The sequence below is a fragment of the Engystomops pustulosus genome, chromosome 2 (assembly GCF_040894005.1).
Source record: "Engystomops pustulosus chromosome 2, aEngPut4.maternal, whole genome shotgun sequence".
In the NCBI taxonomy this organism is placed as follows: Eukaryota; Metazoa; Chordata; class Amphibia; order Anura; family Leptodactylidae; genus Engystomops; species Engystomops pustulosus.
In genome coordinates, this window is record NC_092412.1 from 132,737,144 (window position 1) to 132,809,232 (window position 72,089).

Sequence of the window (72,089 nt, forward strand, 5' to 3'; positions counted from 1 at the left end):
TGCTGTTAACTAGTGTCTGTTCAGCTTGAACTGTTGCATGGAGCTGGTGCAAAGGGATAATAATCACATAGCATTGAGATTATTTCAGGGTTTGTACAGAAAGCCCTAATAAATCTCCCTCCTTGGTGCTCATTCTAGAACACATTTGTTTCAGTGGAATTGCATGTGCATCAAGCTCCGCCCATTATGTTTGGGGTGTGTGGCACAGCCTGAGACCAATCCATTTTTGCTGCACCACAAATACTGCTCAATAACACATTACTTTGGAGCATATGTTTTTATTTTAATGCTTTAATGCTATACATTTCATGATTTACATTCTTAGAAAGGTCATACATTCTATTGCACAGTTGAGGTCACAGAAAGGCACAAAGCACTCAGAGGTGAAAAAAATATTTAAGATAAAGTCATATACAAATTTTAATCAGCAGATAAATAATGATAATAATAATAAAATGCTTGCTTCCCTTTTGGCCTTTTATTTATGTTTAAATTTACCCTTTCAGCAGTGTTGTGATTTTCATGAAGATAACCCCAATTTATATATTTTTTAAGGGTATGTTATGTCACAGAGAGGAGGATCCACTATCTGGATGCTGATTGACACAATGGTTGCATTCTGAAAGGGATTGTCTATGACTCATTCAACACATGTTAAGGCCAACTGTGTGTTTAATATTACATTGCAGTATAGGATCCAACTTGTTTGGCTTCTACAGGTTAGGCCGCGGTCACATCGGCTTATCAATTGCATGCGTTTCCCTGGAAACCCATGTGCGTTCGGGCCGAGGACCTCCCCCTGTGCGCTATCGTCGCGTTATGACGGACGCCAAGCGGTACATGTGACCGTGGCCTTAGGGAAACAATAAACACATTTAATAAAAGTTACCACATTCTAAAATTACAAATTAAAATGGTCACAAAGTGCTACAATAGTGGTCTAAGCACAAACAAACCCTGTGCTGAATTTACAGAATAAATATCTGAGGAAAACACATACTGCTAGCAAACATATATGAGAACAACATATGGAAGAACTAATGTAAACACAGTGATAGACATTTAAAGCCTCACGCTCCATCAGTTATAAGACAACAGATCAAGGATCTAAAAGACCTCTGTATGGTGATATGACAGTAGGCACTGTAAGCCATATTTATAAGAAGTAAATGTGCTCTCACATGCATATGATTTGACTAATTGAGTTGCAATCTCAGTTGCAGATTTTCAGACATGCTGAAAATTTTGTTCATAAGATGTGTAAATACAGTTGCACAGTTCCATCCATCTAGACTTGTGCCATTCCTCTATTCCATGAGACTGTAATCGACACAGTTAATGCAAAAAGTCAAATGTGGGACAGCAATCGTATGACCAAACACTGGTTTGCTTACATTTTGTGGGTGGTCACAGCTAATAATCCCAGTTGCCAGGATTCAGGTATATGTATATGTGAAGGGGAAAAGTAACAGCACTCATTGGGTATCCAGTGAATCAGAAGTTTTCTTTAGTCACCAACTGTGTGCAACGATTTGACAAATGATCTTGATGAAACGTGGCACATTTGACAAATAAAAAAAAAATTCTGATTTACTGATAAACCAGGAAGTGCTGTTGCTTTTCTTTTTCTTCATACATTTGACATATACTGTAAACACTCTTGATTAGATTTTTTTAAAAGCAGCCACGAACAGTAAATAGCCAAATCATATGCATTACAGAATTGTGTAATGCTCCCTCAAAATAAAATTATGAGCACTCACTCATTAAAGAGCCCCCACAGTCCTCTAAGGGTGATGGCACACGTGGCGTTTTGAACGCGTTTTTGGCCCGTTTTTAAGCAGTCGTATGCGTTAAAAACGTTTTTTGACGGACTGCTTAAAAAACGGGCCAAAAAAGCCACATGTGCCATCACCCTAATCTGTGGTTACAGGTCTGGGTGTATCTTATGTGAAATAAGGCAGCAAAACTCTTGACCAATAGAAAACCCTAGGAAGGCTCTAGTGGATGCTGTTTCCACTTTTAGAAAAGAGGGGGCTTTGGCAGTAAATTTAGATTATTATTATTATATAGTAATGCACCCTCTGTCTATTCATTATGGCATATTCTAAAGTTCCATTTATTACATTCCTAAATTAATTCACAGCAAATAGCCTTGTCAACATATGTCACCGTAGAATTCTGATTATACAGTGTATTGTAAAAAGTAGGTATGAAAGTAATCAGTCAAATGTAAGATGGTTTCCTGATGAGGCTAACAGGAGAAGATTTTACAGCAGTCTCATTTAGTGTTTTTATGCTTGTGTCTTTGTGCAACACCATAAGGGACATGTGCTGCTATAGTACCCATCTCTTGGGCTCCTTCTATATGGAACATCTGATCATCAAAGAATATATGTGGGCGTATTTTTTCCAGCAGAGGTCCTTTAGGTGCTCCAGCCAAAAATAAAGCCTCATCAGTCTCAAGGCCCCAGCTACGTAGGGTCTTTAGGGCTCGTGCCCCAGAACTGGCTGCACTACGAGCAGTAACCAAATATGTGCGTATTGGGCAGTTCATTCTCATTCCCTTTTGATAAAACTTTTTTTGCAATTTCCCCAGAGCTTCCAGAAAACCCTTTAATGGACCCTGAGGATAAAAGAAATAAAGTTAATCACCAAATAACAATGGGATATTTATCAAGGCATTTGACATGGAAAAAAAATGGCACAAATGGCCATGAGAACTGATCTAGTTGTTTCATACTAATACAGACCCAGGCATTATACGGCCCCAGGCTTCGTTTGGTCTGCTAAGTATTTTTGACCGGCCCACGTGACCAGCCGCCAAGATGCAACAGCGATTGTAGCAGGTGGTCATGTGAGTGGGGCAATACAGCATATAAGCCAGATGTAGGACATTAGTCTTGCCCCTGTCTCATGCTCTGCTGCAGGTGACTGCTTGTGCCATGGGAGAGCAGGGAGTAATACACTATGCACAGCACTGATCCTAGCGCCTAACTGCAGGAAGACGCTGGAGGAAAGGTGAGTTTATTTTTTTTTCTAAACCTGCACTGACAGGGGAGGGGAGGATTGAATGGGTGACAAAGAAGAAGGCACTATAAATGGGGGGAAATACAAAAAGGGGCACAAGTAGAGGCACTATAAACAGGGGCATAAGGAGAAGGGGAATTATACATGCAGGCATAAAGAGGGGGGCATAATGAGAGGAGGTATTATGAATGGGGGCATAATGAGGAGGGACATTATCATTGGGGGGACACTATGTATAAGTTAAGTATATTAGTCCAGCCCTCTAAAACAATTCCAATTTCTCATGTGGCTCCATGGGAAAAATGTATTGCCCATCGCTGTACTAACACAATAGAACACATTGACAATAACTGTCACAGGTTAAAATATACACTATGAGTTGAACATTCATGTTGATTGAGCATCTGGTTGACATCTCTACATATTAGTTTTGAGGCTGACAATTTTCAGTTTAGGGATATCATCTAATTTGGCCAGTCCTGTGAAATGAATTATATATTGTATACTGTTTAGCATTTGCTCCAGTTTTATATACTGCATATTTGTATGCATAAACAAATTTTATGCTTGCCAAAAAGCAAGTTTATCCTGTATTTTTGCTAAATGTATTACATTCTTGGCTTTCTCATTTTAATTCCTTTTTGCAAGGTGATCACAATCCATATATAACCCACTTGTATTCCAGTTGCAGTAACTTGAGTTGGATTAATGTGAAGTGGGAGGAAAGGCAGCAGAGTTTACCACAATGTTAATTACCCATTCATTCCACAAGCATCAGAGACCAGATAATGGTGTATTTTATGCAACAGTTTGGTCACAGTGGGATTGGGCAGCATAATAGACAGTAAGATAGACAACTTTTGCCTAGACATAAACTATTAGAATATACCTGTGCCAGTGGCTTGTTCTCATAAGTCTTTTCATGTTCGAAGAATTTATCCAAGCCATGCTCTTTCACAATCTGCTCAGACTCATCAGAAAATAGAACAGCATCTCCGTCAAATGCCACTCGCAGTTGTTCTTCATTAATTGACACGTTGTGACTTGGGTTGAAAATTGTTGCAGCAGCAATACCTGAAATATATATGAAAATACATTAAATTGTCGAGCAAAGAAAGCAAAAATCAAAACATTTACGAGGACCCTTCAATGCTTTCACCTTCTCCAACTTCATTCTTTAATCAGTGTCAGTGCACTGATTCTGGAGAAGTTGGGATTTAGTACATAATAATTTTACTGCAAGTGTTTTTTTTACAGTGATAATACACATTGGAGCAAATCTGTAGAAAAACGCTGTCAGACAGGGGCTCCTTGCATTATATTTCAGTATGATGCAAGGACTCCTGTCCACTACACTATGCTTGGCATATGGTATCAAGGACCAAGCCCCTTATAGAGTACCTCAATAAATAACAGAAATTTCACAGCACTCCTTGTGTAGTAGATGGTGCCAAACTAGGGTCCCAGCCCCGTTCATGCATAGATAATGGAAGATGGCACTCAATCAAATTTGAATAATAATTGCTTTTTATTTATGTACAAATCCACAGAATAGCATGACGTTTCGGTCAAAATGACCTTCTTCAGATGCGGATTGTACTTGTAAAAAGTGCTCAGTGACATTGAGACCAGAACGTGGCTGCCATACAGCCACGTACAGCCACGTACCTAAAAAGCACTTTTTACAAGTACAATCTGCATCTGAAGAAGGTCATTTAAACCTTATAGAGTACCAGCATAGTGGAAGGGATTTAGGGCAGTTTCACACTTGTGGATAAAGGACTGTGCAGTGTCCTGTTTCATGGACAGACCACACTCCTTGGAGTCCTTGAATCATAATAATATATGATACAAAGTTTCCCGCCTGAACAGCAGCGCAGATGCTGTAAAAATGATTACGGAGCTGCTGTTTAGCAGCAATTCGGGTCTATATCGCTGTGATGCAAGGTTTTTTAAATTTCTCAACCGCTTCTTAGTATGTGTATTTAGCCTTTTATATAATAGATCATCCTTTCATAGATATTGCTGGATATTTCTCCCACTGTTTCTAGTCTACCATTTGTTTCTAACAGACCCCCATAAATTATAAAGGTCAACCAACTAAAGAGAAAAAGGGAGGGGAAAATGAAAACTAAACAACCGTAAGATAATGATGAAAAAAGTGCACAGCTTTATTAGGTTACAAAGTGTTAGATAAAAACATGTGTCTAAAAAACAGATTGGAAATTGGCTACAGGAGACAGAAGTTCATATAAACCAGGGGCCAGAGATACAGGCAATATATATCATATCATGAAGGGCGTGTTAGTAACACAAACATTGCACAATAATAGTATGTATGCCCAAAAGCATTATCAATAATAAGATGTTACTAGCAGCATCTACAACCTCACATGGGTTCATAACAAGTTTTCAATAATTGCATAATAGCAGTATGTATACCCAAAGGAAGAAGGTTAACAATAGTAAGATGGTATTGGCATAAGTGTCATTCGGTGACTGAATAGTCATTAACCCTATATAATACACATCGCCAAAGATGCCAAGCCTGTGCTCATAGCTACCTGGTCACTAGGAAATGCCCCAACGCGCGTTTCAACCCGCCGGTCTTTCTCAAGGGGTAGTGTGTCATAAACCCAGCCCAGTATTTAAGTGCTGGCTAACCAATGAAAATGCCATGAGCTGGAAAACACCTGTGACTGTGGCGCATGGCTGTCGGCATGTGTCCGCATCGCCGGCCGGAACGGGCGATGACGTCACCGAGGCGGATCATGTGACCGCGTCATGTGACCTCAGCGACCCGCCTACCGGCACGGAAGATGCGGGCCAGCGGCCGGCTGTCATGCGCACTAGGTGGATGGCAGAGTCGGGATGCATGGTAACGAGGTGGAACTTGGTAACAACCGCTATGACTATAACACATCTCAGATGTAAGAGAGTAATTGAGTGATCGTAGATGCCTCAGAGTTGTTTACAGAGAGACCGCGTGGGTAATGTATGCAAAGATGTCATGGCCCAGGATTGGGTCATATAGTGTGCAATATAAAAATGAAGAGAAATGTTGCATGGAGAATGTGTGAAAGTGAAGATGGGGTGTTGCATGATTGCGTGAATGACAATGTGTGTAGTGTGACTGGGATGTGAGTGATGATGGTGGTGAGAGGGTGTGTGAATGAAGGGCGATCTGAGATTGGTGGCCAGCGCTGATATGGGGGAGTGCAGGACCGGGACTGTGCTGAAGTGCAAAAATGACGTGTGAGGTGTGAAGAAAAAAAGAGGGTGAGTGCCAATTTAGGTGAGTGAGAGACGATGATGCATGTACATGCCGTGGGATGGGACAGAAGCGACGGCAATAGTGATGAATAATTGCATGGTGAAAATACAATGTGAACGATGGTGTGTTCAGGGCGAATAAAAGGGAAGTGTGGCGTGAGACCTGTCATTGGGGGAGAAAGTGAGTTGTGAGAACACACGTGAAAATTGTGACAAGGATGTGCAAAAACCGTGCAGAACACGCGTGACTGGGAGTGAAGGTGAGTGGGACCAGTGGGAATACTTACCAGAATGCAGGTGGAGCCATCCACCTGTGTCTGGATGAGTGTAATAAACATATAGCGGCCTCTGATGATCTAAGCATAAAAAAATTGTGCATACATATCCAAACGTTGTTGCAGCTGAGAAAGCGTATAGCGGCCTCAGATGGTCAAAACACAAGAAAGTACATATACGTCCAAAACCTGTTATAGCTGAAAGGTAAAGTTGTCGTTAATAGATGTTGTAGTCTGGTAGCAATCCAGGACTCAAAAAACTGGGCTGAAAGTCTGCGATCTAGAATAATGCAAGTCATGCATGGATCATACAACATCAAACATGAATTTAAAAAGGTTAAGAACAAGATAAAATTTAAGATAAAAACAAAAAACATAATGAATCATGAACGTTCTGAGCGGAACGAAATGGGCCTAATATAATATGGTCACAAGATGCAGATTGTTTTGGGCGTATTACAGAAACGCAGAAAAGCCGAAGTTTTCGTTTAGGCCTGATGGATGCACCGTTTTTAGAGTCCAAATCCATCTAGACTCTGTCTGTAGGAGTTTCTGTTTCAATGCCCCTCCGCGCATATCCAGGTTGATATGGTCGATCCCGCGAACCCGCAATAAATTCGGGTTGCAAGAGTGATATTTTTTAAAATGGCGGGGGACTGGTTTTAGTTTATCGGTCTGAGAAGAGTCTACCGATGCTGCTTTAGAGATATCGTTGACGTGTTCCCTCACTCTGATCTTTAACTCTCGAGTCGTCATGCCGATGTAGATCTGAGGGCATGGACAGTGTGCAAAATAGATCACACCTCTCGTATCACATGTGATTTTGGACTTGATCTTATACTCACGTCCACCTTTCAAATCGGAAAACACCGTTGTTGTTTCCATGTGGGGACAAGCTATACAGCGCCCACAAGGTTTACTGCCCCATTGTGGCATTGCAGCCCCAAAGATCCGTGGTTGGGACTGAGTGGGGGTCAGATAGCTCCTTACCATCAGGTCTCGAAGATTCGAGGCTCTTTTCGGAGCAGTCGCTGGATATATGGGAACAATTTGTCTCAGAATTGGATCCGATCTCAGAACTGGCCAGAATTTCTCCAAAGCATTTGTCATCATTTGCCATTGGTCATGGTAGGGAGTTGTAAATCGTGGTGGTTGGACAACAGATTTGTGTTGGGATGGATGTGGATGTAGCAGAGTTGCTCGATCGGTGTATCTAGCCCGTCTATAGGCTCTCTTGATGGAACGTCTGCTGTACCCACGATCCAAAAATCTACGTTGCAGGTCAAGTGCTTGCTGTTCGAATTGGGCGTCCGTAGAGCAAATCCTCCTGATCCTTAGAAACTGTCCGGTCGGGATGGCGTTAAGGACGCGTCTCGGATGAGATGAGGAGAAGTGAAGGTAGGTGTTCACCGAGGTTGCTTTTCTGTAAATGTTCGTGTGAATAAAGCCATGGTGATCTCTGGTTACTGATACATCTAGAAAATTAACTGAGTCAGTGTTGCACTCATAGGTCAGCTTAATATTACGTGAATTGATGTTGAGTCTATCAATAAAGGCCTTCACACCCAGCTGATCACCCCTCCATATAAACAATATATCGTCGATGTACCGGATCCATAGGGGGATCCGGCACATCGACGCGTCATCAGATAGGAACAGCTCCCTCTCCCACAGCCCCAGGAACAAGTCCCACTCACCTTCACTCCCAGTCACGCGTGTTCTGCACGGTTTTTGCACATCCTTGTCACAATTTTCACGTGTGTTCTCACAACTCACTTTCTCCCCCAATGACAGGTCTCACGCTACACTTCCCTTTTATTCGCCCTGAACACACCATCGTTCACATTGTATTTTCACCATGCAATTATTCATCACTATTGCCGTCGCTTCTGTCCCATCCCACGGCATGTACATGCATCATCGTCTCTCACTCACCTAAATTGGCACTCACCCTCTTTTTTTCTTCACACCTCACACGTCATTTTTGCACTTCAGCACAGTCCCGGTCCTGCACTCCCCCATATCAGCGCTGGCCACCAATCTCAGATCGCCCTTCATTCACACACCCTCTCACCACCATCATCACTCACATCCCAGTCACACTACACACATTGTCATTCACGCAATCATGCAACACCCCATCTTCACTTTCACACATTCTCCATGCAACATTTCTCTTCATTTTTATATTGCACACTATATGACCCAATCCTGGGCCATGACATCTTTGCATACATTACCCACGCGGTCTCTCTGTAAACAACTCTGAGGCATCTACGATCACTCAATTACTCTCTTACATCTGAGATGTGTTATAGTCATAGCGGTTGTTACCAAGTTCCACCTCGTTACCATGCATCCCGACTCTGCCATCCACCTAGTGCGCATGACAGCCGGCCGCTGGCCCGCATCTTCCGTGCCGGTAGGCGGGTCGCTGAGGTCACATGACGCGGTCACATGATCCGCCTCGGTGACGTCATCGCCCGTTCCGGCCGGCGATGCGGACACATGCCGACAGCCATGCGCCACAGTCACAGGTGTTTTCCAGCTCATGGCATTTTCATTGGTTAGCCAGCACTTAAATACTGGGCTGGGTTTATGACACACTACCCCTTGAGAAAGACCGGCGGGTTGAAACGCGCGTTGGGGCATTTCCTAGTGACCAGGTAGCTATGAGCACAGGCTTGGCATCTTTGGCGATGTGTATTATATAGGGTTAATGACTATTCAGTCACCGAATGACACTTATGCCAATACCATCTTACTATTGTTAACCTTCTTCCTTTGGGTATACATACTGCTATTATGCAATTATTGAAAACTTGTTATGAACCCATGTGAGGTTGTAGATGCTGCTAGTAACATCTTATTATTGATAATGCTTTTGGGCATACATACTATTATTGTGCAATGTTTGTGTTACTAACACGCCCTTCATGATATGATATATATTGCCTGTATCTCTGGCCCCTGGTTTATATGAACTTCTGTCTCCTGTAGCCAATTTCCAATCTGTTTTTTAGACACATGTTTTTATCTAACACTTTGTAACCTAATAAAGCTGTGCACTTTTTTCATCATTATCTTACGGTTGTTTAGTTTTCATTTTCCCCTCCCTTTTTCTCTTTAGTTGGTTGACCTTTATGTGTTATAAATGGGGAGTCTACATCCCTGGTGCAATTCTTTTGTCTGTACAAGCATGGGGGCGTTGTCACCCTGCTAATACAAATTTAGTACATATATTTTTATTTGACTGTATATATTGTGACAATTGTACCCCATAAATTATAGTCTGTGGTGTCCAATGCAAAACAATTCTGACTAGAACATGCTCTACTCTTTATTGGATAACCTGCGCGGTCCACTAAAATTACGGACATGGGTATTTATCCATTTAAAAAGTATTGCAGCCTTAAAGAGGTATTTTCACCTGGGCATTGACATTTAACCCCTTACTGACTTATTTTTAAATATATATTTAAATATAATATGTGTATGTTTGTTTTAACATTATATGAGGTCATGAGGTCATAAAAGACCCTTGGGGGACATTTTCACATTTTTTCTTTTTTTTTTCTCACATTTTTTTTACATTTGTTTTAAATTCTGGTGTTCACCTGTAACTGGGGCATCTGTAAGACATTTCTTACAGATTTCTTATTAAAAGTGTATCTGTGTAAAGATAATTTCTCATAAATGTTGTCATATGGTCTTTTAGAAATGAGATTATTGTCCATGCATACCACCACCTCTGCAGGAGTGATTGCACAAAGAAACAATTGTTTTTAAATATGAAATGCCTGTGAGTTACTGCATGTCCTACAACCATCCTGTGGTAATGAACACTGAACCCAGGGGGTGACCGCAATCAGCGAAGAAGCAGCACTCCAAGTTGTAAAAATGAAGAGTTCTTTATTCGACCCTTAATGTGCAATGTTTTGCCTTTTCCTTAAAGGCATTATCAAGCAAAAGGAAAAGGCAAAAGGTTGCACATTAATGGTGGAATAAAGAACTCTTCATTTTTACAACTTGGAGTGCTGCTTCTTCACTGATTACTGTTACCTACTGGGGTTTTTGTCAGACCTTTTTGAAGACCTGCACCTTACTTCCCTTTAAATGGTGCTGCTCCAAAATCCTTTCCCCGAACCCAGGGGGTGGTCGTATCCAATGACAGCTATCTTGTTTCTTAAAGGCAACATTTAAGAGAATTTATCTTCACAGAGGCACATGCAATTAAAGAAATGTATGTATATGGCAGATTAATTATATTAAACGTGAAGGCCCAGGTGGGAATATCCCTTTAAGCCATCCGTTACTTGCATGTCTGATTTTCATGTGCATCTGCCCTCACTCAGTGGGTAGTCTAGGGTAAGAAATAAGTTTGACATATATATCTGAGGCTCAAAACGAAGTTATTATCAGTGTTTCAAAGCTAGGTGTCCCATACTTACATTAAAAGCACTACATGCACACATGCACATTACCCCTGATGTACTTGTACTACATAGCCCTGATGCTAAGGTTAATACAAAATCCTGCAGGGTTTATGGCAATTTACTTGGAGTTAGTATTGAACAAGATAACTGTTTAGAATAGAGTGTGGATTATACTGATTTAAAAGAAATAGTTTCCTGTGAAAGTGAAAAAGAAAACAGTAAAGAATGTTTAACAAAAAAAGTCAAAGGGTTATTAAGAGGATGATGCTGTTTTTCAATAAAAATGTTGTGCAACAGAAATAAGTTGTCCAAAAAGGAATAAATCTGCATGTAATTTTTCCTTATAACAAAAGTAATTCTTTATACTGATTTGGATTTCATATGAATTTATGGTGTCCTTGTCTGCTGATTCATATCTTCATCCTTGGAAAAGGTCCAGTTTACTCTCCAATGGTTGTAACAGCTAGCTACCAAAAGTAAATCTATACTTAGCTTTATCTTTCACACCCAGATGTCCTTTCGTAGTGTTTGCAATATGAACTACTGTTGACTGAAGGCTCTTGACCTGTATTATTAAGACTTTTTAAATACTTTTACAGTCTTTATATATTAAGCCTAGGTTAAGATAGGTGATTAGAAATCTAATGCTGGAAATTAGAACCTCTTACCACCTTTTCCTAAAATACTGCATGTTCATGTCTCTCAATTTCCCTTCTGTTGTAAATATTTCAATGTTTCATGCCATTCTTATCAAAAAGAAAATAAGAAAAAATGTAGAATCATGCTACAAAATCATTCAAAGTAAATCACTGATTCACTGAAAGGTTGTAAAAAACTCTAAGGCTGTAAACCATGAAATGAAGCCATCAGGGGTCTATTGAACATGTCTTTTCAATTTAGCTAAATTAAATTAACTAAGAGCCCAAGACAGTGAACTGCCGTGCACCCTCCTTTTTTTGAATGGATGTCACATGGCTGCGCTAAATGCTATTTTTTATAATAGACCAATGCTTAGAGGGGTATTCCGGGACTATGAAAGTATGATATAAAAGCCCATGATGCTATAAATAAATGAATATAACAAAACTCAATGTCATTAGTGACAAAATGGAGCTAAAATAGTTTGATTTTATGATTCACAACATTGTATGATTCACAGCATTGTATGGCCTCTCTAAAGTAGGTGGAGTTATCACCAAGATGGCCACCACTGGAAACTATAAGTCGCATGATCCTTTAGTTCTCAGTAACTCCTCCTCCATCTTATGCTTTGCTCCCAGTGGTGATGTAACAGACAGTCTCCCTCTGTTACCATAGTAATGATGTGTAACTGCCATCACTGAACATTGCCTCACTGAGATGACATCTCACCAAAACACTGACCATACTGGATATACTGCAACCAATTGACTACTGCCAAAATTAGTGGTGATCACATGACCTGCCCAGGCAGTTGCAGGACATGTGATGTGGATATGTGACCAGCGGCCATCTTCTGTCCTATGTCTGCTCCATAACGGACTAATTAAATAATACTTGTCACGGTTACACGGTGTGAGAAAGTGAGAGGTGTTGTGTGGGAAAACCGCTATCTGTCCTACAGGCAGATGAAATGCTGGTGGTAAAAGCCCTGGGTTTGTCTGCAGTAACCCAAGGGTTAATGCAGACATGTGATAAGCAGGAATAGTCTGTTTTGTCTGTGTTGGCCTAGCTAACACAGACACATTTGTAATGTCTGTACTGGGCCTGCTTATTATGGAGTAGGGGTAGGCTGGTAGTGGGACTCCTACTCCACCCGGGCTTCGGTCCTGGGCTTTTGTATAGCCCACAGGTGCAGGTCACAGGCCTCGTTAGGGTCTGATTTAGTCTGCAGGCCAGAAGCAGTAGGGGAGGCCCTACCTGGAGAGCTGAAAGTGAGGTTGCATTCTCACAGCAAAGGTAACTGAGGGTCTCCTGTCTTGCTGCTGGCCAAGAGCGTGTGCCAGGCAGCCTGGTACCCGGATAGCTAGGGTCCTCAAAATGTATTAGACAGCGCCTAGCCGGGCAGGAATTACTTTTATAATGTTTTTGCATGTGCCTAAGCCAAGGCTGAATTTGTGTTCTGTTTTGCAAGTGTGAATAAACACTTAAGTTGGACTTTTAACCCCTTAACGCTCTGCGCCGTAGCTCTACGGCGCAGAGGTATAAGGGATGTATGAAGAGGGCTCACGGGCTGAGTCCTCTTCATACAAAGGTGGGGGTTTTTGCAAAATGCATAAAACCCCCACCGCTAATAACCGCGGTCGGTGCTAGCACCGATCGCGGCTATTAACCCCCCCGTTGCCGCCGGCAAAGTCGCCGGCGGCATTTAAAAGACGGCGGCGCGCGGGCGCCACCATCTTTTTTTCGATCGCCACGCCCCCGAACGTCATCGGGGGGCGGCGATCGGTTGCCATGGTAGCCTCGTGTCTTCTTTTGACACGAGGCTATCTGGCAGCTGCAGATTCATTACAATGAGCCAGTGGCTCATTGTAATGAATGTGCTGCAAAAATGCCATATATTGCAATACAGAAGTATTGCAGTATATGGTAGCAGCGATCTGACCATCTAGGGTTAATGTACCCTAGATGGTCTAAAAGATAGTGAAAAAAAAAAGAAAAAAAAAAGTTTAAAAAATAAAAAAAATTAATAAAATATTAAAAGTTCAAATCACCCCCCTTTCCCTAGAACGGATATAAAACATAATAAACAGTAAAAATCACAAACATATTAGGTATCGCCGCGTCCCAAAATGCCCGATCTATCAAAATATAAAAACTGTTACGGCCGGCGGTGACCTCCGAGGCGGGAAATGGCGCCCAAATGTCCGAAATGCGACTTTTACACCTTTTTACATAACATAAAAAATGAAATAAAAAATGATCAAAATATCGCACAGACCTCAAAATGGAAGCAATGAAAACGTCGCCTCATTTCGCAAAAAATGACACCTCACACATCTCCGTGCGCCAAAGTATGAAAAAGTTATTAGCGTCAGAAGATGGCAAAAAATTTTTTTTTCTTTTTTGTACACATTCGTTTAATTTTTGAAAAAGTATTAAAACACAATAAAACCTATATAAATTTGGTATCACCGCGATCGCACCGAACCAAAGAATAAAGTAGGCATGTTATTTGGAGCGAAGAGTGAAAGTCGTAAAAACTGAGCCCACAAGAACGTGACGCACGTGACGTTTTTTTTCAATTTTTCCACATTTGGAATTTTTTTTCAGCTACGCAGTACACGGCATGTTAAAATAAATAACATCACGGGAAAGTAAAATTTGTTACGCACAAAATAAGCCCTCACACAGCTCTGTACACGGAAAAATGAAAAAGTTATGGATTTTTGAAGTTGGAGAGCGAGAAATCGGCCGAAAAACCCTGCGTCCTTAAGGGGTTAAACCTGCGTGTGTCACTGCTTCCTGCACTGCTACCAGTCAACTACCAGAGCAATTCCCCACAACGGTTACACCTTACCTGTGGCAAAAATATTGTCTGCGGCAATATGCATATAGTGATACCAAACTTTTTTTTTTCCATTGCATAATGAAATACTTTTTTTTGGGGAGCGGGAGGGTTGGGGATTTTTTTTGCCGTGCCACCTTCCAGCCGCTCTAACTTTAGAAATTTTTTGTCAATTTGGCTGTTTGTGTATACACTTGGGGTTTATGAAGTTTTTTTTTACTGCATTTAATATAACTTTTTGTGTGATAAACGATTAAAAATTGCCAGTTTTGACATCTTTTTTCATTAAGATTTTTAATTTTGATTTTTGCGTTTTCTGTAAAATAAGCATACTAATAAAACATAGCACAGCCCTGGCACCAGCAGGACGCTAAGTCCTGCAATTTTCTTCTGAGGCACTGCCATAAGAAGACATTGCATCAGAAGTACCTTTAAACACTGGCATAAAAAGCTGATATAGCAGTCATTAAGGGCTTAAGGTAACATTTCATTTTAAGAAAGACATTGGGGATAAAGATGTTTTAATGCTTATTCACTCATCAGCTCTATACTGAAGTTTACACTTTTCACTGCTTTTCACTGATAGCACATGCATCTGTTAAATTCAAAGGGAATCTGTCATGCTTTCCACCACCCCAGAGCAGCGCCACTTGTAGGTCTTTTAAAAATATTGCAGGGATTGCCTTTCTATCCATGATGAGACTGCTCTATCCCATGAAAATACAATACTTGTAGTATGTACACCCATCCTTACAGGATGTTGCTCGCCAATGCCTACCACTTTCCACTGCTTGTCTGCTGAGTCTGAGTCTGTTTCTGGGTGTACTGGAGGTTGCCTTGCACAGTCACTCGAAAGATAAAGGCATCAGTGAGCAACATCTTGTATGCATTAGAGAGATATTGCACCTCCAATATGTATTTCTAAGGTAAAGTGTATTTTATGTATTGCACATTCCCCTTTAAATTGTGTCTTTGCATAAAACAGGTTTTACCTACCTTCTTCTATGGCCTCCTGTACTTTTTGAGCATCAGATGATAGATATAGATTTGTGTGGTATGCTTTTAAATAGCCAATAGGACTGTTACCTCCAGTCATACAAAATCGCTCAATAAACAAGTCTGAAACAGAAGGAAGTTGAAGTGACTATAATATACTTTCACATCTTTTACATTAACTATTAAAATGTAAACATGATCAGTCAAAATTGAGTGGTGTGCTGCCTGAAATGACCTGTCTCCACGCTACAGAAACAGAACTGACATGCTGAGTTCAGTACTAGCTGCTCAGCGTTTGGGCTGGACATTCCAGACAGCAGATGCAGTGGGGCACATTTACTAAAAACAGTGCCAATTTTACTATGTGGAGTTTGCCTGGGTAGTGTGCAGAGTGCACCAGATTCATGGAGCTTGTTGTACATGAATCTGCCGCTCCCTGCACTGCCCTGACAGAGTGCACCAACTTTTTTTGGTGTACCTTTAACATGGGGCGTATGACCGTGCATTGGAACATCGATTTCAATGACAAAATCTGTGTTGCATGAAGAATAGTGCAGCCGCAACACAAAATGGTCGCATGCGCCACATATGTGATGCGGACACTTCTTAAATACATGTTCAAGTAGTTTGCACATAAAAGAATACGCAGAGTCCGACAGAATACTGGCACACAGCCCTTAGTGAATGTCCCCCAGTGAGTTTCACTGATCAGGCTTGCTCATGTGAAACCGGCCTCACTTATGGTAGTTAAGTGGACCAAACTTTGGTAGTTAACTTAATGGTTAACTGAAGTAATATGCAGAGTTCAGTTCTCCTACAAAATCATTCAAATAGCAGTCAAAAAAATAAAATCAGGCTGCCTTTCCCTTGATATACAATAAATAAAAACTATACATCTATAAAAGGCGTTATGAGCCTCAATTTTGGATTCTAATTCTAATTATCTATCATAACTACTTGGACACATTTTTTTGTGCTGAGCTTATATAAATATCAGCATCTTCATGGGGATGATGCTTCTTATTTTCATTAGCCACAAAACAGTACCATTTCAGAATAAAAATATGCAAATTAGTCTCCCGTGCTCTACGGTATCTCAGATAAGGTGTTCGGCGCACGCTCATTGCATAATTATGCACACCTCTTAGATGTGCTTTTTTCCACCTTCTCCAATGATATCAGGAATATGTAAAGCAAACCAGTCACTAGGAATGTCATTTTTAGCTGTTGACAGATTCCAATAGCCTATACTATGCTTATTTTAAAAATGCTTTTGTCAGCATTCTGAATCATTTCAGTAGTTAAGCTTATTTTACATTACCTGGCTCCCTGCCAGCAGTGTGTGGTGAGTCCGGGGAGAGGGGCTGCTGCAGCCTTTGTTAGTCTCCTCTCCTCCACACTCATGCTGCTCTGTACCCTCCTCACTTCCTGTCATGTGCATTGAGCAGGCATCACAGGGGGAAGAATGCTGCGGAGTAGAGGAAAAATGCATGAGGAGATACAGGCACACACAGGCTGCTGCTACCCCTCTTCTGGGACTCACCACACACTGCTGGTAGGGAACCAATGTGAAATAAAGTTATATAAAGTACAGAAATTATACAGAATGCTGACAATGCATTTTTAAAATCAGCATAGCATAGGCTATTGGAACCTATCACCAGCTAAATATGACATTCCTGGTGACAGGTTCGCTTTAACAATCAATACATGTTTTATGTCCATTTGTGAAAATTATTATGATAAAGTATATCCTGCTACTTACAGAGTACTGTCTATATGCCCCCTCTGTGCCAACATATTATTAGTATTGCTACACTGTTTAATTCTACTATCCTGTCACAGAGGCACATACTTCAAAGGACATACTTACTGTAATGGTTTATGGTATTAATGAGTCTGACTCCAACCTGTGCATGGTTGTTGGTCATTAGGACAATATCAAATAGATCCTCGCTGCTTGGGTAAAGCTCTCGTAGCTGAGTGTTGACAGCTTCAAGAGCCTGGCATGGAAAAAAAGATAGACTTTAATGCATAGAAGTGAAAAGAGAAATAGAACTATACAAGTGACACCTGGGCCTGTGTATTTTAAATCTTCATCCTACTTGTTCACATACATCAGGAAGTGTAAGGTCCGGTTCATGTCGCATAATAACTGATAAGTCTCAGATGCTATTTTGGAGTGCTTATCTGGAATATCCCTTGAAGAATATTCCTTCATTTGGAATCAACACTTTTTAATATGAAAAAGTGTACTTGCTCTGCTCAGCCTCCTCTTAACAGCTTGTGACGGCCATTAATGAACATTGCCAGCTCATCTGGAAAGTGTCGGTGGTCACAGGACCCACTTCAGTAACTTGTGGTTTCAGCAGGCCAGGGTGATGTAGAACAAGTGATGTTACAGGGGCCTGCCAAGCTCACTGATTGTGAACTCAAGGGTGAATTGGTTAGGCAGTGTTGGGCTGGGGCTCCAAGTAAATTATTACAGGGGGCCCATATTTCAGATACAGACCTTGTTATCCTGCAAATTAGGTTGTCTTCTGCTGGATCTTTGGGGACGACTAGAAGTAATATATCTGGTTATTTTTTTTAGGTAACAGGTTCTCTGTGCTTATACTAAAATAGGGTATGAAGAGACACTCTTTTTAGGTGTCAAGTCCTTATTTGTAGCCAGTGGCTATGCCTCTTATGCTGACCTCCATCTTGCTGCAGGTGGTACCATCTGAGGCAGGAGGCTCAACTTGCCTCATAGATGCACTTCTGGCCTAAGGCCACCAGAGGCTCCTCTAATAATCTGGTGGGCCAGTCCGACACTGTATATAGGCCTAATATTCCATGTCTAGGGATTTTTGGGAATTGTTTTTTTTTCAGACAGTTGTACTACAGCCACTCAGGTTTGTGAGAAAGTAAGGGAAAATGTATGCTTTCTAAAGGTGCATGCATGTTCACACTTATCATTGAAAGTTTATATATAAAAGATGCTTTTAAAGATGTTTAATATAAAAGATGTTTGACTTTGTTCATACACAATATAAGCCACAGACTCTGCAACACAGATAATGCAAGGTAAAAGCCAATTTTGTTTTTATGAATTCATCTTTAAAGGAAATCTTTCACTGGAATCTACTTTATTAACCATTCACAGTGCTATGTAGCTCTTAGCAACAAGACTTCAGGGCCGTGAATTCTACAGCAGTTTAATTATAAAATTAACTTTTATCTTTATTTAAATGCCTCCGGGGGCTCTAGGTCTTTTGCTCTTAAACACGCTTTGAACCACTTGTAACCGCCTCCCTTGACGATCCCACCCTCTCTCTGTCTGACTAAATCTCTTGGCAGCACAGAGCTCATACTCACTGATGCCAAATTATGTAAATATGTTTTCCAAGGTGTTAAATGGAGAACAATGCCTCCTTTTGCCACCTTGAAAGGCAATCCCCTTAACCCCTTAAGGACAAAGGTTATTTTCTCTCATTTCTCGCTCTCCACCTTCAAAAATCCATAACTTTTTCATTTTTCAGTGTACAGAGCTGTGTGAGGGCTTATTTTGTGCGTAACAAATTTTACTTTCCCATGATGTTATTTATTATTCCATGCCGTGTACTGGGAAGCAGGAAAAAAATTCCAAATGTGGAAAAAATTCTTTAAAAAGTGCTGGATGTTACCTTTCATAATCAATATCCCAATACAAATACCTATCATAAATACCTATTGTTTTGTCTATTTGGCTTAGTCATAGTCTTAGTATTGCCTTTATCATTGCGTGAAGGCAAACATCCGAAACCCATAAGTCTGATCGGGATATTGATGTTTTAAAAAATTAGTTTCTACAGATGTTACTGGATTATACCTTACACTGCCTGTGTTGTTGAGTCTGTGGATAACATTATGGCTTGAATGAACTATGGGCAGGATAGGATTATCATAAGTTGCACAGACTTGTTAATTTTTATTCCTTTTATTCATGACCTTAATAAACAAATGGCTCCTTTGATATCTTCTGTGCTTGGATTAAATCAATTTAAAACATTAAATCTCCACATAAAAGTATGATTTCAGGTTTTTCCACTTATTACCTGGGAATAGGGGAAGTATAGGGGAAAACCTACTTTCATAAATGTACACTAATAACTATAATACTATTTTTTTTATAATGTAATATTTGGTAACTGCCATGTAGTTGGGTTTAAAAGGGGTTGTCCACTGTTACAAAATTACAGCAAAAACTATTGTTTCTGTAATGAAAAGTTATAAAATTTTCCAATATACTTTCTGTAGCAATTCCTTGCGGTTTTCTAGATCTCAACTTGCTGTCATTCAATAGCAAACTTCTATGTTTACTTCCTCAGGGGGGATCGGGGCTATAGTGGCTATAGCCCTGATAGTGGCTATAGCCCCGATCCCCCTGAGGACGCCACGGCATGTGGCGAAACATGTCGGGGGGGCTAATTTGCTAGTTTTTAATTCAGAGGCAGGAGATAGCTGGACACCTAAGGTGCAAGAATAATCAGAAATACAACTATTTAGCTGCAGCAGAGATTACCTAAATTAGTCTAGAGAGGGTTCTAGTTAGAGCTGTAGAACATTGTGGGGCCCTGCTATACATAAAAACTCTGAGGATAGGTTCTACAGTACTGTGGGCAGTAGAGTACAGAAGTGGGTCTAATAACCCAATGTGAAATACACTAAATAGAGGGACACGGACCCCCTATGTAATCTCAGCTCCTAAACCCCTCGATCCTAGGACTGAGTCCCATCCTTCTTAACTGACATATGCTGCCCAATAAATCTTGTTCACCTAACTAAGGTATAAACTCCAGCACCTGCACTCTGTAAACTTTTAAACGCTTTTTTGGACGGAGTTCATCCATCTTTTAGTGAATACCAATAAAAGCTATATTTTAAGTGACCGATGGGTTTATGTGTCCCTATAGGACAACTTTCTGTGTTCTATACAACGAGCCATACACCTGTGTGAGATCACATGACCATGGACCAGTGTTTATCTACAGGAAGTAAACATAGAAGCTTCCTGTTGCATGACAGGAAGCAGACAACATCAGAGATCTTGGAAACCATGAAGAACTGATCCAGAATATGTATTGGAAAAATTTTACATCTTTTCATTACACAAACAATATCAATTATTTCCTGGAATGTACTTAATGGGGCAGATTTACTTACCCGGCCCATTCGCGATCCAGCGGCGCGTTCTCTGCGCTGGATTTGGGTCCGGCCGGAATTTATGATGGCAGTTCCTCCGCCGTCCACCAGGTGGCGCTGCTGCGCTGAAATGCATCTGATCGCGCCGGAATACACCGAGCTGGACCAGGTGAAGGTAAGCGGGTCCCAAGCGACACATTTTCGGTTTTTAAATGCAGTTGTTTTTCCGAATACGTCGGGTTTTTGTTCGGCCACGCCCCCCGATTTCCGCCGCGCGCATGCCGGCGCCGATGCGCCACAATCCGATCGCGTGCGCCAAAATCCCGGGGCAATTCAGGTACAATCGGTGCAAATCGGAAATATTCGGGTGACACGTCGGGAAAACGCGAATCGGGCCCTTAGTAAATGACCCCCAATGTGCTTAAACTCAGGTCAAGTCCCTATTTTATAATATCAATATTTATCAACAATTTACCCTAACAAAGGGAAAAGCTGCTCCCGGTTTGAATGGCTCATTTTCATGCTCCAGTTGGTATTTAACATATTCTTCTAGTCCCCGTTCCTCAAAAACTTTTTCTTCTTCTTCCATGCGGAAAAGTGCTCGTGAAGAAATGGCAATGGTGATTGCATTCTGTGGCTTTGGCTGAAGGAAGAAATTACAAATAAAGTCAATAAATCTGCTCATCATTTATAATACTGAAATGTACTTAACACAAGGCTTTTCGGTGTTAATTATTGAATAACATTTTATTTTAGGGCATTTAACATTAATACTAATGTTTAACAATCCAAAGCACATTTTCCTCATTTATATATGTGTTTTTCATTTTTTTTCCTGATCGCAGTGGGTTCAAAATGAAAATGCATCATGTGAAAGCAGCCTGAAATTGTGTTTGTTAGCCATATTTATTGCATTATATTAAAAAGATCTACACTTTATATAGAATTCTCAATTTTGCTAACTATATGTTAGAACCTGTATCCTCTACACAAGGCTGTTTATATACAGTAATTTAGCTTCTGAACATAGTAGTAGTATCTGATACATAGAAAGAGAGATGAGACAGATCAGAGATGAGATCTATTAGATGCATATTACACATGACAATCTCTGCTCTACTATTATAACCATAGCATACACAGCACTGCTATGTACCTCCCTCTTCTTCCCTCCCCCCTGGATAAAGATCTTATCTGCTTGTAGCTTTCAGTTTTTTTCTGCTCATGATGTGATGTATAACTTGTGGAAGGAAGTCCGTGGGGGAGATTTATCAAGCTGCCTGAGAGTAAGAATGTGCTTAGTTGCCTATGGCAACCCATTACAGCTCCCCTTTAAAATATTCATGAGCACTGGTAAAATGAAAGCTAAGATGTAATTGGTTGCTATGGGCAACTAAGCATATTCTTACTCTAAGGCAACTTGCTAAATCTCTCCCAATGTGTATGTGTGTGAGCTTGTGCTGGAATGCAAGGGTGGGCGCTAGAGGGAGAGAGCAGAGAGAAGCTCAACGCAGGGTCACACAGAAGAGCAATATGTCTGCCGACCCTAAACTCAGAAGATCCAGGGTCCAGTTCTAGGGGCAACCAAAATTGTGTACACCACGACTGATAGGTTTTATATAGGAATTATATCTGTGAAATGCTGAACTTTGAATTAGAGAATGTATTATATTTGTTATCCTGAGTACATTTAAGAAACTTGTCTTCATGGATATAACTCTTTAAGTTTTCCACTTTAAAGAGAAAAAAATAAAGTATAGGATTGGTGTAGGTGGTAGCAATGCCTCGTTCATCTCTATGGAGCTGACAGAGATTGCCGAGCATCGTACCTGTGGACAGGGCCTAACTTGCTTTGTGGGAAAACCCCTTTAAGGCCTCACATGGACAAGGACATGGCACAGCAGTTTCCACTATGCTATAACTTATTTAACAAAAACTAGACAAAATAGCAGAAGCAGTTCATGAAAAATTAAGCAAAGCCTTGCTATTTCCATAGGAATTAATGTGGTAATTAGCGAATAATTAATGTGGTAAGTAAGGAATATAGTTCAAAAATATCTTTCTTTGCTTTATGATGATGATATGTTATCTAAATGTTTGGAGGAAGGTTGCAAATTTTCTACCAACTTTGGGTTCCCTTTTATCTCATAGTTGCCCACAAATACCATCTGGTAGGTTGACTTGGTTAGATACTAAAGGGTTTTTATGTTGCAGTGCAAATCGTATATGTCACAACTTTGTATATAAAATAAGATCTTTTATGTCTAAAACAGATAATACAAATATTAATTTAAAGTTTACTGAATTGCAACACTAGATCAGTGATATACAGAATTGAATGCACTTCCTACAAACTTATTTATGTGGGTTCTAACAGCAGACGACTGAAGGAATGAATTCGAGAACATATTGGAGGGTCAGGCCTGACCGATACCAATACTAATATTTCTAATGTCTCCAAACATTTTTGTAATTCCCATGCAGGAGATTTGACCCATATGAGATTTAATGGATTGGAGAGGGTTAATAAACCCGTGAGAAGAGGAGTTCTTAGACGTTGCCTTCTTAATAGAAAGGGGTTTTAGATTCTGGTAATGGATTAAATGTACATAATCATTTGATCTTAAACTATTAACTCTATTTGTATTTTTGGCAATTGTTATTCTTGTATATTGTACATTTATTCATTTTGTATATATGTGATATAGTGATGGGTGGAGCTTTGTGGGCTTTTTTGCCCAAACACTTCCACCTGCATACCACTCACTATCAATGACTAAAGGTTCTTTGGGACCGGAAATGCATCCGAAAGTAAGTCTATCTGGATTTTCTGCTCCATGGATTGCTATTCTTAATGTGGACTAAATAAATAAAACTATTTTAAAGGAAACGCCTTAAGTCTGCTGGCCATTTTCTTCCTTTCCTTTGGATTTCACTTGCCGTTATTAGTGTCGGCTGGCCTGTGCAGCCCGAGATGAGCAGATGACGATTTTTATTGTGTAGGTAAGTATGTGGGAAATAAAATCTCATTGTGACCTGCTGCAAATTACATGTATTTCTCTCACCATGCATACCTTAAAGGCAAACTCTCCAGAAAAACCCTTTTTTCCTTGAGGCTGTGTGATGCCTCTTCCCCTTAGGCTGAGGTTCTCTACTGAAAGGGGGGACCAGGTAACCCACTGTGCTCACTGAAAAAGGGGGTAAAAGGACTTGTAGGGAAATGTTTGTGACGCCAGTCAGGAAATTTGCTGACTTGAGCCCTGGGAGATACTTGTTGTGGGTCAGTGTGATGTTTAACCCTTCTCAACTAGCCCTGGCTTCCAGGGGATGAATAGAAGGGTAAGTCACTTGCCTTGTGGTGATGGCTGCACCAAAGAAACAACTCGCTAGGACCGATCGCGGATGTTATCCTGCTGATTGCTTGACAATCGTTGCTCCCAGTGACGTTATCGGGGAGTGGCGAACGGTTGCTATGACATCCTTGGGTCTTCCAAAGACCAAAGGCTGTCTCGTCTTAACCCATTCATTACAATTTGTGGTTTGCACATTTTAAAGGAAACCTACCATTTGATTTCATGCATTATGAAGCAAACATACCTTGAGAATGCTGCAGCTACACTGATATAGGGTCACATCTTGGTTAATCCCTGAGCTGAGTGGTTTTGCTGAAAAAACAATTATAACATTCAGGACCTTGGGAAACTGGGTCAGCTCGGCTGCCTCGATCAACACATTACACAAGGGAGCTTGGAATTACAAATGGCATTACTAATCAACCTGAGCTGGATCACTCAAACACAGCAGCTGGAGGATGGTGAAGCAATTGATTATTCTGTCTGGCAGGGAGAAAAGTGATTGCACAAACTCCTGCAGAGGAAAACTCACATGCTACGAGAAGTGCGGAAGCAAGCGCTGAAGGAGCCATAGAAGGGGCAGAGCTTCATTATCATAATGTCATATCTGTTTTATCAGCAAAACCACTCAGCACAGGGATTAACCAATATATGACCCTGCATCAGTGTAGCTACAGCATTCTCAAGGTATGTTTGCTTCATAATGCAGCAAATCAAAAGTTATGTTTCCTTTAATGAATAAGGAGGAAAATGATACATGATAGGATCGATCAGACAACTTAGAGTTAAAGTACCCTAGGGAGGTATTAAAGATAGTAAAAATAAAAAGAAGTTTAAAAAAAAATATATAATTAAAAAAACCTAAAAATTCAAATCACCCCCCTTTCCCTAAAACTGATATAAATATAAATAAACAACAAGAATCTTAAACACATTAGGTATCGCCACATCCGAAAATACCCTATCAAAATATAATAACGTTTTATAATAACTGCGTTTAACTCCATAATGGAAAATAGTGTCCAAAGTTGAAAATGGCGCTTTTTTGCTTTTTTGAAAAATATAAAAAAATCCCATGAAAACTGATCAAAAGGTTGTACAGTCCTAAAAATAGTAGCATTGAAAACGTCATCAAAAGTCTCACAAATGACACCACCCACAGCTCTGTACACCAAAGTCAAAATCAAAAAATAATTTCACTTGTTACGTAGAAAACAAGCCGTCACAGAGCTCTTTACATGTAAAAATAAAAATAGTTATAGATTTTTGAAGGTGGAGAGTGAAAGATGGAAATGAAAAAAAAAGGGCCAGGTTATTAAGGAGTTTAATTATGCTCTACTGTAGGCAAAGGTCTTCTATTCACTTGCCCTTCCCCATAGGGTTACATATACAGAAGGCTGCCTTCCATCATTTTTCTGTTAATTATAACAACATAAATTACTGGGATGCTGCCCTATTTTTGCCAATGTTAATCATAGAACAGCATGGCAGAAAGGGCAAAAAAATCCAAGAACTAAATTTAAGAATTTATGGGCCTCATTTAACGCATTAATTGTTCAAGTTCATGACAATACAATAAACTGAACAAGTATAGCTGGTTTAGGATGGTTGCCAGGAAAAATCCTCTAAAATTGGATTGCATTTCAAAATACCACAAGACCTCTTGGACAGACAAGACCGGAATAGAGACATATATCCATAACTCACAGCACCACGTTTGGCACAAACATCTCATCCTAACTCTTAAGCAGGGCATAAGGGAAGTGATGATATGGGCTTGATTTTCAGCCACAGGACCTTAACACTTTTCAGTCATTGGGGGGCTTTTAATAGGCTTTCCCTGCCTGTTGTTGGGTGAAGAAGGTATTTATTAAGCTTTATGCCTGACAGTTTGAAGGCTTTTCCACCCCACACCGAGAGTGGGGTGAGGTTGGAGCTTCCAGGAGGCAGGCAGAGACTATAGCTAAAATCTCTGCCAGGTTAGACATGGTCTGAACAAGTCTGAAGCAGCGGAGATCCCTTTTAGGAGCCATCTCAGAGAACTGGGCGGAATGTTCTCTGCTCTGCCATAGAGCATGGAGCACACAGGACCTCGTTTCCTGGTGGTGCAGTGACGTCACACCCTGCTCCAGTACGATGATATCCAGCGAGAAAAGGTGTACCAGCTATGTGTAACTAAAGGTGGCGCTGTATATCTATGAGTGATACGCAAGGTGACACTGTATAATGTGTTACTGGGGGTGGCGTTGTATATTTCTTTGTGATACCGGGTTTGGCAATGTATATCTCTGTGTGGTACTGGTGGTGGCGCTGTATATCTCTGTATGACATTGGGGGTGGCGCTGTATATCTCTGTGTGATACTGGGGGTGGAGCTGTATATCTATGTGTGATTCTGGAAGTGACACTGTGGGGCTCATTTACTAAGGGTCCGCACGGCGCATTTTCGTCGTGTTTCCTGATGATTTCCATTTTGCGCAGCATTAAACAGGGGATTTTGGCGCACTTGATCGGATTTTGCGCCAGCTTGCATGGGACATGTTTCTGCTCCACAATTTTGTACTTCGCCTTGGCTGCCACTGCGAGCAAAGTCACGCCTGTGGAGCGACCTGGTGGTATCCCACTACAGTCCAGCCCGGCTTATGCCATCGCTCGACCTGACAACAAAGACCACATATCTCAATAAAGGGAAGCGAAATTACAAAGAGGAGTGGGGCAAATAAAGTTATGCAGAAAAAAATTGCTTCAATACCAAGGGCCACATTGCAAGCCAGGAGAACAGCTGCATAGTCAGCGACACACACACAAAGACTCTTGGGGTATGACACGCTTCCGGTTCAGATGCCGAAGAAGCAAGTTCGTAGTTGCGTTCTTTGCTCCACCATGGCAGACATGTGTATATAAGGTATGAGCCTCTAATACGGTTATTATCCCCTGATGAAGCCCACCCGAGGGCATACACTATGTGGTAATGTAATTCTTTTTTGTTAATGCACTATTTTTTGAGTGTTTCTGTGGCTTCAGTGAGTCTCTATGTAGGTGATTATCAGTTATTTGTAATATTTATGACTCAGTCAGTGTTATTTGTTGGTCTTGCCTCATGGACACACTGCAATGTAATATTTTTTATGTGAATTATTATTTTGACCTCATCTCTACACGGTGTGTTGGGGAATTGATAGCTCATTTAGGGCATTACCAAGACGATGCCCTATGTCCGATGAAAGACCCAAGAGCTGCTGAATGCACAGTGTTGATGTCAGCCTATGCCTAGCCTATAGAATGCATAGGCTGACTATGTAATATGCTGCAATACATTAGTATTGCAATATATTACAATGAACAATAAACCCTAAGGGTTTTTACACATTGGCGTTGATGTTCAGCTTCAGTTGCGCATCCGTTCTGTTTTGTCTCCGTGATGCATCCGTTTTGTCTCAGTGTCCCCCAAAAAACCTGAAGGTTTGAATTAACATTGTTTTGAAAACATCACACCTGGTTTTCCAGCCTCATCAGTGAAAAAAAAAAAACTAATGCAGACCCATAGACTTCTATTGCTTTCCATGATCCGCATCAGTGAAAAAAATTGGACACATTTCATAATTTTTTCCACGGACAAGGGATCAGTGAAAATACAAGCCAATGTGATAACACCCATAGAAATCAATGGCTTTGTGAGGCATCCATGGAAATCACTGAATCACGAACGTGAAAAAAAAAAACAAAGCCAATGTAAAAGAGCCCTAATTCAGACTTATTAGAAACCTTTTTAGGTTAAGATAATTGTGTAAGGTTTCCTTTCTGCAGATATGTTGGGAATCACTTTGGAGTTTTCTGAACTTCTGATGCCTTTCTGATCTAAACCTTGCTTTAGGGTAATTAATATATCTCACAGATGGGTTTCATTTTCATCACCTGCTTCTTGTCTCAAGATGTCACATTTTCTATAATTGTAATTAAGGCCATGTGGTTAAGTAATGCGATTATTGGGCACAATTTTACCAATTCTATCAGTTAATTATAAGTTTGTTAGATAAAGTACATTATATTAGTGTTAGACTGGTGGTTTCACATTGGTGTTTTTTTCTCATCAGTGATTTTTCACTTAACCCATTATGGCTTATGGACACATACAAATTGGTTTTCTCTTCCTGATTTCAGTGATTTTTCACTGATGCCTTGCAGACCCATTCTTTTCAATGGGCTTTTTCACACTTCAGTTTGAAACTGTGTGATCATTGATCAGTTTAGAACCTGTTCTTTTTGTGTTCACTGACAATAGTGAATCAATAAAAAAAAACTGGATAATGAATGATCACAGCAGGTATTTAATGACAGCTATACTGTATCAATGGGACCTAAATAAGAGGGATGGTGAACCATATATACAGATAATGTTTTACATACATCTTTCCTCTCCCTCTTCAATCTCTAGAGGCAGCAGGTGGTGGGGGATGTGCTTTACTCTATCACTTCCTGAAGATTGTATTCCTTTATTGACTTTTATTTCACAATTAATAATATAGCTGCCATAAAGCTTCCACACATTTCTGTTCTGTCTGCACAAAAAGAGCAGAAGTATATACTACGACTGTCTGGGGGACGTAAGCTGTAGCCGTAGGGGCATACTTTCGTGTGTATCGGGCCTTATGACACTAGATTTAAAAAGTACCATACTGAAAAAACATGTTGTGTACCAGCTCTCAGGCCAGGACCAGACACAAAAAAAAGGGAAATAGTCAGTGCAGTGGAGGGAACTGGTTAACACTAAACTCATACAGACCAACAGTTCACTACATCAGTGTAAACCACAAAGTAGACCATTAATGTGTGTAAACCATTTTCCGTTGTGGTACCATTTGTCTTCTCTCACAAAAGGTACAAATAAGCAACAAACATAGGTGCTTATGTGTATCTGCAAAACCAACATTGAAATTTGAGAGCAATACATGGAAGAAAGGATGACACTGTGCTCTCTCTATGTGGATGGGTGGGCTGCACAGATTGGTGCCAGGAAGCAAACTAATTATTTCTCTTTGAGATATTCTGTAAAAATATGTTTAGCTGCACAGAATCATTAACCACATTTGGTGTCAAGAACCAAACTAAGTACCCCTGGTCTGATCAAGAGCCAATTTTGTGCCTCTAATATGCCAGCAATAAAAGAAGTTACTAAAAAATCATATAACAACAATATTTCGAAAATATAAAGCATAATATAAAGCTCTTTTTAATAAACTAAAGTGTATTAAATGGTACATTTAAAAATCATGCACAAAAACACTCTACTCTACATTTTTACAAACTGCTAGAATTTATTGATTATGTGAACAAAATATTACATTATGCTAACAATTTGGCTGTTGTTATCAAAATGAATATGTAATCACTGTAGCGTTTGGTGATCTCCTAAATCCAGATTACATGTTTACTTGTGTTATGCTGCAGTGTAAATGCTGGTGTGTGTATTGGTGGAAGGGAGGAGGTCTCTTCTGTTTCTAAGCTATAAGGATTGATGTCTAGATCTTGATGTTAATTCTTGAGCCTATTCATTTGTTTAGCAAGCTTTTGAATGTTCATTTCATCATGTTATATCATATCCTAGCGTTTCTATATACTGTTTGTAGTAAAAATGGTAGGGGATTGATGATTTCAAATATCATGACTCCATTATTTAGCCTACGCGCTGAGTAAAGATACAGTCAATGATAGTGGTTGATGTATCCTAATGAGAAAGACCGATCAACAGATAGTTGAATGGGATTACTATGTTCCATCATAGTACATATATGAGATTATGTATGTATGTATATATATATATATATATATATATATATATATATATATATTGTATTTGTATGTATAATGTGTGAGGCTACACACATTGATGTATGCCGACTACAGATTCATATATATATTATCCATGACATTTTTCTTTTGGAATAGGGTCATAAGTCAGTGACCTTGGCTGAATTCCCTGTCCACATCCGCTGCTGATCCCACAGCTGAAGGTCGGTCACATAGCTTTATGCACAAACAATCACCTTCATGAGAACTAGGGACATCAGCTTCTGTCACTATCCCCTGTCACACTGCATAGACAACACATACACTAGCACATCTCCTAGTAGAATTTAACCCCATCCCTACTGACTAATGGTGACAAAAATAGAATATGAAGTGTGACAGATGATACGATGAATTGAGTAAGACTGTGTTTCATGTACTAAAGTGTACTTAGGTGGCAGAATCAAACAAGTTTCTCAATCACAACATTTTATCTTATTCTTCTATTTATCTTTGCCCTTTAACAATGGAATGAATGTTAGAGCCTTTACATAGCACAGTACATACCGACTTTGGCTTCTTGGTCGGGGTCAGGTTTTCATAAAATGCTTTGGCTTCTTCCCATTTCTGCTTCTCTCCAGGGTTCTGAGCAGGGCCATGGCTGCTCTTGGGTTCTCCCTCAGCTGTGTCGCCTGGGCCAGGCAGCATTTTTCAGTGCAAATTGCTGAGTTTGTAGGCTTGTTACTGCTTACGCCAGAGTGTGATGGAGAGATGAGCAGCTTAGTACTAGCCTCCTTCCTAATTCTCACCCTCTGATTGCTCTATTCTCCCTTTCATCTCTCAGTAGGCGTAATGCTGGGCAGCTTTTCTATGAAACACTCCTTATTTTCATTCTGTTATCTGTTCATTCTCTTAGCTTGTCTCTAAATGTGCCTCTCCCCACACCAGTGACAGGTCTTTATAAGGCATCCCATAAGCCCCCTGTGTTCCTGACTCCTGATTCCATGAAATGGAGAAGGGAGGGATAAATATATACTGTGTAACTCCCTAGATCAGCTGAATGTATCCTCCTCTCTTCAGGCTTCAGCAGTACAGCTTTTCTCATAGGCTGATCAATCTCCATGAGAAACCAAGAAATGAAAGGAAAGCTTCAGTCTCCTGAGGACTGATGATCCACCCATAATCCTGGAAACAAACAGCTTGCAATTGACCGCTTAAAAATGTGTCTTATCTCATATACAGTTTACTCACATTGACAATTCATATACAATTCTTACAGTATAGATTATAACATAGCCTTTTATTCCTTGAGTCACATATCAGCCTTTTATAGCTGCATTCTCTTCTTCTCACACAGTTCAAAGCTACCTATGTGTTATCTATGTCTAATGCTATGTTTAATTGTTTTTTTATTCATTATTGTTTTCACAGACTTTATTGTCGAATGTACAGCTAGAAATATTTACAACTTTCCCAATGTTATGAATAATTCCAAGGCAACCTGCCTCTTTTCATTTGTGAAACTTTATTCTGGGGTATGATAAAGTTCACCACTCTCAACACTGTGGGTATAAACAATAATATTTACATTTCCTTTAAACCCTACTGGACTCAGCCTCTTTTGGCCTAGAGGACGCGGCCCCATTTTTCAAATCTGGCCTGTGTCACTATAAGTGGTTATAGCGTGGGAACGCTATGAGATATCCAGGGGATTTTGAGATTGTTTTCTCATGACACATAGTACTTCAAATTAGTTTAAAAATTTGGATGAAATATTTTGCATTTAATTATGAAAAAAAAATAAAATTTGGCAAAAATTTGGAAAAATTATTTATTTTCAACGTTCTAAATTCTCTACTTTTGATGCAGATAGTCAAAGCACCCAAATAAATTCATAACTTAAATTTCCCAAATGTTTGCTTTATGTTGGATGGTTTTTTAAGATTCCACATATTTTAATAGAATGTTATGAGGCTCAGAATTTAGGTATCATTTTTCACATTTTTTGTAAAATCACCAAAACCCGTATTTAGATGGACCTGCTCAACTTCTAATTGACACTGAGAGGCCTAAATAATAGCTAGACTCATAAATTACCCCATTGTGGAAACTACACCCCTCAACGTATGAAAAACCACTTTTAAGAAGTTTGTTAACCCTTTACGTGTTTTATAGGGTGTTAGAAAGTGAGAGGTGTTATTTGGGAAAACCGCTATGTGTCATACAGGCAGATGAAATGAATGTGGTAAAAGCCCTGGGTTTGTCTGCAGTAACCCAAGGGTTAATGCAGACATGATAAGCAGGAATAGTCTGTTTTGTCCGTGTTGGCCTAGCTAACACAGACACATTTGTAATGTCTGTACTGGGCCTGCTTATTATGGAGTAGGGGTAGGCTGGTAGTGGGGCTCCTACTCCACCCGGGCTTCGGTCCTGGGTTTTTGAATTGCCCACAGGTGCGGGTCACAGGCCTGATTTAATCTGCAGGCCAGAAGCTGTAGGAGAGGCACTACCTGGAGAGCTGAAGGCGAGATTGCATTCTCACAGCAAAGGTAACCGAGTGCCTCCTGTACTACTGCTGGCCCAGAGCGTGTGCCAGGCAGCCTGGTACCCGGATAGCTAGGGTCCATCAAATGTATTAGACAGCGCCTAGCCGGGCAGGAATTACTTTTGTAACATTTTTGCATGTGCCTAAGCCAAGGCTGAATTTGTGTTCTGTTTTGCAAGTGTGAATAAAACACTTAAGTTGGACTTTAAACCGGTGTGTGTCCCTGCTTCCTGCACTGCTACCAGTCAACTACCAGAGCAATTCCCCACATATGGTGGAGGATGCGGGCAAAGTGCAGTGAAGTATACACTAGTGCATGTCCTGGAAGTCGACAGCACTGAAGCTGCAAGCCACAGCCATGGAAGAGTTAATCAAGCAGCTTGTCCAGTCCAACGTGCAGCAGCAAGAGACAAACAGATTGCTGCTCCAGCAGATAACAGCCCTGACCGCTGCTCAGCAAAGGACTGTCTCAGCAATGACGGTGAAGGACGCCAGGAAAGAGGTCCGCAAAGCTATGACCAAGATGACCAGTGAGGATGATGTGGAGGCCTATCTGACAGGCTTTGAGAGGGTAGCCACCCAAGAGAGGTTGCCACAGCAGCACTGAGCAGAGGTGTTGGCCCCCTTCCTCGTCGCTGATCCCCACCAGGCATACTACGACCTGAGCGAGGAGGATGCCCGTGACTACTCCAAGGTAAAGGCAGAGATCTTAGCCCGACCTGGAGTGGATCAGCATCTACGCGCTCAAAGAGTGAATAGCTGGAGATACCAGGAGGCGCTACCACCGAGGGGGCAGATGCACCAACTTGTTCACTTGGTCCGCAAGTGGCATCAGCCGTAGACATCAACCCCAGCCCAGATGGTCGAGAAGGTTGTTTTGGACCATTTCCTGAGGGCCTTGCTGGGTGAGATCCAACAATGGGTGGGACACGGGGACCCGTCTGATGCCGAGGCACTGGTGGGGTTGGTGGAGAGGTTTTGTGCCACTCAGGCCCTGACAAAGAAAGCCCCTTATACCAGGCGGGCCCTAAGGCACGGAAGGTCGTGTCACCCACAAATTCCCGGGGCAAGACAACTCCCAATGTCCGGGATGTACCCCAGGGGAGGAGGAGGGGGGAGGCTCCCACCTGTTGGACCTGCCATGAGCCAGGTCATATTGCAGCCCATTGCCCCAATTCCTCAGAGCCCATGGACTGCAGTTCCGCCAGAAGGGTTTTTCTCTATGCTGCCCCTGTCTACACAGCTATTAGTCCCGACTCTGCTGATGAGCGCCACCTGTGCCGGGTGACTGTGGCAGGGCATCCAGTGTTGGCCCTGCTGGACTCAGGCAGTCGGGTGACCTTGATTAATGGGTCCCTCATAGACCCCAAGACAGTCACAGGGTGCACAATTGGTGTCCTGTGCATCCATGGGGACGTAAAGGACTACCCTACCACAGTTATTAACTTCCAGACCTCTTGTGGAGAGACACTACATGAGGCCGCGGTTGTCAAGAACTTGCCCCATGACCTTATCTTGGGACGGGACTTCCCCATGTTCTGGACTCTATGGCGGGGAAACCAAGAGTTGGGGGGTTGTTCTCCTGTGTTGTCTGGTCAGATCTCTGAACCCGAGCCTGATGACCCATACTCTGGAGTTCCTGCCGTAGGGGTGACTGCCACAGAAGATGGAAGTGTAATGATTCCCCTAGATGTTATGGCAGGCGAAACTGAGGAGGTAGTGAAAGGACCGCAGTTGTCGGATTTGGAGGTATCCCGTGACAACTTTGGTACTGCCCAACTCCAGGACCCCACTCTGGTCCGCGCCAGAGAAAATGTGGTAGAGATTAATGGTGTACCTCAGCACCCAGGTGCAGATAAGCATAGTGAAACTTGGGAGCAGTTAATTGTACCCCAGCCATATCGTCAGATGGTGTTAGACCTTGCACATAAGCATGTGTTGGGAGGGCACCTAGGTACCACAAAAACTCTGGAACGCATCTTGCAGCGTTTTTATTGGCCAGGAGTGTATGATAGGGTAAAAAGCTATTGTGAAACTTGCCCTGAGTGTCAATTGCATGCTCCCATGGTACACTTTCGAAGTCCGTCCTCTGCCCATTATTGAGGTACCCTTTAAAAGGGTCGCCATGGATTTGGTCGGTCCTTTGGTTAAATCCGCTCGGGGGCATCAGCATATCCTGGTAGTCATGGACTATGCTACCCGATATCCTGAGGTCATCCCACTACAGCACACCTCAGCGAAACTAATTGCTAAAGAGTTGTTTGCCATGTTCTGCCGGGTGGGACTTCCCAAGGAGATCCTCACAAATCAGGGGACTCCTTTTATGTCAAAAGTCACCGAGGAGCTATGTAGGCTCTTTAACATTAAAAGTTACGCACCTCTGTGTACCATCCTTAGACGGATGGATTGGTAGAACGGTTTAACCAAACTTTAAAGAGTATGCTAAAGAAGGTGGTAAACAAGTATGTGAAGGACTGGGATGTACTGTTGCCATATCTAATATTCGCCATCCGAGAGGTTCCACAAGCCTCTACTGGGTTCTCGCCGTTTGAGTTAGTGTATGGCAGACATCCCAGGGGTCTCCTGGACATAGCCAAGGAGACATTGGAACAAGAGCCCACCCCCCACAAAAGTGTAATAGACCATATCTTAGATATGCAGGACAGGGTGGCGACCGTCATGCCCATTGTCAAATAGCATATGGAGGAGGCACAAAGGACTCAAATCCGGGTTTATAATAGGTCAGCAAAAGTAAGAACCTTTAATCCCGGTGATCGTGTGTTGGTGCTAGTCCCCACTGTAGAAAGTAAGTTTCTCGCTAAATGGCAAGGACCGTATGAGGTTATAGAGAAAATAGGAGAGGTGAACTACAGGATACGTCAGCCCGGACGGAGAAAACCCGAGCAGACTTATCATGTAAATCTGTTAAAGGCCTGGAAAGACAGAGAGAGTCTGCATACAGAGATGGTTCTGGCTAGTCCACCTCCTGCGATACCCTCACAGGCTGCAGATAAGCCAGTGCTGGGTACAGAAGTGCGAATAGCCGATACCCTTACCAAAGAGCAACAGCGAGAGGCTCGAGAGTTTGTAGTAAGGAATACAGATGTGTTCTCAGAGTTGCCTGGTTACTAGAGATGAGCGAGCACTAAAATGCTCGGATACTCGTTATTCGAGACGAACTTTTCCCGATGCTCGAGTGCTCGTCTCGAATAACAAGCCCCATTGAAGTCAATGGGAGACTCGAGCATTTTTCAAGGGGACCAAGGCTCTGCACAGGGAAGCTTGGCCAAACACCTGGGAACCTCAGAAAAGGATGGAAACACCATGGAAATGGACAGGAAACAACAGGGGCAGCATGCATGGATGCCTCTGAGGCTGCTTAATCGCACCATTATGCCAAAATTATGGGCAACAGCATGGCCATGACAGAGTGACCGAATGACGCTAGATAGCATCTAAAACATGCAATAATTGACCCTGACACTATAGGGGACGGCATGGAGAGGCAGCGGCAGCAGTGGCAGGCTAGAGAATGTCATGGCGACATACCCTAAATCAGTGATGGGCAACCTTATGAGCTTGGAGTGTCAAAATTCGCCAAAAAACCAAGCATAACTCGGGTGGTGTGTCACCTTGACAAAAAAAAAACATAATTTTGTGATATTTATAGTTTATATAACAAATATGTATAATTATTTAACTTCTAGGGTACTTTAATCCTAGGTTGTGTGATTGATCCTACCATGTACTGCCATACTACATCTATTTATTACAATGTGCTGGACAATCTCTCAGCCTCTCGGCTACTGCACCTGGCCGTGTAGGAGCAGAGGATGAAACTTAACTCTCCGGCGGCCGCGTGTCACTGAAAATGGCTATGCGTGTCAGCACTGACACGCGTGTCATAGGTTGGCCATCACTGCCCTAAATGGACTCAGGCTTCACCAAAGGAGGTGAGCAAGAAGCGCTGAAATGATTTCCTATGTGAACAAAAGGTTGACGGTATATTTAGTCGATAACACAGCATGGTGGCGACAGTGACCAAGTTCCATTATGTATCTGGTGAAACACCTGAAAAATGAGCCTGACACAGCTCTTTTGATAAGGGGACGACATGTGGAGGCAACCATGGAGACGTCTTCCATGATTAAGAGCGACAGTATGGGGCATTCATATTGCGCTGCTATGATTGCAACTTCAGGTCTCCAGCATGATGGCGACAGATGGGCCGAGTTCCACTATGTATCTGGTGAAACACCTGAAAATTCTGCCTGACACAGCTCGTTTGATAAGGGGATGATGTGCTGCATATCCTCTCGTGCCCCAGCGTCTGGGGTATAGAGAGTTGAAAGTTGCGCATGGAGACATTGATGGACGCTGTGGAGGATCGTGGAGGCAAAATGGACAGGAAACAGCAGGGGCAGCATGCATGGATGCCTCTGAGGCTGCCTAATCTTGGGATGGAGCTGGCGGTCTGCTGCCAGGCGAGCTTTCGCCTGTCCAAGCCCCTGTCTCTCGGCTCCTCCCCACCCAAAATGGACCTGGGGGCCAGAAGCGTTTACTTTGAAAAAATTATAATTTTCAAAGCAGGCCGGGTCGTTTGAATATTTCACCTAGAGATAATGGAATAGAATAGTGGTTCTATTTTTAATTGTTTTTTCGGAAATGGTTCCATGATTAAGAGCAACAGTATGGGGCATCCATATTGCGCTGCTATGATTGCAACTTCAGGTCTCCAGCATGGCGGCGACAGATGGGCCGAGTTCCACTATGTATCTGGTGAAACACCTGAAAATTCTGCCTGACACAGCTCGTTTGATAAGGGGACGATGTATGGAGGCAGTGAAGTAATAGTAGATTAAAGGTGCTGCTGTTAAAACTATGTTAGTTGGATCTGGGGATGGAGCTGGCGCTCCGCTGCCAGGCGAGCTTTCGCCTATCCAAGCCCCTGTCTCTCGGCTACTCCCCAAACAGCACTTCTAAGAACCTTTTGTATAAGATCAAGTGTAGTAGTGTTCTTATAAGTTTGGGTTATGGCGGGTGAGGGGAATGTAAACAGATGCGCAAGAAGCGCTGAAATAATATTGGTAAATGATAAAAGTTTGGCAGTATATTTTGTGGATTACACAGCAGGGTGGCGACAAAGTTAACAAGTTTGATGTGGAAGCCATGAAAACAACCCAAAATTCTGCTTGACACAGCTCGTTTGATAAGGGGACCATGTACGGAGGCAGTGAACTAGTAGTAGATTAAAGGTGCTGCAGTTAAAACTATGTTAGTTGGATCTTGGGATGGAGCTGGCGCTCCGCTGCCAGGCGAGCTTTCGCCAATCCAAGCCCCTGTCTCTCGGCTCCTCCCCATACAGAACCTCTAAGAACCTTTTGTATAAGATCAAGTGTAGTAGTGTTCTTATAAGTTTGGGTTATGGCGAGTGAGGGGAATGTAAACAGATGCGCAAGAAGCGCTGAAATAATATTGGTAAATGATAAAAGTTTGTCAGTATATTTTGTGGATTACACAGCAGGGTGGCGACAAAGTTAACAAGTTTGATGTGGAAGCCATGAAAACAACACAAAATTCTGCCTGACACAGCTCGTTTGATAAGGGGACCATGTATGGAGGCAGCTATATGGACGACTTTTGGAGCCAGCTATGGCGATGACGTGTGGAGGTAGCAATGGAGACAACGTGTGGAGGCAGCTAAAAAGACGACGTGTAGAGGCTGCTATGGAGACAATTTAATTTGGATAGTGCCTGTATGTGGCAGTCCAAAAAAGTTTTCAAACCAGAGGAGCAGGTAGGTGGTCCTTCAGAAAAATTAAATAGATTGAGTGCCTGTATGTGGCAGTCCAAAAAAGTTTTCAAACCAGAGGAGCAGGTAGGTGGTCCTCCAGAAAAATTAAATAGATTGAGTGCCTGTATGTGGCAGTCCAAAAAAGTTTTCAAACCAGAGGAGCAGGTAGGTGGCCCTCCATAAAAATTAAATACATAGAGTACTATAGCTATAGCCAGTTGGCCCTGGAAAAAAAATAGCCAGTTTCCTCTGCTTTAGTGTACAAAGAGGAGGAGAAGGAGGACAATGAGGAGGAGGAGTGCATACATTATTCAGGTTGAGCTTCTTTCACCTGGTGGAGAATGGAAATCCTGAGAAATCCAGGCTTTATTCATCTTGATTAGCGTCAGCTGTCAGTCGACAGGTGTTTACGCTTATCGGTGATGATGCCACCAGCTGCACTGAAAACCCGCTCGGACAACACGTTAGCGGCAGGGCAGGCAAGAACCTCCAAGGCGTACAGCGTTAGTTCGTGCCACATGTCCAGCTTTGAAACCCAGTAGTTTTTTGGTGAGCTGTGTGATTATTTAGGACGATGGTATGGTCAGCTACGTACTCCCTCACCATCTTTCTGTAAAGATCAGCTCTACTCTGCCGAGACTGGGGACAGGTGACAGTGTCTTGCTGGGGTGACATAAAACTGGCAAAGGCCTTGTAAAGCGTACCCCTGCCAGGGCTGGACAAGCTGCCAGCTCGCCTACTCTCCCTCGCTACTTGTCCCGCAGAAGTACGCCCTCTGCCGCTAGCGCTGTCAGAAGGGAAATACTGTTTCAGCTTGTGCACCAGGGCCTGCTGGTATTCATGCATTCTCACACTCCTTTCCTCTCCAGGGATGAGAGTGGAAAGATTTTGCTTGTACCGTGGGTCCAGGAGAGTGAATACCCAGTAATCGGTGCTGGAATAAATGTTTTGAACGCGAGGGTCACGGGATAGGCAGCCTAGCATGAAATCTGCCATATGCGCCAGAGTACCAACGCGCAAGAATTCACTCCCCTCACTGGCCTGACTCTCCATTTCCTCCTCCTCCAACTCATCTTCTTCTGCCCATACACGCTGAACAGTGAAGGACTGAGCAATGTTCCCCTCTTCTGTATCGCCAACATTCTCCTCCTCTTCCTCCTCATCCTCCTCCACCTCCTCCGATATGCGCTGAGAAACAGACCTGAGGGTGCTTTGGCTATCAACAAGGGAATCTTCTTCCCCCATCTCTTGTGACGAGCGCAAAGCTTCCGACTTCATGCTGACCAGAGAGTTTTTCAACAGGCTAAGCAGCGGGATGGTGAGGCTGATGATGGCGGCATCGCCACTGACCATCTGTGTTGACTCCTCAAAGTTACTCAGCACCTGACAGATATTAGACATCCACGTCCACTCCTCATTGTAGACTTGAGGAAGCTGACTGACCTGACTACCAGTTCTGGTGGAAGTTGACATCTGGCAGTCTACAATCGCTCTGCGCTGCTGGTAAACTCTGGATAACATGGTTAATGTTGAATTCCACTTCGTGGGCATGTCGCACAACAGTCGGTGAGCGGGCAGTTGGAGGCGGCGCTGCGCTGCCCTGAGAGTGGCAGCATCTGTGCTGGACTTCCTGAAATGCGCACAGATGCGGCGCACCTTCGTGAGCATATCAGACAGATTGGGGTATGTCTTGAGGAAACGCTGAACTATGAGATTTAACACATGGGCCAGGATTGGATCCTGTGTCTTTCTGCCGAGTTGCAGAGCCGCCACCAGGTTACGGCCGTTGTCACACACAACCATGCCTGGCTTCAGGTTCAGTGGTGCCAGCCACAGATCAGTCTGCGCCGTGATGCCCTGTAATAGCTCTTGGGCGGTGTGCCTTTTATCGCCTAGGCTCAGCAGTTTGAGCACCGCCTGCTGTCGCTTAGCGATGGCACTGCTGCTGTGCCTAGAGCTACCGACTGATGGCGCCATGCCCACGGATGGTAATTCGGAGGAGGAGGTGGAGGAGGGGTGGGAGGAGGAGGAGGCATAGTAGGCCTTTGAGACCTGGACCGAGGTAGGCAGTATATGACCAGCCCCAGGGTCAGACTTGGTCCCAGCTTCCACCAAGTTAACCCAATGTACCGTCAGCGATACATAGTGGCCCTGCTCGGCAGCACTCGTGTCCGTGGTCAGGTGGACCTTGTCAGAAACGGCGTTGGTCAGGGAACGGATGATGTTGTCTGACACGTGCTTGTGCAGGGCTGGGACGGCACATCGGGAAAAGTAGTGGCGGCTGGGGACCGAATACCGAGGGGCAGCCGCCGCCATGAGGTTTCGAAAGGCCTCGGTCTCTACCAGCCTATAGGGCAGCATCTCCAGGCTAAGCAGTTTGGAGATGTGGACGTTGAGGGCTTGGGCGTGTGGGTGGGTTGTACTATACCTCCTTTTGCGCTCCAGCGTCTGGGGTATGGAGAGCTGAACGCTGGTGGATGCTGTGGAGGATCGTGGAGGCGAAGATAGGGTTTTCGCATGGGAGGTGTTTGAGCCGGGGTCCTGGGCAGGGGGCTGACTAGCAGTTGACACAGGGGAAGGAGCAGTGGTGTGCCCGGCAGGAGGTGAACGGGCTTGGTGCCATTGAGTGGGGTGTTTAGCATTCATATGCCTGCGCATACGGTTGGTAGTTAAGCTGGTAGTGGTGGAACCCCTGCTGATCCTGGTTTGGCACAGGTTGCACACCACAGTCCGTCGGTCATCCGGTGTTTCCTTAAAGAACCTCCAGACTTCAGAAAATCTAGCCACAGGAGCTTGACTACGTGAAACATTTGGCGCTGATGTACCAGCTGTGGCCCTGCCTCTCCGTCTGGCCCCGCCACTGCCTCTTCCAACCTGTTCTGCTATAGGACTCGCCTCCCTCTCAGAAGCACTGTGTTCATCCGGCCTATCAATGCAGCTTGGGTCTGTCACCTCATCATCCTCCGATCCCTCAGTCTGCTCCCCCCTCGGACTTCCTGCCCTGACAACAACTTCACCACTGTCTGACAACCATGTCTCCTCATCGTCCGACACCTCTTTACACACTTCTTCCACTACGTCAATAATGTCATCATCACCCACAGACTGCGACCGGTGTTAAACCTGGGCATCGGAAAATAGCTCAGCAGCAACCAGACAGCTGGTTTGTGACTGTGGGAAGGGTCCAGAAAACAGTTCCTCAGAGTATGCCGGTTCAAATGCCAAATTTTGCTGTGAGGGGGCAGACTGGGGGGAAGGAGGCTGAGGTGGAGGAGTGCTGATTTCGGTGACATGGGTGGACTGCGTAAAAAAGGTTGACTGGTGGACAAATAGCTAGAAGCATTGTCCGCAATCCACAACATCACCTCTTCGCACTGTTCTGGCCTCAACAGTGCTCTACCACGAGTCCCAGTAACTTGAGACATGATGAACCTAGGGAGTGTAGCTCTGCGGCGTTCCCCTGCTCCCTCATCAGCAGGTGGTGTCTCACTCCGCCCAGGACCACAGCCTCTGACACCTGCAGTAGTTGGACGTCCATGTCCACGCCCTCGTCCTCTACCCCTAGCCCTCGGGTTAATCATTTTCCAAATTAAAGTGTAAACTTAAATTTTTTTTTTTTTTAAACAAAACGATGCTATACTATTGCTATGGTTACTTTCTAACCTACACTGACAGCACACAACTGGATTTTGTGCTGTGCCTGATGACTTTGAGTTATAAAAATAAACGTAAAAAAAAAAAAATCAGCAGACTGTGCCTTATTCAAATCAAACCCCTAATAAATTGTCCCACTTCGGTGTTTGAGGTGAATATGTGTGTCCCTAAGAGCTAAACACAACGGTCGCAAGTCTCCCTGCAAATTACTCACAATATGGTACTAGCTGCACTACTAATGGCAGCAGGCCCAGCCACAAGCAAACCAAAAAAAGGAAAATATAACGCTATTGTAGGCCTAAATAAGCCTTTGGGGTTCTCCTATGGCTATTTACTAGCCTACACTGAAAGCACATTGCTTTGCCAGATTACTTTGAGTTATAAAAAGAAATAAACATAAAAAAAAAAAAATCAGCAGACTCTGCCTAATTCAAATCAAACCCCCAATAAATTGTCCCACTTCGGTGTTTGAGGTGGATATGTGTGTCACTAAGAGCTAAACACAACGGTCGCAAGTCTCCCAGCAAATTCCTCACAATATGGTACTAGCTGCACTACTAATGGCAGCAAGCCCAGCCACAAGCAAACCAAAAAAAAAGTAAAATAAAATGTTATTGTAGCCCTAAGAAGGGCTGTTGGGTTCTTGTAGAATCACTCCTGCCTAACACTATTCTAATAGAACACCCTAACACTTTCCAAGGTTGACTGGTGGACAAATAGCTAGAAACATTGTCCGCAATCCACAACATCACCTCTTCACACTGTTCTGGCCTCAACAGTGCTCTACCACGAGTCCCAGTAACTTGAGACATGATGAACCTAGGGAGTGTAGCTCTGCGGCGTTCCCCTGCTCCCTCATCAGCAGGTGGTGTCTCACTCCGCCCAGGACCACAGCCTCTGACCCCTGCAGTAGTTGGACGTCCATGTCCACGCCCTCGTCCTCTACCCCTAGCCCTCGGGTTAATCATTTTCCAAACTAAAGTGTAAACTTAAATTTTTTTTTTTTTTTTTTAAAAACGATGCTATCCTATTGCTATGGTTACTTTCTAACCTACGCTGACAGCACACAACTGGATTTTGTGCTGTGCCTGATGACTTTGAGTTATAAAAAGAAATAAACGTTAAAAAAAAAAATCAGCAGACTGTGCCTTATTCAAATCAAACCCCTAATAAATTGTCCCACTTCGGTGTTTGAGGTGGATATGTGTGTCCCCAAGAGCTAAACACAACGGTCGCAAGTCTCCCTGCAAATTCCTCACAATATGGTACTAGCTGCACTACTAATGGCAGCAAGCCCAGCCACAAGCAAACCAAAAAAAAAGTAAAATAAAACGTTATTGTAGCCCTAAGAAGGGCTGTTGGGTTCTTGTAGAATCACTCCTGCCTAACACTATTCTAATAGAACACCCTAACACTTTCCCTGACCAGCAGCAGCTCTCTTCCTAGCGGCATCCAGACAGAGAATGATCCGAGCAGCGCGGGCAGGGGCTAGTCTATTCCAGGGTCACCTGATCAGGCCAGTCAACCACTGCTATCGACGTGTAAGGGTACCACGTCATGCTGGGTGGAGTGCAGAGTCTCCTGGCTTGTGATTGGCTCTGTTTCTGGCTGCCAAAAATCACAACGGCGGGAGATGCCATTTTCTCGAGCGGGCGAAGTTCGAGTACGCTAATGCTCGAATGAGCATTAAGCTCGGATGAGTATGTTCGCTCATCTCTACTGGTTACACATCTGTAATTAAACATGACATTGTCACTGAGCCAGGGGTAAAGGTAAGATCAAGGTCGTACAGAGTCCCTGAAGCTCGTAGACAAGCCATATCAGAAGAAGTTCAGAAGATGGGTTATTGAGGAGTCCAAAAGTGAGTGGGCCAGTCCAATTGTTCTAATTCCCAAACCGGATGGGACGTTGCGATTTTGCAACGATTTTAGAAAATTGAATGAGGTGTCTAAGTTTGATGCCTATCCCATGCCCCGGGTGGAAGAGCTTATTGAGAGACTAGGGGGAGCTCGGTACTTCACCACATTGGATCTAACTAAAGGATATTGGCAGGTACCCCTGACAGATAGGGCTAAAGCAAAGACAGCCTTTGTTACCCCTGAGGGCCTTTTTCACTATGTTGTGTTACCATTTGGGCTTCATGGGGCCCCCGCTACCTTTCAACGGTTAATGGACAGAGTGTTAAAGCCACATAGGAGATACGCCTCAGCCTATTTGGATGATATTATCATCTACAGCCAAGACTGGGAGAGTCACTTGGCCAAGGTACAGGCCGTAGTGAACTCTCTAAGGGCAGCGGGCCTGACCGCAAACCCCAAGAAGTGTGCGCTAGGAATGGAGGAGACACACTATTTGGGGTATGTGATCGGTCGAGGTATAAGTAAACCTCAGGTCAACAAGATTGACGCTATACAGGGTTGGCCTCAACCAGTGAGCACCAAACAGGAGCGGTCCTGTCTCAGGAGGTGAATGGAGAAGAACATCCCATTACCTAAGCAGGAAACTCACGCCAGCAGAGGAAAACTACAGTATCGTAGAGAAGGAATGTCTGGCGATAAAGTGGGCATTGGAGTCCCTACGATACTACACGCTGGGACGACAGTTCCGTCTAATAACTGACCACTCTCCTCTCACATGGATGAGTAGAACTAAGGAGAAGAATGCCAGGGTCACTAGGTGGTTCTTGTCCCTCCAAAATTTCAGTTTCATGGTGGAGCACAGAGCGGGGAAACTACAGGGCAATGCGGATGCCTTGTCCCGAACGCATTGCTTAATGTCAGGAGTTCGCCCAGGTGGTTCTGAACTGAGGGGGAGGGTATGTGAGAAAGTGAGAGTGTCATTTGGGAAAACCGCTATGTGTCATACAGGCAGATGAAATGCCCTGGGTTTGTCTGCAGTAACCCAAGGGTTAATGCAGACATGATAAGCAGGAATAGTCTGTTTTGCCTGTGTTGGCCTAGCTAACACAGACACATTTGTAATGTCCGTACTGGGCCTGCTTATTATGGAGTAGGGGTAGGCTGGTAGTGGGGCTCCTACTCCACCCGGGCTTCGGTCCTGGGTTTTTGAATTGCCCACAGGTGTGGGTCACAGGTCTCGTTAAGGCCTGATTTAATCTGCAGGCCAGAAGCAGTAGGAGAGACCCTACCTGGAGAGCTGAAGGCGAGATTGCATTCTCACAGCAAAGGTAACCGAGTGCCTCCTGTACTACTGCTGGCCAAGAGCGGGTGCCAGGCAGCCTGGTACCCGGATAGCTAGGGTCCATCAAATGTATTAGACAGCGCCTAGCCGGGCAGGAATTGCTTTTGTAACATTTTTGCATGTGCCTAAGCCAAGGCTGAATTTGTGTTCTGTTTTGCAAGTGTGAATAAAACACTTAAGTTGGACTTTAAACCGGATTGTGTCCCTGCTTCCTGCACTGCTACCAGTCAACTACTAGAGCAATTCCCCACAAGGGGTTAAAACAAAATGGAGGTGCAGTCTGCAAATTGTAATATTTTGTCATTGTAATTTTTCACAATACACTCATTTTGGGTGGAAAATTAAACATTTACAATGGATTAAATGAAAAAAGGCTCCACAAAGTTTGATACGCAAATTCTCCCGAGTACACCGATACCCCATGTGTGGTGGTGACCTGCTGTATGGGCATATGGACGGGCATAGAAGGGAAGGAGGTGCCATCCAGATCAGATTTGCTATGTCACATTGTACAGGCTATAATTTTTTTATTTTTTTTTATTGTGGACCTATAGGGGCTTATTTCTTTTGCCACATGAGATGCACTTTTCTGGTACGTAATTTTGGGGCATCTATAGTTAATTGGTGAGATTTAATTAACGCTTTGTTGGTGGAGGAAATGAAAATCATCAATTTTTAGGAAAATTTTTTGTGTTTTTTTTGGCCGTTAACCATACCATAAAAGTAGTATATTATTTTTATTCTGTGGGTTGCCACGATTACGAAAATACTTCATTTATATATTTTTTTTTATTTTTTCCCATTTTTACTGAATAAAAAGTAATTTGGCAAAATGATTGTTAATTTTAGCATCGCCATCTTTCATATGCATAACTTTTTTATTTCTCACCTCACAAATCTGTTTAAGGGCTTATTTTTTGCGAGAGTGATTGTTCTTTTTAGTAAACTTATTTTTGATTGTGTAACTTTTTAAAATCACTTTTTAGAGCATTTTTTAAAGGGCATTAATAAAAATTCATCTTTTTTTCAGAGAGTTTTTTGAGGTTGTTTTTTACGGGGGTTCACTTTGCAGATCTAATAATGATTCTGTTTTATTATGCAGATTGTTACAGATGCAGGGATACCAAATATGTGGGGGTTTTGTGTATTTTATTCAATTGTACTGAATAAAAACTAATTTGGAGAAAATCTTATTCATTTTAGCATCACCATCTTTTCATATGCATAACTTTTTTATTTTTTGGCTGACAAATCTGGTTAGGGGCTTATTTTTTGTGAGAACAGTTGTTATTTTTAGTGGGCTTATTTTAGAGTGCATACATTTTTTTAAATCAGTTTTTAGAGCATTTTTTATAGGGTATTAATTAAAAGTTTTCTTTTTTTGGAACATTTTTGCATTTTTTTCCTCTGGCGTTTACCGTGCAGGTCCAGTAATGATTCTGTTTTATTATGCAGATTGTTATGGACGCGGCAATACCAAATATGCGGGGGTTTTTTGTGTTTTTATGTTTTTTATACTTTATTAAGTGTTTTTATGGGAAAGTGACATTTTAGGGGCTTATATTTTTATGTATTTATTTTTTATTTATTATAATGTGTAGTGTTTAGTGTTTTTGCATGTTTTTACTTATACATACTTGAACTTAAACCAGCGATGCTCTGATCGCTGGTTCAAGTTCAATACACTACTCTACAATACTATTTTATTGTAGAGCAGTGTAATCTGTCTGGCACGCTTGCGCATGCTCAGACATATTACAGTCAGACCCGGACATGCCAGTCCTCGGAGCTGCCAAGAAGAGGATCGGATCCCCCGGTAAGCGGCATGGGGGATCCGATCCATAGGGGGAAGACCCTCAAGCATGACCGCGGCGTGTAAGGGGTTAACACCCGCGATCGGAGTCGGCTCCGATCGCGGGTGTTACAGAGCGGTGTCAGCTGTACTAGACAGCTGACAGCCGCTGCTTCTGGTACCGGCTCCGAGTCTGGTGCATCCGCGCCAAATGTTTCATGCAGTGAAGCTCCCGTGGCGAGGGCTAGATTTTCTGAAGTCTGGAGGTTCTTTAAAGAAATACCGGATGACCAACGGACTGTGGTGTGCAACCTGTGCCCCACCAGGATCAGCAGGGGTTCCACCACTACCAGCTTAACCACCACCAGTATGCGCAGGCATATGAATGCTAAACACCCCACTCAATGGAACCAAGGCCGTTCACCTCCGGCCGGGCACACCACTGCTCCTTCCCCTGTGTCATCTGCTGCCTCTGCTAGTCAGCCCCCTGCCCAAGACCCCGGCCCAAACACCTCCCGTGCAAAAACCACACCTTCGCCTCCACAATCCTCCACAGCATCCACCAATGTCTCCATGCGCAGCGCCCAGCTCTCTATACCCCAGGCGCTGGAGCGCAGGAGGAAATACAGAGCAACTCACCCACATGCCCAAGCCCTCAACGTCTACATCTCCAGATTACTTAGCCTGAAGATGCTGCCCTATAGGCTGGTAGAGACCGAGGCCTTTCGCAACCTCATGGCAGCGGCCGCCCCTCGGTATTCGGTCCCCAGCCGCCACTACTTTTCCAGATGTGCCGTTCCAGGCCTGCACCAGCACGTGTCAGACAACATCATCCGTGCCCTGACCAACGCCGTTTGTGACAAGGTCCACCTGACCACAGACACGTGGACGAGTGCTGCTGGGCAGGGCCACTATATATCGCTGACAGCACATTGGGTTAACTTGGTGGAAGCTGGGACCGAGTCTGACCCTGGGGCTGGTCATATACTGCCGACGCCGAGGATTGCGGGGCCAACCTTGGTCCAGGTCTCTCAGGCCTACTAGTCCTCCTTCCCCTCCCACACCTCCTCCTCCGAATTACAATCCGTGGGCATGGCGCCATCAGTCGGTAGCTCTAGACACAGCAGTAGTGCCGTCGCTAAGGGACAGCAGGCGGTGCTCAAACTGCTGAGCCTAGGCGATAAAAGGCACACCGCCCAAGAGCTATTACAGGGCATCACGGCGCAGACTGATCTGTGGCTGGCACCGCTGAACCTGAAGCCAGGCATGGTTGTGTGTGACAACGGCCGTAACCTGGTGGCAGCTCTGCAACTCGGCAGACTGACACATATGCCATGCCTGGCCCATGTGTTAAATCTCATAGTTCAGCAGTTTCTCAAGATATTTCTCAGGATTTCCATTCTCCATCAGGTGAAAGAAGCTCAACCTGAATAATGTATGCACTCCTCCTCCTCATTTTCCTCCTTCTCCTCCTCTTTGTACACTAAAGCAGAGGAAACTGGCTATTTTTTGCCAGGGCCAACTGGCTCTAGCTATAGTACTCTATGTATTTAATTTTTCTGGAGGGCCACCTACCCGGTCCTTTGTTTTAAACAATTTTTGGGAGTCCCACATACAGGTACTCTATGTATTTAATTTTTCTGGAGGGTCACCCACCCAGTCCTCTGGTTTGAAAACTTTTTTGGACTCCCACATACAGGCACAATCCAAATTTAATTGTCTCCATAGCAGCCGCCACACGTCGTCTTTATAGCTGCCTCCACACGTTGTCTCCATTGCTACCTCCACACATCATCTCCATAGCTGCCTCCCAAAGTCGTCCATATAGCTGCTTCCATACATCGTCCCCTTAGCAAACGAGCTTTGTCAGGCAGAATTTTGGGTTGTTTTCATGGCTTCCACATCAAACTTGTTGACTTTGTTGCCACCCTGCTGTGTTATCCACAAAATATACTGGCAAACTTTTATCATTTACCAATTTTATTTCAGCGCTTCTTGCGCATCTGTTTATATTCCCCTCACCCACCATAACCAAGCCAATTACTTATAAGAACAGTACTACACTTGATCTTATACAAAAGGTTCTTAGAAGTGCTGTTTGTAGCTCCCGCCTGCTTTGAAAATGATAATTTTTTCAAAGTAAACGCTTCTGGCCCCCAGGCCCATTTTGGGTGGGGAGGAGCCGAGAGACAGGGGCTTGGACAGGCGAAAGCTCGCCTGGCAGCGGACCGCCAGCTCCATCCCAAGATTAGGCAGCTTCAGAGGCATCCATGCATACTGCCCCTGCTGTTTCCTGTCCATTTCGCCTCCACGATCCTCCACAGCGTCCACTAATGTCTCCATGTGCAACTATCAACTGCCTATACCCCAGACGCTGGAGCACGAGAGGATATACAGCACATCATCCCCTTATCAAATGAGCTGTGTCAGGCAGAATTTCAGGTGTTTCACCAGATACATAATGGAACTCGGCGCATCTGTCGCCGCCATGCTGGAGACCTGAAGTTGCAATCATAGCAGTGCAATATGGATGCCCCATACTGTCGCTCTTAATCATGGAAGTCGTCTCCATGGATGCCTTCACATGAGCTGTCAGGCTCATTTTTCGGGTGTTTCACCAGATACGTTATGGAACTTGGTCACTATGTTGCCACCATGCTGTGTTATCGACTAAATATACCGTAGGAAATCATTTCTACGCTTCTTGCTCACCTCCTTTGGTTCCTCTATGCCACCTTAACCAGGCAAAATACTGATACATACAGTGCTACACGTTATCCTCGACAAAAGGAATTTTTAAAATTGGTTTGAAGCCTGAGTCCATTTGGGGTATGTCGCCATGCCACTCTCTAGCCTGCCGTTGCTGCCGCTACCTCTGCATGCCGTCCCCTATAGTGTCAGGGTCAATTATTGGATGTTTTAGATGCTATCTAGCTTAATTCGGTCACTCTGTCATCGCCATGCTGTTGCCCATAATTTTGGCATAATGGTGTGATTAAGCAGCCTCAGAGGCATCCATGCATGCTGCCCCTGCTGTTTCCTGCCCTTTTCCGTGGTGTTTCTATCATTTTCTGAGGTTTCCAGGTGTTTGGCCAAGCTTCCCTGTGCAGACTTCAATGGGGTTCGTTATTCGAGGCGAGCACTCGAGCATCGGGAAAAGTTCGTCTCGAATAACGAGCACCCGAGCATTTTAGTGCTCGCTCATCTCTAATGCTAAGAAACAGGCCAACTTACTGGGTTAGCTAGCGCTGTCTTTTGGTTCAGCTAGGTAATTATCAAAATATATTTCCAGCAAATCAGGTAACTTAGTATGAAAAAATGCTTGATAATTTACTGTGCTACTATTGTTTTAGAAAGTTAGAAGAATTGAAAAATACTGCAGTTTTGTTTGTGGATGGTTCGATGGATGATTTGGTGTTTTGGTGGATGGTTCCCTTCTTTGAGGTATTCTTGTTATAATATGTTAACTTGCTGATTAGTAGTGGGTCTCACCTCTGTGACACCCAGAAATCATGCACCCAGGTAAATGGAGCAGATGAACACATGCACTGCCACTTCCTTCCCTTCTAGCTGTGCATGTTTCACCATCTGCATTGTTCATTTTGTGTTACAAGTAACTTCCATTTTTGTGATCAGCATGGGACCAAGTCATGGGACCATCACTGGTGTCTAGGTTTTCCCCTGTCCATTGGATAGATTGTAACTTAATGTAACTGGAATGTTGCCAACCTGATTTTGTTACAAATTTTCCAAATGACTAAAATCCATATATGTAAAAGTGAGCGTGAAACGCTTTGCTAAAAAAATGTTATTTGGTAAATGTTATTGGATATCCAATTTGGTAAATTGTTGAATTTAAACAGTATATAATGTCCGTTGTATAGTATAAGGTATAAAATATTGTGAAAGTAAAAACAAAGAAACAAGAAATCTTGTAGGGTTAGGTTTGTACTGTGGCCACTTAGCCCCATAATACTTTATGTTCTGTAATGACCCTTATTCAATTATCACCTCATACACACTGTAGTCAGGATTAACAACTGTCACGGGTCCCCACGCCCAGACTTACCACTTCACGCTCCTGCTCCGGATCCAAATAGGCCACGTGCGTTCCCGCTCCCTAGGCTGCGCAAGTGCCGGCTCTTCAGGATTTAAAGGGCCAGTGTCCTGGTGATTGGCACTGGACAATCCGGCTCTACTATATAACCTGGCGGCTCCCATCATGTCCTGCCGGATCTTCAGCCATTTCCTGTGAAGTGAAAGCCCTCCAGTGTTCCTGCGTTTCTAGTGTTCCTCTGTGTTCCTGTGTTACCAGTGTTACTCTGTGTTCCATTCCTGTGTATCCCGCGTTCCAGTTCCTCCTCCTGTGTTCCCATGATCCTGCTCTTGCGTTCCTGTTCCGTGTGCCAGCTCCTGTGTTCCTGCTGTGATTCCTAATGTTCAGTCCTGGGCTCGGACTGTCTCCTGCATTGCTACCTTGGCTGCCACTGGTGACTAGTCGCACCTATGGAACAATCTGGTGGTACCTCGCCACAGCAAGACCATCCTTTTTTGCGTCGGGCTCTGGTGAAGACCAGGTGGCACTTAGACTCTGGTCCCAGATGTCAGCTAGTACCATCTCCCACGGTGGTCCAGAGGATCCACAAACCCCTCAAGTCAAGTTCTGTATCCTGGCCTCCAAGTTATCCTGGAACGTTATCCAGCAACCTACAAAAAAGAACTGTACTCTGAGTGGTCTCATCACCCTGGCCACTCGGATAGACGTGCAGTTCATGGAACATGATGGAGAACTGCACCACGAGCAACCACAGGCTCTGCTACCCCGGCTACCTCGCTTGAGTCCGGTTTTTCAAAAACCACTCCAGCATCCGGCCGCACAGTCAGACGTGGAGCCTATGCAAGTCGACAGAGTCCGTCTCTCCGCTGAGGAACGTTCTAGACACTATCAAGAAAACCTCTGTCTCTACTGTGCCAGTCCAGAACACTCCATTGGGGCTGATAGTGTCTGTTCTCCCACATCCAGGAGACGCCAACACCTTGGGTTTCTGGGAGGTACTTCCCTAGGTGTAAATGCTATGTCTCTACGTTTGTCGGTTCCTGTGCTCCTCGGTGTCCAAGGGGGCCCTAAAGGGGGGGTTAATGTCACAGGTGCTCCCACGATCCATGTCTCGGATGGCTGGCACGCCCATGCCCCGCTCCGTGGTGCTGTCCCCGCTGCCCCGTTTCCTGGGCCAGACTTACCGCTCCTGCTCTGGACCCGTCTAGGCCGCGCACACATCCCCCCCTTTCTAGGGTGCGTGCGTGCCGGCTCTTCAGGATTTAAAGGGCCAGTGTCCTGGTGATTGGCGCTGGTCAATCTGGCTCTGCTATATAACCTGGGGGCTCCCATCATGCCCCACCAGATCTTCAGCCATTTCCTGTGAAGTGAAAGCCCTTCCAGTGTTCCTCCGTGTTCCTGTGTTACCAGTGCTCCTCTGTGTTCCGTTCCTGTATATCCTGCGTTCTAGTTCCTCCTCCTGTGTTCCTGTGATCCTGCGTTACTGTTCTGTGTGTCAGCTCCTGTGTTCCTGCTGTGAGTCCTAGTGTTCCTAACAGCTGTGTTCTCCCGCTGTCACTCCAGGCTCGGACTGTCTCCTGCATTGCTACCTTGGCTGCCACCGCGGGCTAGTTGCACCTGTGGAACAACCTGGTGGTACCCCGCCACAGCAAGACCATCCCGCTTTGCGGCGGGCTCTCGTGAAGACCAGGTGCCACTTAGACTCCGGTCCCAGGTGTCGGCTAGTACCATCTCCTGCAGTGGTCCAGAGAGTCCACAGACCTCTCAAAACCCTGACAACAACTCATATATAGAGATAAAACTTATACCACCACTTGTCAGTAAGTGATGATTACCCATTATATTTTCCCCCTCCCTGCACAGGACCTCAGTATAGGCCACAGAACATGCCTTTAGCACAGTACCATTTAATAATAATAATAATAATAATACACTTTATTTATATAGCATTATCATATTTAGCAAGAGTTTTACAGATAGTTTGATAAATATACAAATAAAATAAGATATAGCAGAGCCTATTGATTTTAGGAAATACTGATTTAATTTCCACTGCAATGCAGCTTCACAGAGATTATAGGTGTTTAAGCCCTGTTAAACCAGTTCCCTGTAATGTACTGAGGAGATACAAAAAACTTGAAACAATGAAATCCACAGTTGAGAGCTTGTTCCTTCGATGTATTTGCATCTCATCAGTAGAGTTTAGGGAATTGGTTTGGCCACAGATTCGAGGCAAAGTTTCCTTCCTCTATTCTGGAAAACATATTTACTTCCCTGAATCCACAGCACAGCATATGTGACCTTTAATTCACTGTATGCATAAAAAGGTGATCATTAATTGCTATTTTTTCTTTAGGAGTTTAGTTTCCTCCCTGGTTTTTCTCTGGTGTCTTTCTAATAATGGTGAAATGACACGCGCTACAAAGCCTCATGTTATATAAGCATGCAGTTTTAATTTTTTAAATCTGCACTCAGCTCTGAAAAATTTCCATATTCTCATGTTATTCATTGTAAATCTTCGTTACACCCCCAGACAGTTATTTTCTACCTTTAAATTTCATCTCTGTCATCCAGCATCTCTACTCACTTCTCTCATTAGAGCCACCGACTTTGCCTCACACTTTAAAAGCAAAATAGAAAGGATCAAAGATAGCTTCAAACTATCATCCCTGCAACCCACCCACACTTTCCAATGATCGGAAAGTTCTCTCCATATTGTCAAGCTCTCACCTCACTACTTGTGCACTTGACCCAATCCCATCACTACTGCTTCCCAACATCAGCACTTTCCTTGTCCCAGCAGGCCGTTGGGGTCATATATTAATGTTGAACTGATTGCACCTGTTGAATTCCTCTAAGAAGGGAAACTTAGATATTTACAATATGAATTCAAAATATTACTACACTGAGACAGCCTTCACCAAGGTCTCTGATGAACGTCTTGCTACCATGGTCCCTTTGAGACTGTTGACCCTACTCTCAGTGTGCAAACTCACCATATCTCATAATCATTCCTTCATCTAACACAACCCTCCCACCAGGCCTCAGATTCAGGACCTCTCAACAACCTGCCACCTCCTAAACCCAGAGTCTACAAAATTGGTAGTCTACACCCTCATTATATCTATCTTGGACTTCTGAAACATTCTTCTCTGTGATTCCCCTGCTAACTCTCTAACACCCTCCACCAATACATCCTAAACTCTACAGCCCCACTGGTTACCCATTGTACAACAAATGTCATTTTAAAATACTAATTATGATCTACAAAGCCGTCCACAACCTATCCATTACATCTCTAACCTAATCAATATGATCCCATGTAAATCTCTGATCCTCACAATGCCTTCTGCTTTTCTCTCCTGCCATCTGCTCTTCTTACAACTGTCCGAGGCATTTCAATATTTCAAATGTAATGTGAAAACCAATCTGTTTAGAATTGCATACAATACACTAAAACTTCACTACTATGCTCCTTTACCTATAGTTTCCATCTACGGTTTCCTCCCACACTCCAAAACATACTGTTAGGTTGTTTAGATTGTGAGCCCCATCAGGACAGGGACCAATTTGACAAGCTTTGTTCAGCGCTGCGTAATCTGTGTGCGCTATATAAATAAAAGAATTATTATTGAAAAAAAGAATTATTATCTACTCTCCTTTATAGATTGTAAATGCTGATACATGTGATTGTCAAAAGACTGACCAGGAAATATGCTGCAGGAATGGAGAGCCAGAGCAGATCAACTAGATTTCTATTCTGTCCTTTCTGCTCTGACCTCCCATTCCAGTTAAGCTGGAAAGCCCCTTTAACAACAAGGGCTACAATGTTAATGAAAACCTGTAGTTAGGGTTAGAATTTAATTCAGAAGCTTTATGGAATATTTATTTATATTTATATCACATCCTATTCTATGCAATAGCACTCCCTCACACAAATACAGGGGATTCAATGTAAAGTAGTTCAAGATGTCCTAGGTCAGTGGTGGCAAACCTATGGCACAGGTGCCAGAGGCGGCACTCCAAGCTCTTTATGTGGGCACCCGGGCCTTCACCCCAACACACCAGACAGGACTCAAAGAATTTTCCTGCAGTTCCAAGCAACTTAAAAGATGCTGCTTTCAGTGATATTTTGATACTTACTTGGCTACTTAATGTAGAAAGAGGGAGAATGTGTAGACAGGGCCGAATTATCTTTGGAGGATCTCCTGCTGGCCCTACAATTCTCTGTTTACAGAGGGGCACTGGAAAGAAGCTACAATGATGCAAATTTTTCTTCCTTCTTTCTACTGTGTTGGTGTCCTCAGGAGGCCAGTATGATTGAACGTTGTTGAAGAACAGGGAGCAATAAGTTACTGCTTTAATTTTTGGTTGACATCTCGCGATAGAGGGGGTTTTGGGGTTGCAGTTTGGGCACTCAGTCGCTAAAACGATCGCCATCACTGTCCTAGGTAGAAAAAAGTGCCTCTATATTGGTCAAAACTAAATTGCTTGTCAGGCTGTTAAAATAATCACCTGACTTAAGCAGATATCGCTGATAGTTTCATAGAAAGTTTAGATGATTTCTTGAAGCTAAATAAAAAACACTTTTCCTGTTTGACAGTTGGTTCCAATTGGTAGCAGGGAGGAAATAGTTCTCCACGTGTATTTATTAATGTATTATGTTTATTGTTATTGAATTAATAAGGAGAAACAAATGATATTTATATCTGCCCTGTCATGTCCCCTGCATTGGTTGATCTTGATAGATATATGGCTAGAACAGTACTAGCTGTATATAAATAGAAACATTTTGTGGAGAATTTGTAAAGTACATAACAATATCCTGCACAGTCACAGACAAGGAAGTATGTATAATAGTTGATAAGAAAATGTGTCTGTACATTTAAGTATTTGTACATCTTAAGAGTGCTCTATTAGGTTCTTTCAAAAATAGTTTGGGTAATTTATATCTGTCTATCTATCAGCCAAAACATTGCCTGTGTGAGGTATCATTAAAACCTCTCATTTTGGTTGACAAGCCATTGGAGTGCTGCAGTTTTTTTAAAACTGTATTTATTGTAATTTTTAGAAAAATATTAAGACCCTAACATAGGGCCACTAACATAAACAGACTCAAAGGATGGTATGTGTGTGTGTTGGGGTGGGGGGGTGGGGGTAGAAATAAGGGTAAGAAGGGGTCGGGAGAAGAGAACTTGTTCAATAGTTTCCGTTTGACCCTGATTGTCAGTTTACTCTAACATTTGGTGGGTCCCTCTTCCGGTTCAGGAATCAGAATCCAAGGAGAGTTGGGCAAATAACCATTCTTATGGCCTTGTAAAATAGTTTTACCAGATTCGAAGACAAGGTGGGGGCATAATCCATTCAATGCAAAATAAAAAAAAAGCAAATGTGACACTTGCTCATCAACTCATCCCCCGAGGTCAAGCCCTCATCCTAAGCATGGTGTATCATAAAAAACACTACCACAGTGCTAAGTGCTAAGTAATATGTGCTATCATTCCTGACCAAACTTTAGCCAAGTTCTACAGGAGGGTCTCCTACAAGCTGTCGATTCTGAAACCATACTGTGGCTACAAAGCAATTTCTGATGACTCGCCTCATAATTAGAGATTAGAGGTCATAATTAGAGATGAGCGAGCACTAAAATGTTTCGAATAACGAACCTCATTGAAGTCAATGGAGACTCGAGCATTTTTCAAGGGGACCAAGGCTCTGCACAGGGAAGCTTGGCCAAACACCTGGAAACCTCAGAAAATGATGAAAACACCACGGAAATGGACAGGAAACAGCAGGGGCAGCATGCATGGATGCCTCTCAGGCTGCATTATGCCAAAATGATGGGCAACAGCATGTCGATGACAGAGTGACCGAATGAGGCTAGATAGCATCTAAAACATCCAATAATTGACCCTGACACTATAGGGGACGGCATGCAGAGGCAGCGGCAGCAGCGGCAGGCTAGAGAGTGGCATGGCGACATACCCCAAATGGACTCAGGCTTCAAACCAATTTAAAAAATTCCTTTTGGCGAGGATAATGTGTAGCACTGTATATATCAGTATTTTGCCTGGTTAAGACGGCAGAGAGGAACCAAAGGAGGTGAGCAAGAAGCGCTGAAATGATTTCCTATGTGAACAAAAGGTTGACGGTATATTAAGTTCATAACACAGCATGGTGGCGACATAGTGACCAAGTTCCATAACCTATCTGGTGAAACACATGAAAAATGAGCCTGACACAGCTCGTTTGCTAAAGGGACGACATGTGGAGGCAGCCATGGAGACGACTTCCATGATTAAGAGCGACCATATTGCGCTGCTATGATTGAAACTTCAGGTCTCCAGCATGGCGGCGACAGATGGGCCGAGTTCCATTATGTATCTGGTGAAACACCCGGAAATTCTGCCTGACACAGCTCGGTTGATAAGGGGATGATGTGCTATATTTCCTCTCGCGCTCCAGCGTCTGGGGTATAGACAGTTGAAAGTTGCGCATGGAGACATTGGTGGACGCTGTGGAGGATCGTGGAGGCGAAATGGACAGGAAACAGCAGGGGCAGTATGCATGGATGCCTCTGAGGCTGCCTAATCTTGGGATGGAGCTGGCGGTCCGCTGCCAGGCGAGCTTTCGCCTGTCCAAGCCCCTGTCTCGGATCCTCCCCACCCAAAATGGGCCTGGGGGCCTGAAGCGTTTACTTTGAAAAAATTATAATTTTCAAAGCAGGCGGGTCGTTTGAATATTTCATCTAGGAATAATGGAATAGCATAGCGTTCTATTTTTTTTATTTTTTTCGGAAATGGTTCCAGGATTAAGAGCGACAGTATTGGGCATCAATATTGCGCTGCTATGATTGCAACTTCAGGTCTACAACATGTCGGCGACAGATGGGCCGAGTTCCACTTTGTATCTGTTGAAACACCCGAAAATTTTGCCTGACACAGCTCGTTTGATAAGGGGACGATGTATGGAGGCAGTAAGGTAGTAGTAGATTAAAGGTGCTGTAGTTAAAACTATGTTAGTTGGACCTTGGGATGGAGCTGGCGGTCCGCTGCCAGGCGAGCTTTCGCCTGTCCAAGCCCCTGTCTCTCAAATCCTCCCCACCCAAAATGGGCCTGGGGGCCAGAAGCGTTTACTTTGAAAAAATATAATTTTCAAAGCAGGGGAGGGCTACAAACAGCACTTCTAAGAACCTTTTGTATAAGATCAAGTGTAGTACTGTTCTTATAAGTAATTGGCCTGGTTATGGCGGGGGAAGGAAACGTAAACAGATGCGCAAGTAGCGCTGAAATAATATCGGTAAATGATAAAAGATTGGCGGTATATTTTGTGTATAACACAGCAGGGTGGCGACAAAGTTAACAAGTTTGATGTGGAAGCCGTGAAAACAACCCAAAATTCTGCCTGACACAGCTCGTTTGCTAAGGGGACGATGTATGGAAGCAGCTATGTGGATGACTTTTGGAGGCAGCTTTGGAGATGACGTGTGGAGTTAGCAATGGAGACAACGTGTGGAGGCAGCTATAAAGACCAGCTATAAAGACCAGAGGAGCGGGTAGGTGGCCCTCCAGAAAAATTAAATACATAGTACTATAGCTAGAGCCAGTTTGCCCTGGCAAAAAATATCCAGTTTCCTCTGCTTTAGTGTACAAAGAGGAGGAAAAGGAGGAGAATGAGGAGGAGTTGTGCATACATTATTCAGGTTGAGCTTCTTTTACCTGGTGGAGAATGGAAATCCTGAAAAAAACAAGTCTTTATTCATCTTGATAAGCGTCAGCCTGTCAGCGCTGTCAGTCGACAGGCGTGTACGCTTATCGGTGATAATACCACCAGCTGCACTGAAAACCTGCTATGACAACACGCTAGCGGCAGGGCAGGCAAGAACCTTCAAGGTGTACAGCGCCAGTCCGTGCCACATGTCCAGCTTTGAAACCCAGTAGTTGTAGGGAGCTGTGTAATCATTTAGGACGATGGTATGGTCAGCTACGTACTCCCTCACCATCTTTCTGTAAAGATCAGCCCTACTCTGCCGAGATTGGGGACAGGGGACAGTGTCTTGCTGGGGTGACATAAAACTGGCAAAGGCCTTGTAAAGCGTACCCCTGCCAGTGCTGGACAAGCTGTCTGCTCGCCTGCTCTCCTTCGCTGCCGCTAGCAGTGTCAGAAGGGAAATACTGTTTCAGCTTGTGCCCCAGGGCCTGCTGGTATTAATGCATTCTCACACTCCTTGTCTCTACAGGGATAAGAGTGGAAAGATTTTGCTTGTACCGTGGGTCCAGGAGAGTGAATACCCAGTGATCGGTGCTGGAATAAATTCTTTGAACGCGAGGGTCACGGGATAGGCAGCCTAGCATGAAATCTGCCATATGCGCCAGAGTCCCAACGTGCCCTCACGGGAATTCACTCCCCTCACTGGCCTGACTCTCCATTTCCTCTTCCTCCTCTTCCTCCAACTCCTCTTCTTCTGCCCATACACGCTGAACAGTGAAGGACTGAGCAATGCTCCCCTCTTCTGTCTCGCCAACATTCTCCTCTTCCTCCTCATCCTCCTCAGTAGTAAGATGAGGAATTCCAGGATGGTATTAGCGCCAATCACTCGGTTTTGGAGACAGCTCGTTCAAATTGTCTACTTTTTATTTCATAAAGCTTAAAAAGATGCGTTTCGAGCCCGAACCGGGCTCTTCATCAGTTAAAATTAAGCATAACATGCAGTAAATCTGCGGGTTTAAATAGTGGTTTTTTGGCGCGAGTCGTTGCGGTTGCATCGCGTTAGTGTGACGTCAGAGTAAACATAAAAACCTATAGTAATAGTATGTTCATTCATAAAATTGTTCCTTCTTAAAATGGTGTGTTTGGCGACAATAAATAAATAAATACATGAATAGTGACTGCTAGCAATTAGATAATGGCATAATTCATTTCGTAAAATAAATAAATAGAGAATTCTTTAGTGTAAAAAATGTATAAGAAAACTATTATGTTAAAACTTAATAATAGTGTTTAAAACGATACATGGTATTTAGACCAATACCTGGTGTTACCCCGTTGATGTCATATTCAATTCTGTTGGTTATGTTACGGACTAGTTTGGCGGAATTATGTTTGTTGAGACTGAGCACTGAGAAACAGACCTGAGGGTGCTTTGGATATCAACAAGGGAATCTTCTTCCCCCGTCTCTTGTGACGAGCGCAAAGCTTCCAACTTCATGCTGACCAGAGAGTTTTTCAACAGGCCAAGCATCGCCACTGACCATCTGTGTTGACTCCTCAAAGTTACTCAGCCCCTGACAGATATCAGACATCCACGTCCACTCCTCATTGTAGACTTGAGGAAGCTGACTGACCTGACTACCAGTTCTGGTGGAAGTTGACATCTGGCAGTCTACAATCGCTCTGCGCTGCTAGTAAACTCTGGATAACATGGTTAATGTTGAAATCCTACTCGTGGGCGCGTCGCACAACAGTCGGTGAGTGGGCAGTTGGAGGCGGCGCTGCGCTGCCCTCAGAGTGGCAGCATCTGTGCTGGACTTCCTGAAATGCACACAGATGCGGCGCACCTTCGTGAGCAGGCCGGGCATATGGCGGATCCTTTCAAGTTTGAGGGTGCCACAACTTGGCCTGGTCCCCAAGCGTGTGCCTGGAAAGTTCAGGTTGATTCATCGCTTGTCCTTTCCCAGTGGGGAGTCAGTCAATGAAGGCATCTCAAAAGAGGAGGCAGCGGTGGCTTATTCTGCCTTCGACAACGTAATAGTGATGGTACAAAAGGCTGGTAAAGGTGCCCTGTTGGCAAAATCTGACACACAATCGGCTTTTTGGCTGTTGCCAGTGCTTCATGACTGTTTCCACTTATTGGTTGTCGTTTAATAGGTTTGTTCTTTTTTGATATGTGTTTGTCAATGGGCTGTTCCATTTCTCTGTTATTATTTTGAGGTTTTAGTAGCTTTTTGGAGTGGACAGTAAAAGTTAGGACGGGCAGGGTTACAGTTCTCCATTACCTTAACGATTTCTTGTTCGTTGGGTTTGGGGGCAGTTTTTCGGTCCATGAGGCCCGCTGCATGTTCTCTCTATCGTGGGTATATACATAGACACTTTAAAATGGAGTTCTGCTTACCTGTTAAAAAATTTAATTGTCTATGTGCAGCGGTAAAATACGATAATCGTCCTTTTAAGGTCATTTCGAAGCAGCTGCAGTTGTTGATTGACCTCTTGAATTCCGTAGGTAAAATCATCCTCATGAGGAGTTTTTTTTCTAGGCTGTTGTCCTTGGCTACCGCCGGTATATACCAGACAGACCATTTTGTCCAGGTCACAAGGTCAAATCGTGACAATTTGCAGGTGTGGAGGGTGTTTTTTGAAACATTTAATGGTAGATCTTTGTGTCAGCAGGCAGAGAGTGGGAATGCTGATTTACAGTTATTTACTTATGCGACAGACGATTGTGGTTTTGGCACAATATTTAGTCTTTCATGTTAGTTGCCGTCTTGTTAGTTGGATAGAAGCGTGATTAAGAACATGAAGTTGTTGGAATTATTTCCCATATTTGTGGCCGTTGAGCTATGGGGAACAGGCGAATTTGTTTCTGGACCGACAATATGGTGGTGGTCCATACGGTGAATAGCTTGTTCTCCAGTTCTTTACCTGTATTGGTGTTGCTTCGTCGTTTGGTGTTGCATTGTTTGTCTTGAAATATCACGTTTAGAGCAAACATGTTCCGGGAGTAGAGAATGTGGTAGCTGAAGCATTGTCCCACTTTCAGTTTTCCAGTCTTCACCCTGGGGCCCCAGAGTTGGGGGAGCCAACTGTTTATATTAATACAGCAATCTGTGGTTCCCGCCACTTGGGAATGTCACTACAAGGTTTGGGAGTAGTCGTTATGGTTGGCTGGTGGCTGCCCTCTGGCAGATGCAGATGCCAGGTTACAGGTCACAGTATTGTTCTTGGTTGCCCGAAGGCCTAATTGGCTGCCAAAAAGTGGCATGCTAGGGTTGCATTTATGTCTATGCTGCACAGTTTTGGTAAGATAATAAAACAATTTGTCATTCAGCAGGCTTTTGCAAGGATGTCCTTTGCTCTCCTACAGTGTCTCAAGGTGGTGTCAGAGGTTGCCTTGTTCTTAGTTGTTAAAGGTCGAATGTTTGTTTTGTGCAGCGTTTTCTCTGGCCTTCTATGCAGTGCTGAGGGTGAGCGAACTGGTGTCTAAAAGTAGCAGCTGTCTGGGTCGATTACGTGTAGATGATGTGGTTCTTTTAGGAGATAGGGTGAGGGCCTGTGTCAGATAGTGAGTTTGGAGCTCACTCTTTTCGCATAGGCGCTGCCACTGAGGTGTATGCACTGGGCATGGATGAGGTGGGCATAAGGCTTTTGACCAGGCGGTGGTCAGCATGCTTCAAAGGTTACATTCATCCTGATTTGGTGTTGGTTTAGCCAATAAAACATTTTGGTTGCTTCTGTATTATGCTGTTACTTATTCCTTGTTTCTCACGGTATTTAATTTTGTACAGGATCCGACAGGCCACATGTCTGGTTGCTGGGCCATTCATACATATATTGGGCAGAAAAGTGGGGTGTCAGGCAACCGGGCGTTCGGAATCTTGGGCTTCCATTGGACAGGCGTATGGGGGTTAAGGTGGGTCCAGCTGTGGTTTTGGTGTTGGAGATCACTGATAAAAGTTTAGTTGTCCAGGTTTAAAGAGCTTTTTGTTGAGTGTATTATAATGTGGTCTGACATTGTTCCTTGTACTGCATGGAGGGGCGCTCACAATTTGTAGTCGATAGAAATTACATAAGGGTTATTGGTGGTATTCCCATTCATAATTTTCTATTGGAAGGGAATAATGGCAATATGTTGTTACCAGACAGGGTGCACTTAAACGAAATTGGCAATGATGTCTATTTGTCAGAGCAGCAGGATGGGGTTGAGGTGGCTTTGCATAGGCTTTTGGGGGGTGCTTGGTAGCCTGAGAAGGCTCAAACAAACCCGTAGGACATTGCCCTGGAGAAGAAGGGGCAGCTTGGTACCTCATGCACGGCGGGCAGAAGAAGTCTAAAGTGGGTTTCCGGATTTAAGGGCAAAGGTCAAAATAGTCTTTAATGTTAAATTGTATTTGGTTAAATAAAGCTGTGGAGAGTTCCCGCAGTCGAGAATACAAGCATTCTCCATACTTTCATTCTAACATTATTAGCAGTTACCTGCTCCTGTGCTGTGACGTCTTCTATTTCCAGTAATGTAGACAATCTATGTAAGAATCTACTAAAGGGAATGCACAAAAACCAGAGAAGAGAGGGGCGTGGCTTGGCTGCCATCTAAGATGTACGTGTGAGACTGTAGCTCTGTGGCAACTCCGACTTTAAAGCGACCAAACCCGCTGATATTTCACCCATTCATCCCTGCTACCCTGCTGTCATGACTAAGAAGAGGAAAAACATAGTACATGCGTAAAAACTCACTAATTTCAGGTTGTCTTTATCGCCGAGCTCTATCCAAGTGCTGTAGCGCTGACATCTCAGGCACATGCTGCTTCCCCTCAGCTTCCAGCAACCTCCGGCTCACTTCGCAGATCCAGGTCAGTCATAGAATTGTATGATCCCTCCTCGCCAGAGGACAGAGAGAGACAACAGATAGGGAAAGGAGCTCACAGTTTGCAGCATGGAAAGGCCCTGCAGGACCTTGTGTCATCTCTCCAGGCTTGCAGCCCGGCCAAACAGAAGCCTCGGCTGTATCAGGAGGTAAGCTGCATAGAACAGCTACTAGGCCAAGACATCAGGGATGCATTTGATTCACTGCTTACATCTAATAATACCTACACAGAAGTATCAATGAAGGGAATGCTTACAGTACTGTGCAGATCCTTTCAAAAAGACATCAATTACAGATTCCTATACATGGCTCAATTCAATCCCTGGGTGACAAAACTGACCATATAGAAAACCAAATGGGAGAATTTGCGTTGTCTTACAACGACCTTATAGATGCCCATTATGAGCTAGAAAACGAGGTACTACAGTTAGGAGCTAAAATGACAAATCTAGAAGATAGGTCGTGCCACAATAACATTAAAATCAGGGGAATCCCAGAAGTAGTGCTGCAGGCAGATCTACTCAACTATGTGCAGGTGCTAATCAAAACCATTCTGCCAGATTCTTCAGAACATGATATAACTATCGACAGGGTGCACACGGTCCCCAGAACAAAACATCTTGATGAAGCTGTTCCAAGAGACGTACTGGTATCCATTTTTATAAAGTGAAAGAGCGACTACTTGAAACCACAAGAAAGATGGGTCAACTGCCAGCTCCATACGCCAACATTGCATTATTTACTGAACTTTCTGCAATGACTTTACAGCTTAGAAGGCAACACGCAGCTATTACCACCATCTTGCGAGAAAATAAAATCCTCTATAAATGGGGCTTCCCTGTACACCTCCTTCTCACTAAGAACGGTGTAACCCATGCTATACGATCAGTGGATGAAGCATTTCTACTACTAAAATGTGGGATTCCTACTCTAAATATGCCAACATCTCCAAAGAAACCTCCAGACGGAATAGAATAGGAATGGCAAACAGTTGACCACCACAACACGCATCATTAATCAGTGGTCAGATATATTGCAAATGGTGGCTGCGGTCCTTGGCTCACATTGCCGTCAATACGGTATCTGCTGGACTTTCCCCCAACATAGTCCGTCAGAGCCTTTTTCCAATTATGGCTCAAGCTAGAAATACGGACTCTACTAGATTGCACAAAAGTAACCATTTGTTCAAATAGTTTTCAATATATCATTTTCCCTTGTTTTCTTTGCAGGGTAGATTTATTAAGATAATGGGGCAGATTTACTTACCAGTCCCCTGACAAGATTTAATTACGCGTTCCCTGACAAGAATGTACAGCTGCCGCAATTCTTTACAAGTGTGCGCCCGATATCCTGCATGTGTTGCTTCCTGCTCAGGTGCCCCGGAGTTCACCATCTTCCTGCTGGTGCATGTAAGTGCTTGGCTTGCGACACAATTCAAATGTTAAATCCTGCGGCTTGCCCGAATCCATCGGACTGTCCGACAGCCCACCCCCGGTTTCTGTTGCATAAAAGCTAGCGCCGATGCGCCAAAACCCAGATGTGCGATACAATCCCTGGTGAGATCCCCGAAAAGTCGGGAAACCCAACGAAAATGTGACCCTTAGTAAATAAGCCCCAGTATGCTTAAAAAGGGATAAAAGTAATAGCAATTTAGATATACTTTCCTTCTGCATCCAAAACCTCTTTCCGCCCCCATGAATGTATGGCTATTAATATAATAGCCATTAATTCCAAGGGCCTGAACACTCCTTTCCAACGCAACTAATTCTGGAAGTCTCAATCTCCAGACATCTTGTTAGCACAAGAAACATTTATACTACTTAAAGAAACTCCACTCCATAATAGTATGTTTCCAAACATTTTTCAAGCACGTAATTCAAAAAAGTCTAGAGGAGTGCTCGTTGCTATTAAGGCAACGGTAGCATTTCAACATATCAAAACAATTCAAGAATAGAGATGAGCGAACATACTCGTCCGAGCTTGATGCTCGTTCGAGCATTAGCGTACTCGAAACTGCTCGTTGCTCGGACGAATACTTCGCCCGCTCGAGAAAATGGCAGCTCCCGCCGTTTTGCTTTTTGGCGGCCAGAAACAGAGCCAATCACAAGCCAGGAGACTCTGCACTCCACCCAGCATGACGTGGTACCCTTACACGTCGATAGCAGTGGTTGGCTGGCCAGATCAGGTGACCCTGGGATAGACTAGCATCTGCCCGCGCTGCTCGGATCATTCTGTGTCTGGATGCCGCTAGGGAGAGAGCTGCTGCTGGTCAGGGAAAGCGTTAGGGTGTTCTATTAGAATAGTGTTAGGCAGGAGTGATTCAACAAGAACCCAACAGCCCTTCTTAGGGCTACAATAACGTTATACTTTTTTTTTTTGTTTGCTTGTGGCTGGGCTTGCTGGCACTAGTAGTGCAGCTAGTACCATATTGTGAGGAATTTGCAGGGGGACTTGCTACCGTTGTGTTTAGCTCTTAGTGACACACATATCCACCTCAAACACCAAAGTGGGAAAATTTATTAGGGGTTTGATTTCAATTAGGCACAGTCTGCCATTTACTTTTTATTTTACGTTTATTTTTTTAATAACTCAGTGTCATCTCATCTGGCATAGCAGTGTGCTTTCATGCTTGGCTAGAAAATAGCCATAGGAGAATCCAAACGGCTTACTTACGCCTACAGTAGCGTTATATATATTTGATTTCTGGTTGATCTGCTGGTGGCTGTCCTTGCTGCAGTGCATCTACTAGCAAATTGTGAGCAATTTGTAGTGAGACTTGCGACCGCTGTGTTTTGCGCTTAGTGACGCACATATCCATCGCAAAGACCAAAGTGGGAAAATTTATTAGGGGTTGGATTTCAATTAGGCACAGTCTGCCATTTCCTTTTTTATTTTACGTTTATTTTTTTAATAACTCAGCGTCATCTCATCTGGCATAGCAGTGTGCTTTCATACTTGGCTAGAAAATAGCCATAGGAGAATCCAAACGGCTTACTTACGCCTACAGTAGCGTTATATATATTTGATTTCTGGTTGATCTGCTGGTGGCTGTACTTGCTGCAGTGCATCTACTAGCAAATTGTGAGCAATTTGTAGTGAGACTTGCGACCACTGTGTTTTGCGCTTAGTGACGCACATATCCATCGCAAAGACCGAAGTGGGAAAATTTATTAGGGGTTGGATTTCAATTAGGCACAGTCTGCCATTTCCTTTTTTATTTCACGTTTATTTTTTTAATAACTCAGCGTCATCTCATCTGGCATAGCAGTGTGCTTTCATACTTGGCTAGAAAATAGCCATCGGAGAATCCAAACGGCTTACTTACGTCTACAGTAGCGTTATATATATTTGATTTCTGGTTGATCTGCTGGTGGCTGTCCTTGCTGCAGTGCATCTACTAGCAAATTGTGAGCAATTTGTAGTGAGACTTGCGACCGCTGTGTTTTGCGCTTAGTGACGCACATATCCATCGCAAAGACCGAAGTGGGAAAATTTATTAGGGCTTGGATTTCAATTAGGCACAGTCTGCCATTTCCTTTTTTATTTTACGTTTATTTTTTTAATAACTCAGCGTCATCTCATCTGGCATAGCAGTGTGCTTTCATACTTGGCTAGAAAATAGCCATAGCAATAGGATAGCATCGTTTGGTTTTAAAAACTAAAAAACACAAAAAAAACCAAAAAACACAAAAAAAAGTTAAAAAAAAATTAAAGTTATAACTCTCATTTTCAAAATGTTTAACCCGAGGGCTAGGGGTAGAGGACGAGGGCGGGGACGTGGGCGTCCAACTACTGCAGGGGTCAGAGGCCGTGGTCCTGGGCGGGGTGAGACACCACCTGCTTATGAGGGAGCAGGGGAACGCCGCAGAGCTACACTCCCTAGGTTCATGTCTGAAGTTACTGGGACTCGTGGTAGAGCACTGTTGAGGCCAGAACAGTGCAAACAGGTGATGTCGTGATTGCCGACAATGCTTCGAGCAATTTGTCCACCAGTCAGTCTTCCACGCAGTCCACCCATGTCACCGAAATCGGCACTCCTCCAGCTCCTGCACCTCAGCCTGCTCCCCCCCAGTCTGCCCCCTCCCAGGAAAATTTGGCATTTGAACCGGCATACTCTGAGGAACTGTTTTCTGGACCCTTCCCACAGTCACAAACCACTTGTCCGGTTGCTGCTGAGCAATTTTCCGATGCCCAGGTTTTCCACCAGTCGCAGTCTGTGGGTGATGATGACCTTCTTGACGTAGTGGAAGAAGTGTGTAAAGAGGTGTCCGACGATGAGGAGACACGGTTGTCAGACAGTGGGGAAGTTGTTGTCAGGGCAGGAAGTCCGAGGGGGGAGCAGACTGAGGGATCGGAGGATGATGAGGTGACAGACCCAAGCTGGGTTGATAGGCCGGGTGAACACAGTGCTTCTGAGACGGAGGAGAGTCCTCGACCAGAACAGGTTGGAAGAGGCAGTGGTGGGGCCAGACGGAGAGGCAGGGCCAGAGCTGGTGCATCAGCGCCAAATGTGTCAACTAGTGATGCTCCCGTGGCGAGGGCTCCTGCGGCGAGGGCTAGATTTTCAGAAGTCTGGAGGTTCTTTAAGGAAACACCGGATGACCGACGGACTGTGGTGTGCAACATTTGCCAAACCAGGATCAGCAGGGGTTCCACCACTAATAGCTTAACTACCACCAGTATGCGCAGGCATATGAATGCTAAACACCCCACTCAGTGGCAACAAGCCCGTTCACCTCCGGCCGTGCACACCACTGCTCCTTCCCCTGTGTCAGCTAATAGCCCCCTGCCCAGGACCCTGCCACAAAAACCCCATCGTCGCCTCCACGATCCTCCACAGCATCCACCAGCGTTCAGCTCTCCATACCCCAGACGCTGGAGCGGAAACGCAAATATAGTGCAACCCACCCGCACGCCCAAGCCCTTAATGTCCACATCTCCAGATTGCTTAGCCTGGAGATGCTGCCCTATAGGCTAGTAGAGACCGAGGCCTTTCGCAACCTCATGGCGGCAGCCGACCCTCGGTATTCGGTCCCCAGCCGCCACTACTTTTCCCGATGTGCCGTCCCAGCCCTGCACCAGCACGTGTCAGACAACATCATCCGTGCCCTGACCAACGCCGTTTCTGACAAGGTCCACCTGACCACGGACACGTGGACGAGTGCTGCCGGGCAGGGCCACTATATATCGCTGACGGCACATTGGGTTAACTTGGTGGAGGCTGGGACCGAGTCTGACCCTGCGGCTGGTCATATACTGCCGACACCGAGGATTGCGGGGCCGACCTCGGTCCAGGTGTTTCAGGCCTACTATGCCTCCTCCTCCTCCCACCCCTCCTCCACCTCCTCCTCCGAACTACCATCCGTGGGCATGGCGCCATCAGTCGGTAGCTCTAGGCACAGCAGCAGTGCCGTCGCTAAGCGACAGCAGGCGGTGCTCAAACTGCTGAGCCTAGGCGATAAAAGGCACACCGCCCAAGAACTATTACAGGGCATCACGGCGCAGACTGATCTGTGGCTGGCACCGCTGAACCTGAAGCCAGGCATGGTTGTGTGTGACAACGGCCGTAACCTGGTGGCGGCTCTGCAACTCGGCAGACTGACACATGTGCCATGCCTGGCCCATGTGTTAAATCTGATAGTTCAGCGTTTCCTCAAGACATACCCAAATCTGTCTGATTTGCTCACGAAGGTGCGCCGCATCTGTGCGCATTTCAGGAAGTCCAGTACAGATGCTGCCACTCTCAGGGCAGCGCAGCGCCGCCTCCAACTGCCCGCTCACCGACTGTTGTGCGACGTGCCCACGAGGTGGAATTCAACACTGACCATGTTATCCAGAGTTTACCAGCAGCGCCGAGCGATTGTAGACTGCCAGATGTCAACTTCCACCAGAACTGGTAGTCAGGTCAGTCAGCTTCCTCAAGTCTACAATGAGGAGTGGACGTGGATGTCTGATATCTGTCAGGTGCTGAGTAACTTTGAGGAGTCAACACAGATGGTCAGTGGCGATGCCGCCATCATCAGCCTCACCATCCCGCTGCTTGGCCTGTTGAAAAACTCTCTGATCAGCATGAAGTCGGAAGCTTTGCGCTCGTCACAAGAGACGGGGGAAGAAGATTCCCTTGTTGATAGCCAAAGCACCCTTAGGTCTGTTTCTCAGCGCATATCGGAGGAGGTGGAGGTGGAGGAGAATGAGGAGGAAGAGGAGGAGAATGTTGGCGAGACACAAGAGGGGACCATTGTTCAGTCCTTCACTGTTCAGCGTGTATGGGCAGAAGAAGAGGAGTTGGAGGAGTTGGAGGAGGAGGAAATGGACAGTCAGGCCAGTGAGGGGAGTGATTTCTTACGCGTTGGTACTCTGGCGCATATGGCAGATTTCATGCTAGGCTGCCTATCCCGTGACCCTCGCGTTCAAAGAATTTATTCCAGCACCGATTACTGGGTGTTCACTCTCCTGGACCCACGGTACAAGCAAAATCTTTCCACTCTCATCCCTGGAGAGGAAAGGAGTGTGAGAATGAATGAATACCAGCAGGCCCTGGTGCACAAGCTGAAACAGTATTTCTCTTCTGACAGCGCTAGCGGCAGAGTGCGTAGTTCTGCGGGACAAGTAGCGAGGGAGAGTAGGCGAGCAGGCAGCTTGTCCAGCACTGGCAAGGGTACGCTTTACAAGGCTTTTGCCAGCTTTATGTCACCCCAGCAAGACACTGTCACCTGTCCCCAGTCTCGGCAGAGTAGGGCTGATCTTTACAGAAAGATGGTGAGGGAGTACGTAGCTGACCATACCATCGTTCTAAATGATCACACAGCTCCCTACTACTACTGGGTTTCAAAGCTGGACATGTGGCACGAACTGGCGCTGTACGCCTTGGAGGTTCTTGCCTGCCCTGCCGCTAGCGTCTTGTCCGAGCGGGTTTTCAGTGCAGCTGGTGGCATCATCACCGATAAGCGTACACGCCTGTCGACTGACAGCGCTGACAGGCTGACGCTTATTAAGATGAATAAAGCCTGGATTTCTCATAATTTCCAATCTCCACCAGGTGAAGGAAGCTCAACCTGAATAATTTATCCACTCCTCCTCCTCCTCATTTTCCTCCTTCTCCTCCTCTTTGTACAGTAAAGCAGAGGAAACTGGCTATTTTTTGACAGGGCCCACTGGCTCTAGCTATAGTACTTTATGCATTTAATTTTTCTGGAGGGCCACCGACCCGGTCCTCTGTTTTAAACAATTTTTGGGAGTGCCACATACAGGCACTCAATCTATTCAATTTTTCTGGAGGGCCACCTACCTGCTCCTCTGGTTTGAAAACTTTTTTGGACTGCCACATACAGGCACTCAATCTATTTCATTTTTCTGGAGGGCCACCTACCTGCTCCTCTGGTTTGAAAACTTTTTTGGACTGCCACATACAGGCACTCAATCTATTCAATTTTTCTGGAGGGCCACCTACCTGCTCCTCTGGTTTGAAAACTTTTTTGGACTGCCACATACAGGCACTCAATCTATTTCATTTTTCTGGAGGGCCACCTACCTGCTCCTCTGGTTTGAAAACTTTTTTGGACTGCCACATACAGGCACTCAATCTATTTCATTTTTCTGGAGGGCCACCTACCTGCTCCTCTGGTTTGAAAACTTTTTTGGACTGCCACATACAGGCACTCAATCTATTTCATTTTTCTGGAGGGCCACCTACCTGCTCCTCTGGTTTGAAAACTTTTTTGGACTGCCACATACAGGCACTATCCAAATTAAATTGTCTCCATAGCAGCCTCCACACGTTGTCTCCATTGCTACCTCCAAAAGTCGTCCATATAGCTGCCTCCATACATCGTCCCTTTATCAAACGAGGTGTGTCAGGCAGAAATTTGGGTTGTTTTCATGGATTCCACATCAAAGTTGTTAACTTTGTCGCCACCCAGCTGTGTTATCCACAAAATATACTGGCAAACTTTTATAATTTATCAATATTATTTCAGCGCTTCTTGCGCTTCTGTTTACATTCCCCTCACCCGCCATATCCTAAACTTATAAGAACGCTACTACACTTGATCTTATACAAAAGGTTCTTAGAAGTGCTTTTTGGGGAGTAGCCTAGAGACACGGGCTTGGATTGGCGAAAGCTCGCCTGGCAGCGGAGCGCCAGCTCCATGCCAAGATCCAACTAACATAGTTTTAACTGCAGCACCTTTAATCTACTACTAGTTCACTGCCTCCATACATGGTCCCCTTATCAAACGAGCTGTGTCAGGCAGAATTTTGGGTTGTTTTCATGGCTTCCATGTTAACTTTGTCGCCACCCTGCTGTGTAATCCACAAAATATACTGGCAAACTTTTATCATGTACCGATATTATTTGAGCGCTTCTTGCTCACCTCCTTTGGTTCCTCTCTGCCACCCATTGGTTTGAAGCCTGAGTCCATTTAGGGTATGTCGCCATGCCACTCTCTAGCCTGCCGCTGCTGCCGCTGCCTCTGCATGCCGTCCCCTATAGTGTCAGGGTCAATTATTGGATGTTTTAGATGCTATCTAGCTTCATTCTGTCACTCTGTCATGGCCATGCTGTTGCCCATAGTTTTGGCATAATGGTGCGATTAAGCAGCCTCAGAGGCATCCATGCATGCTGCCCCTGCTGTTTCCTGTCCATTTCCGTGGTGTTTCCATCCTTTTCTG

The 72,089-nt window shown here is 44.0% G+C and overlaps 1 protein-coding gene across 1 annotated transcript; it reads right to left on the reverse strand.

The window, feature by feature from the left end:
• Window positions 1-262: 262 nt before the first annotated feature.
• On the reverse strand, window positions 263-30,856 carry NT5C1A (5'-nucleotidase, cytosolic IA). Its single transcript, XM_072136488.1, has 6 exons — window positions 30,367-30,856; window positions 21,136-21,303; window positions 17,371-17,500; window positions 15,498-15,620; window positions 3,920-4,104; window positions 263-2,626 (listed from the first exon to the last, which is right to left on the reverse strand). The coding sequence occupies exons 1-6, from the start codon at window positions 30,505-30,507 to the stop codon at window positions 2,282-2,284; spliced, it is 1,092 nt and encodes a 363-aa protein (XP_071992589.1). The 5' UTR covers window positions 30,508-30,856; the 3' UTR covers window positions 263-2,281.
• Between the last annotated feature and the right edge of the window lie 41,233 nt (window positions 30,857-72,089).

Bases quoted from the DNA above. Each gene is read 5' to 3' on its own strand.
- NT5C1A (XM_072136488.1), bottom strand. From the start codon at position 30,507: ATGCTGCCTGGCCCAGGCGACACAGCTGAGGGAGAACCCAAGAGCAGC. The intron at 4,105-15,497 runs GTAGGTAAAACC...TATATATTTCAG, and splicing joins ACAGGAGGCCATAGAAGAAG to GTATTGCTGCTGCAACAATT. The intron at 2,627-3,919 runs GTATATTCTAAT...TTTTATCCTCAG, and splicing joins AGAACAAGCCACTGGCACAG to GGTCCATTAAAGGGTTTTCT.